The sequence below is a fragment of the Rhynchophorus ferrugineus genome, unplaced genomic scaffold (assembly GCF_030347505.1).
Source record: "Rhynchophorus ferrugineus isolate W39M unplaced genomic scaffold, kcgeb_rfMv2 rfM5, whole genome shotgun sequence".
Lineage (NCBI taxonomy): Eukaryota > Metazoa > Arthropoda > Insecta > Coleoptera > Curculionidae > Rhynchophorus > Rhynchophorus ferrugineus.
Genome location: NW_027472584.1, coordinates 9,621,673 through 9,693,761, shown reverse-complemented (window position 1 = coordinate 9,693,761; position 72,089 = coordinate 9,621,673). Strand labels below are relative to the sequence as shown.

The 72,089-nt window shown below is 29.9% G+C and overlaps 1 protein-coding gene across 2 annotated transcripts; it reads left to right on the top strand.

The window, feature by feature from the left end:
• The first annotated feature begins 20,989 nt into the window (after positions 1-20,989).
• vri (nuclear factor interleukin-3-regulated vrille) lies at positions 20,990-60,382 on the top strand. 2 transcript variants are annotated; one of them, XM_076405749.1, is made up of 2 exons: positions 20,990-21,349; positions 58,459-60,382. In XM_076405749.1, the coding sequence occupies exons 1-2, from the start codon at positions 21,298-21,300 to the stop codon at positions 59,589-59,591; spliced, it is 1,185 nt and encodes a 394-aa protein (XP_076261864.1). In that variant the 5' UTR covers positions 20,990-21,297; the 3' UTR covers positions 59,592-60,382. The 2 variants fall into 2 exon arrangements, with proteins under 2 accessions (XP_076261864.1, XP_076261865.1); XM_076405750.1 differs by lacking the exon at positions 20,990-21,349 and adding an exon at positions 54,717-55,090.
• Positions 60,383-72,089: the final 11,707 nt, after the last annotated feature.

Sequence of the window (72,089 nt, the reverse complement as noted above, 5' to 3'; positions counted from 1 at the left end):
GATTCGAACCCACGACTATCGCAACAGTAGGACGACCGTCCTATCGTCTTTACCACTGCGCCACCAAGCCGGCAGAACTTTTTTTAATACTTATTATCTGCATAAGTATAAACTAGTTTAACGTTTCATCATTGCAAGAATCGGTATTGTCTCTTGATGTTAAAGCAAATTCAGTAATGCAAAAAGCATTAAAATTATTAAACGCTATATCATACATAATTTAATTCGAACCCACTCGTATTCTATTAACTTGGAAAAGACAATTAATTAAAGAAGACAAACATCGCTAAATAATTTAATAAAGATAAGTGAATGCATCATCCGTTAGCGTAAGATAGAGGGTAGTATACGGTCAACATTATTGTAATTGGAAGTATATTGGTTTAAATCATAAGACCAAATTATTCTTTCAGAGCTTCTTCAAAAGTGATACATTCATTCAAATGCTGTTCCAATACCTTTTTTTTGTAGAACAGTTTATTTTTGGTTGCTTTGGACTGTTCTCACCAGCTCCTGTCTACTCTGCTGAGAATCCTTTTGATTCAGGTGAAGTAGCGTATACATGTTCCTTATGTTATCAGATACTGGCGTAAAAATCTGTTTTATCTTGCTTTAACAACCACAGAAAGCTTTCTGAATTGGCAACGTTGTTGTTTTTCCGTTTGGTCCTTAGCTCAAGAAATATAATGGATGCAATCTAGTAAATTAACGCTAATAAACTAATTGTTTTTATCTCAATTTGCTACGTTTTTAAAATTACAAGATACTCATTCTACGATAGATAGACACTTAGGTTTAACATCTATGTCACTATTTTCAATCTGCACTGACATTTACTAATAGCTTCACTGAACTAGATCAAATGGTTTCACCATCTTCAATCTTCTGTCTAAGCCATCATTATCTATGAACTGGAGAACCTCAAGATTGATGTGCTGATGAAGCCTCTGTTCATGTCTTTGGGGATAGCCCCTAATAACGTTATCGACAGTTTCTACCTTCAGGTTTTTATGCAGATTAGCCCTACGAATATACCATAGAGCCTTGTTTCGGAATCTTTTTATAATATTTGTATTACGTTCACTGGTACAACCTCAGAGTTGAACACCATAAGTCCACACTGGTTTCAAGACTGATTGGTAAAGTGAACACTTATTATATAATAACAGGGCTATCTACCCAATAACTAATACATTTATTTTACTTCTGTTTGATTTCTTAACATTTGTTTTTAAAATGTGGATTCCACCGAATTTAATATCAAGAGGACTACTTGCTGAGTCAGCAATCTTCAACAGTTGTGGTACTCTTTGTAGTCTGAACCAAGAATTTATCAGGTTGATGATCCTAATTAGTGTTTTTCTTGAAAGTTCCTTTAATATTTTCCCCTTAGTAAGGTCAACACCAGGGGCCTTTTTGCACTAATATTATTTTTTATTTCTTTTTAATTTTATCAGAGTAATTTTAATAACATTATTCATCCGGCATTATAACATAAGTCCCCGGCCTAATACATAGATGGCGCTACTAGAATTAAATCCATATGTTTTTTAGTTAACCTAACCCTCAAAAGATCCGTGTATAAATTTGACAGCTGCCGAATCATTAGTTTGTGAATTATAGCATTTTGAGTGAAGCAACTTTTGTTATTGTGAAAAAAATGGATAAAAAAGAATTTCGCGTGTTGATATATTGCTTTTTGAAGGGCAAAATACAGTTGCAGCAAAAACTTGGCTTGATGCCGAGTTTCCGGACACTGCCCCAGGAAAATCAACAATCAAGGATTGGTATGCTAAGTTTAGACATGGTTAAATGAGCACCGAAGACGGTGAACGCAGTGGACGCCCAAAAGAGGTTGTTGCTCTAAGGCAGACAGACTCTCTAAGGATATCAGATGAATGTGTACAACATATCATTCACGAATATTTGGGTATAAGAAAGCTCTGTGTAAAGTGGGTACCGCGCGAGCTCACTTTTGACCAAAAACGATGAGTTGATGATTCGGAGCAGTGTTTGAAGATAATCAAGCGTAATAAACATTAGTTTTTGCGTCGATATGTGACAATAGATGAAACATGGCTCCATCATTTCACTCCGAAGTCCAATCGATAGTCATCCGAGTGGACTGCACACCCGCTGATGAACCCGCTCCAAAGCGTGGGAAAACGCAACAGTCGACTGGCGAGGTTATGACGTCTATATTTTGGGATGCGCATGGAATAATTTTCATTGACTACCTTGAAAAAGGAAGACCATCAACAGCAACTATTACATAGTGTTATTAGACCGTTTGAAGGACGAAATCGCCGAAAAACGGTTGAAGAAAAAGAAAGTGCTGCTTCACCAAAACAATGCACCGTGTCACAAGTCAGTGAAAACAATGGCAAAAATCCTTGAATTGGGCTTCCTCATCCATCGTATTCTCCATATCTGACCCCCAGCGACTATTCCCTGTTCGGAGATCTTAAAAGAATGCTATCTGGGAAGAAATTTTTGTCGAATGAAGAGATGATCGCCGAAACTGAGGCCTATTTTGAACCAAAGGACAAATCGTACTACAAAAGTGATATCGAAAATTTGGACGGTCGCTATAATCAATGTATCACCCTTGTAGGGAAATATATTGAATAAAAAAACTAATTTTGCCAAAAAATGTGTTTTACTATGGTAGGCCGGGGACTTATAAATACATACAATTAAATATCTGACTCTAGCTATAATTGTCTATTTCATTAATTTCGTCTTAATTAAAATGAATGTAAATTTTATATTGGATATTATTTCAATTATAACGTTTACAACTGCTCAGGTGAAATAAGCCTTTTACTGTTTATATTCTTATAATCAACTATGAAATACTATAGAATAAGCTATGACAAATTGATAACATTTAGTAATATGTTATAAAATTTAGTTGTCATTATATATTACAACGACTTAATATGCTGATTAAGTATACTTAATATATTAAATACTTGAGTTATCATTATAATTTTATGCTGAATAAACATAAATCCTATAATTTCATATAATGATCATTTAGAACCAAATATTAGCAAACGTTAATGTACAAGCTAATAGCATGATATGCATAAACTGTTAGCAATTGTAGAAATGGATAACATTACAAACATGTCATCCTTTTTTCTCAATATTAACCATTTGTTAGGGGACTGTTACTAAATAATCACTGATAACAAACCACGAATTTTTTAAAACAGATATTGCTGCATATTTTCGACAATATATTTATATTTGATAACAGACAGACAATTAAATTTGAGCATTGCAAAATAAGTGCATCGTCCTGGGATGGTAGTGCATGAGGCCCCGTGAAGGTTACCGTCTGATGCTATTACTGAAAACAATAAAGATAAAGCGACGTTGGGTGCGCGTAATTTTTCCCGGAATACTTAATTCATCCTTTGATAACAACTATTATGTTATTAAATGCCAAACAAAATGTGTTCTACTAGTAAATTGATACTTTTTCGATGTCTTTTTTTGTTGCCACTCTCATGTTCAGCAAATGTTACATTATTTATTTTATTTGTCATTAACGTTGCTGCTTGTTATGTATATACTTCCTGTTTCCTTTTATACAGAATTTTTTTTATACTCAGAAACAAAACATTACAAATATAAACATTCATATAGACTAAATAATTCATATATAGTGTATTTTGTTTCGAAACTTAGTTGCAACTGTTAATTTATTTTTGAAGTCCAGATCAGTATAATTTTTACTATTGTTATATTATTGTTATTATAAGTCCGGTTCTGGAAAGCAACAAAGTGATGGTAAGAATACGTGTTGTGATGAAAATACCATAAATTCATAGAAGAGGAAAATAATTAACAAAAAAGCAACGTAGAAACGGAAGTCCTGATATAATACTAACCGTAACTAAATAAAACACGAAATGGGGAACACGATGCAAATAATACAAAGACATGGAAGAACATAGAGAGACATTTTTTTAAACCTTGATATTTGAAACAAGATACAATATGGATAATATAAAATTGTGTTATTAAACGAAAAATATATTTAAAAAAATGAAACAAGATTGGACATAACAAAAATTGAAATAGACATGTTAAAAAGAATGGAAAACAATATGAGATAATAGGAAAGACCAATATCTACAAGAATAAAGAAAGAATAAATACTAAATATAAAAAAAATCGAATAATTGATATAAAAATAAAAGAATATCTACACAAGCAAACAAGGTGAATTAGGAAATTGTTAACACCATATATGAAAGAGACAAAAGAACAAATATAGCGAGCAATAATAGTAGATTGTTCATTAATGAAACACGAGGATAGTAGGAAGAACTAGAGAGTGCAACAAAGAGAGAAAAAATTAAGTTGAAGATAACGAAAATTAAAAAGATGATAAGAGTAAAGAAGTGCACAGGAATGTGGAAATAAGACAGGATGCAAATGAGAATAAAAATAGGGGAGTGTAAAACAAAGAAAATAAAAACAGTGTAACTAACAAAAAAACGAAAGAAAAATCCCAAAATGAATGAACAAAGATAATATATCAACAGGAAGGAACAAGCGGAATAGCAGAAGAACATAAAATGGAAACTAGACGAAGACAGATCCAATATTTAGAGTTAGAATATGTAGTATTTAGAAAGCTTAGGAGCTGCGATACCCTTTCATGAGGTATTCAGGCAATAATTCATTCATAATTATCTTTATCACCTATTTAATTATCTTCTTTATTTTCTTTCATTTCATTTGTAGTTTATGAAACTATAGGTAAAATAAAGTAGCAAATAATGGACAGGGTATTGCAAAATTGGATTAGGATAATGTAGCCCACTACCAGGAGAGCTGGGGCAATTTTTGAGGCTGTTTTTATTAACAATTAATAAGAATAAAGCAGAAAGTATTTAAAATATGTAGAGGCATAGTATCAATAACATATAAAATATAATTATAAAACTTTAGGCCCCATTATCATTTACCCTAAACCATAATATATTCCTATATATTAAATATTCCTTCTTGTCTCACACAGGCCTATAATTTTTGTACATTTTTTTAAGAGGGTAATCTAAAAGTTATGTCAATATATCATAATATACTCTCATACATGAGATATTATGTATAATATTTCAGTGATATTTCAATTTATGGAAACCTTCTAAATAACTGAAAATTTTAGAATAAGTATAAAATAATTGGTGCAATACTTAAAATAAAATTTAATTAAACTAAATGATTACATGCATATATTTAGCATATTATATGTTATCATAATCTTTAAAAATATCGTACTTACAAAAAACAGCAAAATAAAATAAGCTTTCCTAAAAATATTCTAAATTACATAACGGTGATAAAAATACATGAAGAAACATGAGTTTTAATTTTGATATACAAAAAAAACTATTTGAGAAAAATAATGATTTAAATTGGAAACCGTATTCATCGAAATGCCAGGAAAATAAGAATGTGTTAATAGTGGGTATTTCCTTTTAACCAAATATATTCATACTATCTACGTGATATCCTTTCATTAAGGTGATTGATATATTCTTGGTTTCCATCATTCAATCATCAGCTATGTTTGTTCCAGTTCCTCGAATAAAAACAATTTTGAAAATTGTACAAAATGTTATTGTCACATTGCTCACTAGAATATTAAAGATTCCAACGTCCTAGGCATAACATACAAACCTACATATATCCAAACATATAAAACAACTTATAATGCAAAATTCGTCTAATAATGTAAATTTCTATATGTATAAATATCGTTTAAATTTTCCAAACAACAAGATATAACAAAATAATTTAATGGACACAGGATTTTAAAACATTTTGTTGTAACCAGTATTGAATATGGTAAATATAAATATTATCAATAAAGAAAACATTTATTTCTATAATTTATATCTTTCCTACGAAAGATTTATGTTAAACGATTAAAAATTATTGTATTTGAAATGTACAACAGCACAGAAATTAATAATGAAGGTTATGTAAAGCAACTTTATATTAATTATAAAACTGCACCCTAATATTTCTCCAAAAGGTTAAGGAAAAATTAACTTTTTTCTATGTTCCTTACTCGCAGTGAATTGTAATATGTTATGTATTATAATATACTAAATATGGCGCTTTTATTCTATTATTGGCTAATAAGAATAAGTTTTATGTTTTTACAACGAATAAATAAGAACGAAAACTCAAGTCATGGTAATGACGAAAATAAATGGACTATGGAGTACAACCATCAATATTTCTGGGAATGATGAATAAGACTCAGGTTTTTGGGGTTCCTTTTATTTCTGTTAAAATAGAAATTCATTGAAGAACACTATGGAAAATTACAAATAAAATGACTCTTTTCTTTTTTGACGACGTTTTTGAAAGCATTTTTCGTTTTTACTTATTTTATAACAATAGTCGTGGATCCTGAAAATTTATATTAAAAAGTTTTGAAGCAAAAAATAATTTTTTATATAAACAAATATATTACTAAAATTATTGCCCATATAATAATAGACACAAGTGGGTACAGTTAATCCAAAAGTCATCAATAATCATTAAGCCGTCGAATTTTCGAAATTTTAATGTTAATTGTTCAGATATAACCATTTAAAACTTATATTGCTGTTGGATACGTAGATAAATAGAATAAAAATATACAGTCACATTATTTATTTTTTAAATAAATTATTAGTTAGTTTCTTCACAGCATACATGTTGTCAACTAAATCAAATGTTTGTTTGTGTGTTTGTCATCGTATTATAATACTTTTTTCAAAACTGCAGAATTTCTCAATTGTGTGTCGAGGCAAAAAGAGTTATATAAAAATGCCAGGAGATACATCATGTCCTAAATTGCAATGAAATAATATTTTCTGCACATCTTTCTGACTACATTTATTTTGCTATGAAAATTGGTAAATCAGCTTAAGTGACGAAGTGAGAGTGTCTGAAGAAAAAAAAACGTGCTGTAACTTTTGATATTCCTGTTATATGTTGGGAGCCTAAAAACATAAAATATAATAATACCTTGACTCTCTAGCTTTTACTCCTCTAGAAAGGGATTGTATAAAACAAAAAGATATGGAAGAGCCCAGCAAGTCTTCCATATTAGTTGGTTTTTGTTCTTACATAAGAGGTCAATAGAAGAGGCCCCGGCCGGACACATAGATGGCGCTACTAGAATTAAATCTATATCTTTTTAGTTAGTCCTGACCCTCAAGAGATGCGTGTAAAAATTTGACAGCTGTAGTATCATTAGTTTGTGAATTATAGCACTTTGATTGAAGCAACATTTTTATTTTGAAAAAACTGGATTCTATCGATCAAAAACTGATAAAAAGGAATTGGCGTGTTGATAAAATATTGCTTTTTGAAGGGAAAAAATTCAGTTGAAGCAAAAACTTGGCTTGACGCCTAGTTTCCGGACACTGCCCCAGGAAAATCAACTATCATAGATTGGTATGCTACGTTTAGACATGAACGCAGTGGACACCCAAAAGAGGTTGTTACCAACGAAAACATCAAAAAAATCCACAAAATGATTTCGAATGACCCTAAATTTAAATTGAATGAAATAACAGACACTCTAAAAATATGAACTGAACGTGTACATCATATCATTCACGAATATTTGGGTATGAGAAAGCTCTGTGCAAAGTGGGTGCCGCGCGAGCTCAGTTTTGACCAAAAACAACGACGAGTTGATGATTCGGAGCAGTGTTTAAAAATTATCAAGCGTCATAAAATCGAATTTTTGCCTCGATATATCACAATGGATGAAACATGCCTCCATCATTTCACTCCGAAGTCATCCGAATGGATGCATTCCCCAAGACATTGCACCGTGTCACAAGTCAGTGAAAACAATGGCAAAAATCCATGAATTGGGCTTAGAATTGCTTCCCCATCCACCGTATTCTCCAGATCTGGCCCCCAGTGACTATTTCCTTTTCTCAGAGCTCAAAAGAATTCACGCTGGGAAGAAATTTTCGTCGAATGAAGAGATGATCGCCGAAACTGAGGCCAGTTTTGAAGCAAAGGGCAAATCGTACTACAAAAATGGTATCGAAAAGTTGGAGGGTCGCTATAATCAGTGTATCACCCTTGAAGGTAATTATGTTGAGTAAAAAAAACTAATTTTGCCAAAAAAATGTGTTTTACTATGGCAGGCCGGGGACTTTTCAATTGACCTGTTATTGTTATCCACACTGACTGAATCAATCAGAATTGAAAGATTGAAGAATTGGGGTTATTGAAAGAGCAATAAACATTTCTTGAATCCACCCTACATCGGGTATTTAACAAACTGAGTTAATAAAAATAACGTTTTCATGAAGCTGAGCCATGGTTCCTTTCAAATTCAATGGTCTGATATTCTTTTTCATATTGAGAACATTTAGAACGTAATTATTTATTAATTATGTATGTAATATGTTTTACTAGTATAGTTTGCACTGCCAAGAAAAAAAAAGCATTTTAGACTTTAGAAATTGTGGATGGACGTTGTCATGTTGAAAATAATTTTATTTAATGCCTACTTTAAGCTACTTTAGAGCTTCAATGTATAAGCTACGATTAATACTTATTTCTTTTGATGATCTTATTTAGTTTGAATAGCTCATTATAAACTAAATCCAGCTGAATGATCACAGGTAATGCAAAGAAACTTCGAGGAATGTGAAGTCACGATATGATGAAAAAATATCTTAAATTTCTGTCGATGAAACAGCGTGGTAAGGAGTGCAAGAAGTAAATTGGTAACATTATTTGAAAATGCTCTATTTATGTTTAATGTTTATATATTTAACCTGGTGAAAAGTTATACATATACAGCGGATGAACAAAATAATATATGCACAATATTTATTTATTAATAGGGTGTTGCCATCATTTGATTTTAAAATATATTTCAGAACTGTGTGTGTCAGAAAATCAGTGTCTGAATAGCTGCCAAATAAATGTTCTCCTGCCAATTGCTTCCATAATGTGGATGGAAATCTACTCCTCGTTATCTGCTCTAAAGTTCACCATAACGGCTCAATTGTGTTGAGATCTGGCTATTGTATTGGCCAGGGAAGATGATGAAGATTGTATTCTGATACTCCTCAAACTAAGACTGAACCTTTTTGGTGGTATGTATGGGCGCAGTATCATCGGGGAATGTGATATATGGGAATCAATATACTAGTTATATAGTAAGAATATATTGAAGATGTCAAGATATTTATTAGCAGTAATCCGCCAGTGATGTGAATGCGAGGGTCAGCTGAATGCCACAACATGCTTGATTTTAGGAAGGCTTCTTTTAAGGTTCCCCAATACATAAACCCGGCCGATTGTAGAAAGCAATGTAGACGATGATTCATCCGACTATATCGCATTCTTCCAATCATGAGGTGCCTAAGTTTGAGCCAGCTTCCGTAATAAAGGGTTTCGCAATTACAGCTCTATTATTCAAATGAGTGTTGAGTTTTGCTGTCACTTTTTTGCTGCGGTGGTTTTATCTTATCTAGCAACAATCCTATTTAATATTTACCATACACTTGATTTAACCATCGCACATGGGCTTTACATGTGCTCCTATAAATTGAACAATACATACGCGTCGCACTTTTTACACGAAACAGTGTTATCTGTATTAAATCCACAACCAAATTTTTTACTGTTTTTTGAAACCTTTATAACCTCTTAAGTTTTTAATATAGTAACAAAAGATTTCACAATTACAGCCCTTCCAAGAATGTTAGTTTTGTGGAGTTCTCATCGGACTGTTTTTCGAAACTCTATTATTCAAATGAGTGTTGAGTTTTGCTGTCACTTTTTTGCTGCGGTAGTTTTATGTTATCTAGCGACAATCCTATTTAATATTTTACCATACACTTGTTTTAACCAACGCACATGCGCTTTACATGTGCTCCTGTACATTGAACAATACATACGCGTCACACTTTTTACACGAAACAGTGTTATCTCTATTAAATCCACAACCAAATTATTTACTGTTTTTTGAAACCTTTATAACCTCTTAAGTTTTTAATATAGTAACAAAAGATTTCACAATTACAGCCCTTCCAAGAATGTTAGTTTTGTGGAGTTCTCATCGGACTGTTTTTCGAAACTCTATTATTCAAATGAGTGTTGAGTTTTGCTGTCACTTTTTTGCTGCGGTAGTTTTATGTTATCTAGCGACAATCCTATTTAATATTTTACCATACACTTGTTTTAACCAACGCACATGCGCTTTACATGTGCTCCTGTACATTGAACAATACATACGCGTCACACTTTTTACACGAAACAGTGTTATCTCTATTAAATCCACAACCAAATTATTTACTGTTTTTTGAAACCTTTATAACCTCTTAAGTTTTTAATATAGTAACAAAAGATTTCACAATTACAGCCCTTCCAAGAATGTTAGTTTTGTGGAGTTCTCATCGGACTGTTTTTCGAAACTCTATTATTCAAATGAGTGTTGAGTTTTGCTGTCACTTTTTTGCTGCGGTAGTTTTATGTTATCTAGCGACAATCCTATTTAATATTTTACCATACACTTGTTTTAACCAACGCACATGCGCTTTACACGTGCTCCTGTACATTGAACAATACATACGCGTCACACTTTTTACACGAAACAGTGTTATCTGTATTAAATCCACAACCAAATTATTTTACTGTTTAATAATCTCTCAAGTTTTTAATATAATAATTGGTTTTATTATTATTATGACGATCTTAAGAATTGAAAATTTAAGTGATTTACTTATTAATTTCACTTACTAATATACTTTTTTTGTGATCAATCATAATTTTATCATCTTACTCATGATATAACTTTATTACATATACTGATGATAATGCCATGTAAAACAATTGGTTAAATATGTGTTATAAAAATTATAAATAATGTTTCCGTGATTTAATAATTTATGTTATTAAATATGAAAATTATACAGAGTATTTTACCAAATATTTCATTTTATATCTTCCTAAATATAGTATTGTTATTGATTTATAATTACAAACACATTTATGGTAACCTATACATATTTAGGAAAGTTTTAATTTCATATATTGAAGATATCAGTGAAGATTATTGAAATTCTAATTACAATTCTGCAATCAATGTTTTCTATTTTACTTATTATCCTTTACTCTTTTATGTTACGCGCATATATATTTTTTACATATTGCTTATGCTTATACAGTTAATTAACACATACACATACGCATATAGGTACCCGAACAATCAATCGATGAAAAAACGAGAAAGTCGAATTAAAATCCGTTTTCTTGAACACAAGACAATATTGGACGTTCATTAGAAAATAGCAATTTGCGAAAATAATAAAATTCAACATGCGGAAAAAAGTTCGACCATTGAAAATGGAGAAAACATTATTTGTAGGTTAATTTGTACATCGCTTATAAGCAAAATTAATCTAATGGAACTTAGGTTGTAATAATTGTAATTACGCGTACATCAAGTATATATAAGTAGAGCAATGCAGCCATTAATTTTCCTTTTATATGCTATGTACGTTTATTTTTTTAAACAGACAAAATATGTAATACCTTTATATTTTAACCATTTTTCATAAATAATAATAATTAACTAGGACTGTAAAATTACTTTTATCGAATTCACAACAAATAGCATCTTAGATTACATCAAACATTTCTATAAGTTTACTTCTTATTATGCTCTATTTTCTTGAAATATAAACAGCATATTCATTCTCGGCATTATTGAAACACAATAATGGGAATTACCTCTGTTTTACAATCTAAAGAGAAATTTTTACCTTTTTTAATCAAACTTTAAAGCCTATTTTTTAGGAACCATAAATTATTTGAACTGGACCACTTGCTTAGTATGGGCTACGAACCACGGTCCTTGATATTAAGCTTACCGACTGGAAATAGACCAACTTAGAGGTCATCCCAGAAGACATCCGGTCTTACCCCTATTGGTTACCGACGTAATTGCAATGGTTATTCCTTGTCGGATTTTACACTGTTGCCTAGAGACATTTACAATTACAAACACAAATATAAAGTATATGCATGTCCTGCGAGATTCTAACAACTTTGCAACTATCGCAGCAATAATACAACTACTAAGACGGCTGTTGAATATTAATTTTTAAAAAATTGTTTTAAAAGTTGCAATTTGTGAATTGATCAGCCCAAAAAAAAGTTAAAAACAAGATGGAAGCTCAAACTGACAGAAATAATCATAACAGGTCAATTGAAAAGTCCCCGGCCTACCATAGTAAAACACATTTTTTTTGACAAAATTAGTTTTTTTTATGTTTAATATAATTCCTTTCAAGGGTGATACACTGATTATAGCGACCCTCCAACTTCCCGTTTTTGTAGTACGACTTGTCCTTTGCTTCAAAATGGGTCTCAGTTTCGGCGATCACCTCTTCATTCAACGAAAATTTCTTCCCAGCGAACATTCTTTTGAGATCTGAGAACAGGAAATAGTCACTCGGGGCCAGATCTGGAAAATGGTGGATGAGGAAGCAATTCGAAGCCCATTTCTTTCTACACTTTTGGAGCGTATTCATGATGTACAGTCATCATGTCTAGCTATCGATTGGACTTCGGAGAGAAAGATGGAGCCATGTTTCATCCATTGTCATATATCGACGCTAAAATTCGATTTTATGACGCTTGATAATTTTTAAACACTGCTCCGAATCATCAACTAGTCGTTGTTTTGGTCAAAAGTGAGCTCGCGCGGCACCCACTTTGTGCAGAGATTCCTCATACCCAAATATTCGTGAATGATATGATGTACACGCTCAGTTGATATCTTTAGAGTGTCTACTATTTCATTCAATTTCAATTTACATTCAAAATATTTTGTGGATTTTTTAAATATTTTCGTCGGTAACAACCTCTTTTAGGCGTCCACTGCGTCTTCGTTTCTCATTTCACCAGTCTAAACTTAGCATACCAAGCCTTGATGGTGGATTTTCCTGGGGCAGTGTCCGGAAACTCGGCATCAAGCGAAGTTTTTGCTTCGACTATATTTTTTTCCTTCAAAACGCAATATTTTATCAACGCGCGAAATTTCTTTTTAGCCATTTTTTTCACAATAACAAAATTTGCTTCACTCAAAACGCTATAATTCACGAACTAATAATCCGACATCTGTAAAATTTATACACGCATCTTTTGAGGGTTAGGGCTAACTACAAAACATATCGATTTAATTCTAGTAGTGCCATCTATGTGTCAGGCTGGGGACTTTTCAATTAACCTGTTAGAATATAGCTATCGATTACAGTTGATGCGTTTGAGATGGACATTTAACCTGATTGATCATATTAGATACAGGATAAAATTGGATAGCGTTAAAACAACTGTTTTTTAACAAAACAAATGTTTTAATAAAATTTTTATTAATAAAATGAGAAAATCCAAGTACCAGTAAGAAGTTGATATAAAGAACTGCTAAAAAACCTAACCTAACTCTAAATTGGTGGGTGACATCTCTCTACATAGACGTTTTTCTTTTAGTATTATTGACTTAATCAGTAAACAGTTTCAACATTGCGGTTCCGCCGATGGTTGGTGGCGCAGTGGTAAAGGCGATGGGACATTCCTGCTACTGTTGCGATAGCCGCGGGTTCGAATCCTACTGGGACATGGTCGTAAATTTATGTTTCAGATTGTTTAAAATTTGTGAATGTTCTAGGCAAGAGTGTAAAATCCGACAAGGAAAATGATCCCAGTCACGCCAGTAACCAGGCTGGGTAAGACCGGATGTCTTCTGGGATGATTTCTAAAGTTGGTCACACGCCAGTCGGTAGGCTTAATGCTGAGGACCGTGGTTCGGAGCCCACGTTAAACTTTAGGCCCAGACCAGATAAACCCATAGTTGGTAAAAGGAGACTTTGAAATACATTGCAGTTCCATTATTTGCCAGTCAAAGATATGTCTACCAAAAAAAAGTCATGCATTATATCAGGAGAGCAATAACTTACTGGAGAATTGTATCTAATTGGCATACACGAACTATGAAATATTGTAGAAATCTTCGTTATTTCTATCTTCAATAGGCTCAGGCTAATCCAAATTCAGTTCTTTAGATGTAAAAAGATTCTCGAAATTTTCGGTAATATCAAATTCAACACACATCGTGTATATACAAGGAATTGTCTATCCAAGCTGCCTTTTTACGAGTTTTATAATTTATATAACATTCTTTTTAACATAAATTGCATAAATTTTGCATAATTCCTAATGAATAATATTGACAGATCTGAAGGAAACATACTGAAGGACTATATAATCAAAACCACACTAAAAATAGCATGTTTTAATTAATTGCAAACTAAAAGAGTATTTATGCAGCTATTGGGTCTATGTCTTCTGACAAGGTCTTTACTAATAAATAACAAATAATCATCAGATAATAAATACTGCATAATTACTTCACTAACCAATAACATATTAATACTTTGATACATTATTAATTAATTTTATTTCTTTGCTAGTTAAAATGTTAGCTTTAATATAAACTAAATAACATTTAATGAAAACGTCTTTTACAAAACAGTACGAACTGAAATTATTTTAATTGACGATATTTATATAATATTCATATCTTTATTAGGTTACGTAAATTATTTTGGTAATTTATGCTACACATAACTGATTATGTGACTATAATTATCAATAATTTGATTATTATTAATGATATACATACCTAACGATATTATTCTTACCAAAATATAAACTAAATATGTATTATGGGTGAATTAATACAAGAAATATTTTTATTTAAATATTCTATATGTATTTCTAACCAAATATAGGTCAGAAAATTCCAAGTGTTTTTAAATATAACGGTAATAATCCTTTTGAAATTTAATAAAGATATTATAAACATGTTGTTTTCATTAATCGACGTTCACAACAATTTAAGAAGAATCTAGTAATGATTCTGGACCAAGACGTATGCTCTTCGTGGTAACCTGATTTCTTAGCCTAAGATAAGATGCAATCACTGTTTTGTCAAAATTTCATCAACATGTTTGGTTATCAATGTTTCACATCATGCCTCTTGAAATTATTTCCACATTAGCCACTCATAAGTCAGTTATTTTCATAAATTTCAAAAATGTATTATGACATCAAAGACAATAGAGCCAAATCCTGGAAATTAACGTGCATCGACAAAATAACACTATTTTCATCAATCTCCGTTGTTTAAACTAGCTATAATCTAAATGCAATAAAAATTTCGTTCGTGCATTACTTCTGGTAAAGAAGGTATACATTTTCATGCGTCGACACGAACGACACACTCTGTTATAAATGTCCAATAACCATCACAAATCAATGAATTAAAAGATGAATTGCTGCAAGATTCAACCTATTCGTCGGATTTAGCTCCCTTTGACTTCTGGGTTTTATAATATTTTCAACAAGACAAGTATAGTTCAAACGACTTTCATTGTAGTATTAGCAGCTGTAGAAGAAATGCAACAAGGATATTATGTTATGTGTGCTGAAGCTCAGGAAGGTAATATTAAATAATAAAATAAATCTGTAATATATTACCAATGATTAAATTGTATTTTGCTTATTGTAAATGTAAGTATCTATTTCATCGCAAACCCTATAATTATTTCATTTGTTACGTTATTTAAGTGTTGTCAAATGTGATTACGTCAAATGTAATGTTTTGATATACCACGGGGTTAAAAATTTGTCTTTGGTTAGATCTTAAAAAATTATTTGATACATATTTTTTAATTTTATTTGTCCAACATCAACTTAGACCAGACATATTCCTTGCTGAAACATTTATATCCAGAGCAAAATTAGATCTTGGGAAGTTTTAATAGCGAAGTGAACAAACTTACCACTCTACTTACTACTTAATGTCAACAGATGACATGTTATGTGTTATATTTCATAAACTCTAATAGTTAAATATAATTTTAGTATACGTTTCTTCTATGTCCACGAATATTAAGTGATCCATGATTTATGATGAAAAGCTAAAGCTTAATGAATAATGTGTGAAATTCTCATTGGAATTGATTAATTGTAACAAATACTCTAAACTAATAACAATAATAATCTCTCAAGTCCAAAAATATATTTTTTCTTACCAAATATGTATCTGTTCATATCAAAAATCATTAAGATCATATTATCAGTTAGTTTCCAGGAAATTTTATTTTTGCAAACAACAGAAATTAGATATTAGACATCGAATTAAACGTTTATAATTTATTATCACCGTCAAATCAATATTTATTTCGTTTATAACATTATTACAAGCATTGATATTGCTAAATTTATTTTAATTTTTAGTTAAAAATTTACCTTTAATTTTATTTATTATAGCAACATCAGCATCTTAAATTTTGGCGCTGAGACCATATCCTGACCAATCTACCAACTACCTAGTGTATACAGAAGACACATTATGTTGTACATTTCATAAACTCCAATAATTAAATCTAATTTTAGCCTGTTTTGATCTCAGATAATCTTTTTTTCTGAAAACTAACGCAACAGTTCGTTTTCTCTAATTGCACAAGGATTAAATAATTTCTTTATCTATGACTTATGTTCAAAACCAAAAGTTTAATGAATAATATTACGAATTACCTTGAAAAAGGAAGAAAAATAATCTATTATAGGATTATGCTATGTATAAATAAATACAAAATCAATTATAACAACATAAAATCTCAATTGCTGGCTCAGTGTAAGATTTAAAACAAAGATTATTTAATAGCAAAGAAACTGATTCTATCTCCTGCATTGACAAAATAATAACAATACTATGTATTAACGAGTTTGATGATATAATTTTATTTTACTCTAATAAATTATTCACACTACTACTTGTATAATACAGTAAAGTGTGGTAATAATGGTGAAAATATTTTGAAAGTATTGAAAAGTTGATATCTTGAATCAATATAGAGAACATTTGGTAGTCTGTTTATTTGAAATGTTATGAATTTAATTGAAAGCCTAATTTTAACAGCTCAAACAGAGATTTTATCTTTAAGCCAATATATATGTTATGTATTACCCCATCATAAATGTTGATGTATATATATATATATATATATATATATATATATATATATATATATATGATAGTTGTATTTGTTATAGCAACATCAGCATCTTAAATTTCAGCGCTGAGATCATATCCTCATCAAGATGAAATTATATTTCAGTAAAGAATGAAGCGATTTAGCCATTCTACTCACTGCTTAGTGACCACATAAGACATATTATGTTGTATATTTCATAAACTCTAATAATTAAATCTAATTTTAGCCAGTTTTCATCTCAGATAATCCTTTTTCTGAAAACAAACGCAAACGCAACGTTCGTTTTTTCTAACTGCACAAGGGTTAAATAATTTCTTTATCTATGACTTATGTTCAAAAAAAAAAAGGTTGATGTATAATATTGGGAATTACCTTGGTAGAGAATAAGGAGTAATGTATTATGTAATTATGCTGTGTGTCATTATGTAACATCAAATTTCAGACTGTTCACTGCTGACTCATTGTAAGATTCAAAATAGAGAAGCTTTAATAGCGATTATATCTCTTAAAAATATAACAAAACAAATTTAATGATATAATTTTATTTTACTTCACAAAATGTCAATAAAGGCTTCACGTAACAGCTTGTAAAATATAAAAGACAATGCGGTAATAATAATAAAAATATTTACGAAAAATGGATTGTTTTGAATCGATATAGAAGAAGAAGAAGTAGTTAGAATTCATTTTATACAGAAAAATTCAGTAACGGTAAGCAAAATCATATTTTTTATATAAAAAGACTAATGAATTTACGCTATATTTTCGAAATATTTTTATATTATAGAAATATTTGTATTAATTTCATAATTTCATACACTCAATTTAAACAAAACAGTTTAATTATCCAAAAATAATGTGGTTCTTAATTTAGAAAAAAAAAATAAGCAAAATTATAAAGATGGGTTTCCCGAATACAGCGTTTTCTTTTGTTCTATTTAATGCTAATAACTTAACTTTAAAAAATAATTAATTATCTTGATTTTTTAATAAAAAAAAATAACTTACCTATTACCACATCTATCAAAAGGGATATTAGATTATCAAAGCAAATCAATTATATTTTTTGAAAATAAAATAAAACTTAGTCTATGTATATTTTTCTTCATCTTCAATTACTCCCCCTCAAAAAGGTCTCTTTATGAATCCTTATATTATGGAATAGTTTTCAAAATCGTAATTCATAAATGCTATATTCTAATGGTCATTTTCTTCTAATCAATTTTTAATCGTTTCCAATAATACATGACTTAAAAATTAAAATTCTAAAGTCGCAATAAAATTTAGCATTAGAAAAAATGTATGGGAATACTTGATATTTACAACGAAAAAATATGTTATGTTGTACTAAACATATTTGTTAAATCTTACTATAAAACTAATAAAAATTCATGCCGGCTTGTTTGCGCAGTGGTAAAGGCGATGGGATGGTCCTCCTACCGTTGCGATAGCCGCGGGTTCGAATCCTGCTGGAGCATGGTCGTAAATGTATGTTTGTGATTGTTTAAAAAATTTGTGAATGTTCTAGGCAAGAGTGTAAAATCCGACAAGTAAAATGCTCCCGGTCACGCCAGTAAGAAGGCTGGCAGAATATATATATATATATATATATAAATATATATATATATATATATATATATATATATATATATAAATATATATATATATATATATATATATATATATATATATTTATATATATATATATAAATATATATATATATATATATATATATATATATATATATATATAAATATATATATATATATATATATATATATATATATAATTCATGAGCAATGTGCATTAAAATATAAGATTTTAAATGAATTAATAGTTTTCTTTTTGGCTTAATATTTCTCATTAAATAAAAATTATAATTATTAAAATATCGATGTTTGGAATCAATATAGAGGAAATTTAGATTTTATTTATGACTTATGTTCAAAAGATTAATGAATAATAAATATTAGAATTCATCTTAGAGAAGGAAGTCATGTGTTATGTGATTATGCTGTATTTAATTATATCAATTATAGCAACATCAAATTTTAGGCTGTACAGTATTGACTCATTGTAAGATTCAAAATAGAGAAGATTTAAATAACAATAAATTTGATGATATATATTCCAATAAACGTTTCACGTAACGATTGGATAATATAGTGAGGATTTTAGATAGTGGAAAGAGCAATGCGGTGATGAAAAGCAATGATGAAAATATTTACGAAAAATGGATGTTTTAAATATTTATTGAAGAAGTACGGTCGTTTGTTTATTTAAAATATAATCAATTTAATGGAAAATATAGTTCTAATAGCTTATCCCTGTTTCATTACCAAACTAATATTTATGTCATTTATTGCCTCATCATAAATATTGATAATTTTATATTTAACTATTTTGGTCCTAGAGATCGCATCCAGAGTAAGATTAGTTTACATTAGCCGCTACTTAGTGGCAACAGAATGTGTCTTCTTATGCCGTAAATTTTATAAACTATAATAATTAAATATAATGTTAACCCATTCTGATCTCAGAAAACCTATTGTTACAAAAGTAACGCAACTATTTTTTTTCTTGCACAAACATTAACCAATTTATTTATCTATGACTTTTGTTTAAAAACAAAAGATTAATGACTAATATATATTGAAATTAATCTTGGAGAACGAAGTCACGTGTTATGTGATTATCCTGTATTTAATTATATCAGTTATAGCAACATCAAATATCAAGTTATTCATTGCTGACTCATTGCAAGATTCAAAATAGAGACTTTCAAAAAAAATAGCAAAACAAATTTGATAACATAATTTCATTTTACTCCATAAAATTTCAATAAGGTTTCCACATGACAACTTGTATAATATAGTGAGGAACTTAGATAGTAGAAAAAACAATACAGTAATAATGGAAGAAGTTGGGTCGTTTGTTTATTTAAAATATAATTAATTTAATGGAATATACAATTCTAATAGCTTATCCCTGTTTCATTTTCAAACAAATATTTATGTCATTTATTGCCTCATTATAAGTGTTAATCATTTTAAATTTAACTATTTTAGTAAGTAGTAATATTAGTTTACTTTAGTCACTACTTAATGGCAACACAATGTGTCTTCTTATGTGGTAAATTTTATAAAAATTTTATTAAATAAAAAATAATTAATAATTAAACATTAACCAATTTATTTATCTATAACTTATGTTTAAAAACAAAAGATTAATGAATAATAAATATTGGAATTCATTTTGGAGTAGAAAGTAATGTGTTATGCGATTATACTGCATTTAATTATATCAATTATAACAACATCAAATTTCAGGCTGTTCAATGATGACTTATAATAACACTCAATATAGAGAAGCTTTAAAAGCAAAGTGAGCGATCCTATATTTCAAAAAATATAAAAAAAACAAATTTGATGATATAATTTTATTTTACTCCGTAAAATTTCAATAAAGGTTCCACGTAAGAGCTTGTATAATATAGTGAGGAATTTAGATAGTGGAAAAAGCAATGCGGTATGTAGATGTTTTGAATATATACGGAAAAAGTTGGGTCGTTTGTATATTTAAAATATAATGAATTTAATGGAAGACGTGGTTCTAAAAAGGCGCAAGTAGTTAGATTTCATTTTCCACGGGAGAATGCAGTACCGGTAAGCAAAATCGGGCAGAAAGTACCGGGCATAGTGTAGAATCGGGGCCAGCTAGAACCGTATTATGTATCGCGATAATCTCACGTAACTCAGCGCGTATCTTTGGCCGCATTTCCTCAGTCTCCCTTTCTCCGTTTGCTTTCTTCGCCACTACCACGCGAACATCTAGGTCACTATCTCATACTTTTACATCCTTTATTCGCCGTTGGGAGCTCGTGTACAGTACGCGACCATCAACTTGACTCTCAACATTGCGAACTTCGAGCTCTTGGCGTCTAGATCGCGGTTTTTCGCGCGGATCCATCCAACAAACACTGTTTCTTCAGTTCCGAGAGTGTTACGGATTTACTTTTAACGGATTATTTATTTATTCTCGTTACCGATATAGTGTGATACAAGTCGCGCTATTTATTACATTTCTTTTGTTCTGTGTATTGTGATCAAAGGCCTAATCATTACTTCGTTGCAACATCATCACCGGCAGGCCGGTAACACGCCATACATTATGCCTACCATACACCCAAATGATAATGGATTAATTTTTTCTCAACCACCTGGTAAGTAAAGTTCGCTTGCCATATTACCATCCATAATTCGCACAAAATATTTCGTTTATTAAGTCGAAAAAGAGAGAAAGAAAAACAATAAAAAACTTCTCCGGTATAAAAGCATTTTCTACATACGAGAACTTATATATTAAAAGCAAGGAAAGTTCTCATTCTACTTTGATTTATCTCATTTAACTTTTTTAATTCATCTCCAAATCGTTCACGTCAAATATTTTGTGCTAACAGTAAACACATAATATTCCTCCATTAAAATTTTATAAGTAGAATATAAGTCATACAAATAATTTTCATAACAGTTTAAAACATCATCATAACCGTAATATAATTTAAAATTTACACTCCATATTTGGCGAAATACTAATTATAAATAACATAACTAAAATAAAGCTTCATATGGCAACAATTATGGTTAGCAGAAAATATAAATAGCACGTTATTGTATAGCAGTAGTAACACATCAAATATTTACAATGCAAATAATGATTCAATAGACACAAAGCGATAGTAATAAGTTAAAGTTAAAATAAGTGCATGCGCCATTATTTTAACAGCTAGAAATGTGAATGTTTTAACTGAAACTCAATTTGCAGTTATGTATTATTATAGTTATGTGTTAAAATATCATACACCGGTAAAATACAATTAAGACAGTTAGTTAATAAACAATCTATAATTAGAAAGCTCCATATATGTGAATATATGGATAAGAAATAAGTGCTAGCAATTGTGGTTATATTTTTGTTATAATTATTGAAATTGCTATAACAATAAATTAAAATTATCTAAATCATATGCAATCAATTAAAACATATATGAATGTAGAACATCAGAAAATCCAAATATGCTGATGAAATATCAGAAAATGTGTTATGTGCAACAAATAATATGTGATAATTGACATGAATTTAATGTTGCTATAATCATTTTATCAAGAAAGAAATCATATAATTCATCAAGATATTACCCACATCAAAACTTATTACCAATAAAATAAGTCTATAAGTAAAATAATACGTAACATTGGTGATATTAAATACGTTATTGTATTCAATATTTTTGACAACATAAATTGAAACAATATTCGAATAATATATAAGTAGGTAAAAACAAATGGTAAAGAAAACTATATGGTGAATGAAAATCGAGTGCTGAACCAAACGCCATAAAACAAAATACCATATAGGTAACCCACATTACGAATGGTGTAACGGTACACCATATTGTAACCGGGTTACTACGACCAGCCTAAGCTTGAACAAAAAACTAAGTACGAAAATACACAAATTAAAATTTCGATAACAATGGTCGGTGTTCGCTGTAGGCTTCAATTTCGTTTAGCTGAAGTGCAAATGAGGCTTCTGGCCCCATTTTGCTCGTATTTTTATCTGGCCATAAATACGTAATAGCGGCATTTTAATTTATAATTTTGGATTTAATTTCGCATTCGGTTTGAACGCAAAAAAAGCTCTTTGTTGTGAAAACGGAGTACAATGAACCTTTCTGCACTGTCAAGTTCCCTTTTATCGCATTTTTTTGCGTTATTAAATGCACTGACAGGTATGGTAAAAAGGGCATTTATTCTGCCACCTTCTTTATAATAGAATCAATTTGTCTACGATATTTACGAACCGTTTAATTTTTTGAGTCATATATGTCTATTTTTTTATATTAAATAATGTAATTAATTAATTTAATATTAACTTGTAAAAGGAAGACTCCCTTTGATATTTTAATTTCCATTACCCCATAACAGTTGAGATAATATTTTATTTATTTTTAAAAAATATATTTTAATGTCTCCTTTTACCAACTATAGGTTTATATGGACTAGGCCTAAAGTTTAACGTTGGCTCCCAACCACGATCATCAGCATTAAGCCTACCGACTGGCGAGTAACCAACTTTATAAATCATCCCAGAAGACATCCGGTCTTATCCAGCCTGGTTACTGGCGTGACTGGGATCTTTTCCTTGTCGGATTTTACACTCTTGCGTAGAACATCCACAAATTTTAAACAATCACAAACATATATCTACGGCCATGCTCCAGCAGGATTCGTAACCGCGGCTATCGCAACAGTAGGAGGACCGTCCCATCGCCTTTACCACTGCGCCATCAAACCGGCTTGAGATAATTTTGGATTTTAGATTTAAAACGAATTCTTATTTCTAATTACTATATTACTTCCGTGTTAATTTAGAATAATGAGATAGAATGTATTTACCTGCTTAAACTACAAAAAGGATAATTTGGCGCCAAAAAAAAGCTTCGTTGTAAAATTAGGGTACAATGTACTTTTCTTTTATCACATTTTTTCCGTTATTAAATGCAGTGGCAGATATTTAAAAGACATTTCTTTTGCTATATGCTTTAATACAGAAGTTGTTTTTGATGTTAATGAAATAATGAAATTTCTAAATGTAATTTCCAATTTGTTTTTAACTAATTATTCGACATTTCAGCTAAAATTTGGTAACAAAATAAGTTAAATAATCCATATAGGACTGGTATCAAAAATTACTTCATTAGGTGAATTATAAATAATATTTTGTAATTGTTTTTATTTTAAATATAATTCTAATTTTACTTAATTAAAATAAACTGTATTTATTCTGATACATAAAAATAATAAAATTTATTATTCAAGTTCAATTTAAAATGCAACCTTTTCGTTTTAATTTTGACAAGTCAATTTTTTTAATTAATTCCATAATTTTAATTACTCAATTAAAGAAACTGTTTGATTTTTCAAAAATAACGCAAAAAATCTAAATTATAAAGATGGGTTTCCTTAATACAGTGTTTTATCTCATTTTTCTTTTATTGCAATCAAGGCTAATCATTTAACTATAAAAAATTATTAATTCATTAGATTTTTTTAATAAAAATAAACTACCTATTACTGTAATTATTAGAAAGGATATTATATCATCAATGCCAATCAATTAATCATTTTTCTGAATAAAATAAAATTTATGCTGTGCATGTTTTCCTTCATCTTCAATTACTCCCCCTGAAGAAGGGCTGTTGCGTGAATATTCATTCCTCATATTATGTGAGTAGTTTTCTAAATCGTTATTTCACAGTCTAATGGTCATTTTCTCCTAAAAAAATGATGATCGATTCCAGTAATACATGACTTAAAAATGAAAATACTAAAGTCCCAACAAAATCGATTTAGCATTCGAGAAAATCTCTGGGAATCCCTGATATTTGCAACGAAAAAACATGTTTTGTGGTACTAAACATATTTGCCAAATCTTACTATTCCAGAAATTGTTATTACCCAGTAAATAGTCATGAGTAATGTTAATTAAAATATGATAAGATTTTAAATGAATTAATATTTATTTTTTTGGCTTGATATTTCTTATTAAATACAGTTAAATCCGGAATATCTTGTATAGTTAATAAATAAATCTCGTTTATTGTTTAATACTGTTTAATCATGAATATCATTACCGAAAATAGAGTCAAAATACGAGGGTGTACCTAGAAGTATTGGTAAGTATAGCAAGTATTGTTTTAAAAATATGGTATATATGGTTGGTTGTTAGAAAATTTTATGTTTGTTGGTATCGGTATCTGTAAAATAGCTGGAAGATCTATTTCGGCATCAACAATAATAAAATATTGAAATAATCATCATGCTGTTCTGGCCTCAGAGAATGCTAGTCTCCTATTTTTCAGATCCCTTTCTATGATTTTGCTTCATGCCTTCTTCGGAGCTGTTCTTTGTATCATCCATTTGCCACAGAAGTATGAGAGAAATTTGTTCCTCAATTGTGTACTTATTATCGCATCTTAAACGAATTAATTCGTTTCTAATAACAGGTCAATTAAAAAGTCTCCGGCCTACTAAAATTAAGTCTAACATATGGATTATTTTAGTTAGCCCTAACCCTCAAAAGATGCGTGTATAAATTTGACAACTGTCGGATTATTAGCTTATGAATTATAGCAACTTTTGTTATTGTGAAAAAAATTGATAAAAAGTAATTTCGGGTGTTGATAAAATATTGCTTTTTGAAGGAGAAAGATACAGTTGAAGCAAAAACTTGGCTTGATGACGAGTTTCCGGATACTGCCCCAGGAAAATCAACCATCAAGTATTGGTATGCTTGGTTTAGACGTAGTGAAAGAGCACCGAGGACGGTGAACGCAGTGGACGCCCTAAAGAGGTTGTTACCGGCGAAAACATTTTAAAAATCCACTAAATCATTTTGATAACCATAAATTGAAACTGAATGAAACAACAATAATGTTATCAACTGAACGTGTACATCATATCATTGACGAATATTTGGGCATGAGAAAGCTCTGTGCAAAGTGAGTGTCACGCGAGCTCACTTTTGACCAAAAATAACGACAAGTTGATGATTCGGAGCAATGTTTGAGATGATCAAGCGTAATAAACCCGAGTTTTTGCGTCGATTTGTGACAATGGATGAAATGTGGCTCCATCATTCTACTCCGAAGCCCAATCAACAGTCATCCGAGTGGACTGCACACAATGAATCCGCTCCAAAGTGTGGAAAAACAGTCGGCTGGCAAGTTTATGGCATCTGTATTTTGGGATGCGTATGGAATAGTTTTCATTGTGTACCTTGAAAAAGGAAGGACCGTCAACAGCGACTATTACATAGCCTTATTGAATTGTTTGAAGGACGAAATCGCCGAAAACGGTCGCATTTCAAGAAAAAAAAAGTACTGCTTCACCAAGACAATGCACCGTATCACAAGTCAGTAAAAACGATAGCAAAAATCCATGAATTGGGCTTCGAATTACTTCCTCATCCACCGTATTCTCCAGATCTGGCACCCAGCGACTATTTCCTGTACTCAGATCTCAAAAGAATGCTCGCTGGAAAGAAATTTTCGTCGAATGAAAAGGTGATCTACAAAACTGAAGCCTGTATTAAAGCAAAGGACAAATAGTACTACAAAAATGGTATCAGAAGGTTGGAGGGTCCCTATAGTCAGTGTATCACCCTTCAAGGGAATTATGTTGAATAAAAAAAATAATTTTACCAAAAAAATGTGTTTTACTACGGTAGTCGGGGAACTTTTCGACTGACCTGTTACGGAGAGAAACATATTGAATTTACCTAAGGCATCGCATTTGAAATAATTCAAGCTTTCATATGTCAGACTGTAACAGTGTTCAAGTCATGGATCGACACAGAAGATTGACAAGATAAGCGTCCCACAGAAGGGGATTTTAGTATTGATTGCAATATTTCCTCTCTTCCATTCACACACCATCTTAGAGAAGCAATAGCTCCTGCCCAAATGTCCTGCACTATCTCTAATTGGACCCCGTTGAGATTTACAAATAGCAAGAGATTGATTAGTTGTGAATATATTGATATTTTCTTCATTAATTTTTAAACCGCATGGCTCTGTCGTGAGAATTATATCATTAAGAATACTGGAAGCCTCAATGTATCAACGAATATAACACTATCATCAACAAACAACAGATCGGCCAGGGAGTTTGTAGCATAATACTAAAACGTCATGTCTGTTAGAAAAATGCGCGAACTAGCAAACATGACATTTCACAATATAGGGTGCGTCTCAGCATGATATACCTCTAATTTACATGGAAGGAAAGCTATGCATCAAATTTACTACAATGAAATTGAGGTTTTTCGAATGAATACGATTCTATACACTGTAAATTTTCCATTATAAATTTTTGGGATGTACATTATACATTATGCTCGAAAATTATATAAACTTATATAGCGTTTGAGTGGCGAATAATAGAAGAAACCGGTGTACAGGTTATTTCATCAAAGCAATGAACCAGGTCGTACATCACTTTCCAGAATAACTAAAATCGAGGAGTTAAAGTTGAGTTGCTTCCTCATGCAACCTGTTTACAGGTTTAGCTTCAGTACAATACACAAGACATCGAAGTAATCCTTTACGGCTACTGTTACAAATTTATTTAAATTAAAATATCTAAATGAAGTTAAATCATAAGAGTAAGGTGGATGTAGAAGCAATTGCTACTTTGATATGCTCTTTGTATAAAAAATAATGTTTTCTTTTGTATAACAGGTATTTCTTCACGAATTCATATATCTACCTGATCTAAGAAGTTAAAATATTAATCTGAGATCTGATTCAAGAACATAGAGGGATACATAAAATGTTTTTTACCATTTTTAGTAATATATAATTTAATCCTATTTCCGGTCTATGAACCGGTATGATGTTTGTTATTGTGATTAAGCTTCATTATCATTTATTGTTAAATATTTTGTAATTTAGACCGAACTGTAAATATTCGTAAGCATTGTTATCTGACAATCAAAGGTTATTTTTGGTAATCTTATAATCTACGTTGATAAGAAATATATCTTTTGTACGAGTCTTTAAGTTGGTTCTTTGTCTAATTATGGCATTTTCTGTCGGTAATTTACTAAACTCATTTTATCAATATATCATCGGCGTGAATACACAAAGCATAAAGAGGTATGACTAAGAACGGAATAATAGAGTTCTCGTTCTTGATTGAAATTGATAAACTAATCTAAACGAGATGTAACCTTTCAAACTACGACATTTAATACTTTTATAATTATTTCACAACAACGTGTAACACGTCAGACATTACCGATCCTATTTTAAAACGCCCTTTTATTTAATTTTCTGAAGATGAAGATAAACATGCTTGTTAATCACATGACCTAAAATACCGTTTTATTTTCCTGGAATATGCAATGACGACGACCTTAAAGTCAATCAAATCATGAGGTAGTCGGTATACTCGCAATCTCGTTCTATTACATAACGATTTTGTATGACTCACGTCAGTCGCGAGTAAAAATGAGCGTTTTTTAAAACCAACGAACTATAAAGGAGCGTAAAATAATAAGTTTTCTCTTACACGACCTGACAATGATATTTAAATTTTGTCAGCTCTACTAGAGCAACCAGACGATGGCAATGACTTAGGTAAATATTTGTCATTCCACAACAGGATGCTATAATCTGTAAAAAATAAATTTCGTTCAAATATAAAATAAATAATAATCACACGGCAAATGCATTTTATTTCTGGAAATGACAAGTATATAATTTATCAGTAATTACATCATAGTAAATATCATTACAAAACATGCATTGCACGGTACATATTATTCGTATTTGTGTATAGGAATTTTAGTTGTACATTAGATTTTTTTTTTATTTTGTCACTGATAAACTTGACATCATTTATACGAACTCAATTTAAAATTATCTACAATAGTCTCACTGATGAGGGCTTCCCAAAATTCCGTAATTATTAAAAATCCTCATTATATGTAACTTCATAAATCAATGTTGATTTTCCATACTATATTGAATACAATTATGCTCGCTAACTAACTTATGTCAGTGACGTACAGGAAACAGCTTTGTTACAGGTTTTTGCAAATCACATCCTTATTATTTATCCTACAGCATTATTGAAGTTGTCAGTATGTTAATCTTCGTTGAGTTTTGTCAGTATTTCGTCCATATTTGTATGGAATATTAAGATAATTAAGAGTGAATCGTGCTCGTAAATTATCAACCGGAAAATAACACTCAATCTTAAACAACTCTAATACCTGTTATGTGACATGATACAGTAGTGGTATGTTAATTCTTGTTGAGTTTTATTAGCATTCCATCCATATTTTTGTATGTTCGTATTGGTAGTATATAGTGTGATAGCAATTTCAACTGTCTAAAGATAGCAAGAAATGAGATAATTCTTTGAGTTATTTGGAGTATGCAGCTATCATAGTTCAGAGAGTGTAACATTGACATTAGCTTTATTGAAGTTGTCAGTATGTTAATCTTCGTTGAGTTTTGTCAGTATTTCGTCCATATTTGTATGGAATATTAAGATAATTAAGAGTAAATCGTGCTCGTAAATTATCAACCGGAAAATAACACTCAATCTTAAACAACTCTAATACCTGTTATGTGACATGATACAGTTGTGGTATGTTAATTCTTGTTGAGTTTTATTAGCATTCCATCCATATTTTTGTATGTTCGTATTGGTAGTATATAGTGTGATAGCAATTTCAACTGTCTAAAGATAGCAAGAAATGAGATAACTATTTGAGTTATTTGGAGTATGCAGTTATCATAGTTCATAGAGTGTGACAGTAGCGACAATACGAATAAAATTTAGTTTGTTTATACAGTAGCAGTTTGTTGGTATCAATATGGCGTTCAAATTAGCAACATATTCTCTTAAATTCAAGGTTCAGTTACTCACGTTTGTTCTTCGAGTATTACCATTTTCAGCTTGACAGTTAAAATCGTAGATTAGTCATATTTCTTGTCGGTAAAACTGATGTGATCAGATTTTGACTCATGTAATTTAGCTTGATATTCCATTGTTCTGTTAGTGACGTTGTTGACTACTCTGTCTTTGTGGTCTACCATATACTAGATTGTTCAATAAGACGGAAATAAAATAGAAATTTCCGAAAACAGATTTTGGTTGTAATGATGACTTGACATATATTTTTAAGTATAATTCGTGTAGAAAATATTCTCTTCGACGTTTATTACCTCTTCATTTGATAAAAAATCATAAGAATCGTTTTTCATGAAAGAAATTTCTTGAAATGCCTCTAATCCTTTTGTCCTTTATCATTTTCTTTTTTTTTACCTATTATACATTAATATAAAATTATGGAGACCCAATACCTCAAACAGAATCAACGAAATACCCTGCAATACATCTGGAAGGTAGATAGAAGTGGAGACACACAAACTTCTACTTAAAATCGGAGAACTTGATTGGTATTGAATAAATAGTATTTGGGTTTATGTCATGCAAATATGGGGTTGCATCGAGTCATCAAATCGACTAGTAATCCACTAATTTCAAAATAAAGTTATTCGATTAATTACCAATGATTTTCGCTACATAACCAACGAAGAACTGCACGATGACCTCGAAATCAAATTCTTTCACGAATTTATCCAAGATTTCCTCGTAAAACTTTTGTTTTAAGTGTGTCAAACAACACGAACTTATATCAAGTGTATAAGTCTTAATATTGACTTTAATTTAAGTTAGTTTAATTTAAATGTAATTCAGTAAATATATACTAATACAGTCTAGTTTATGAATTAATCCAAGTACAAAAGAAAAGTAATAATAAACTAATTTAAAATTAAGTTCGTACGTTAAGCACTTAAAGAATATAGTAATGGAGCAATAAATACAGAATATAGCAATAAATCGACAATTTCAGGCAAAATATACGCAATAACTTTTTATAAACTCGTCAATAAAATATATTCAGCAGCAAATCTTCATTTCTATAAAACAATAAATTAACTAAACCAAGACTTTTTATTATTCATATATTATGGCATCAGCTGTAAATATTTAAAAAATATAGTTAATACCAATAATGAATCGTATTAGTCAGACTGTGATTTTAATAAAACTGATGCAAAAAGAATGAAAACATTTTAATGGTTTAGCCTTCATTCTATACCATTTAAGGAGCAGGGTCGGCAATTAAGGTCAAAATGTCTTAACTTTTCACGGCTTAGGTTATAACATTCTTTAAATAATAATGAACTATTAAATAATCACAACGGATACGGAAATGGGCGGTCTAAATGGTGATTTGGGCCTTTATAAACAGACGAGATCGACTAATGTGTCAAGTTGTGAATAATACCAAAAGAATTGCCGTTTGAAAACCCATTTCGGTCGAGATATTACTCACATATTGTAAACATGAGAAAAAAACGAGTTTAGGAAAAATGTCATTATATTATAGCATACTTTTAATTAGCGTTATATAGTTTATTACGTAAGAAATAGTTTAACGGCAACCATGTTCGCTGATGCATGAATAATTTTCATAACCGCATATATTTTACTTGCTGCTGAATTTTTATGTGTGGGGTTGTTTCCAAATTTCAAGGTCCGCATATTTACGCAATTTCCATTACGTAAAGATAATTTTTCAAAACAATCCGCTTTCATTGCTTCCTGTCGATTATTCGATCTATAATTGGTACGTTCTGAATGTATTTCTTTAGAAAATATCAGTATCGCTGATTGCACGAGGGTTCAAACTTAATTGAAGGTTGATATACGCTTAACACCAATGAGTCATTCAGCTTTAATTATTTCCGAACTTTCATAAAACCAGTTTTATATAAAAACTGCAATATATATCTAGTTAAATAATTAAAACTGCATCTTACGAAATATAATATATACATACAGTGGATAAAACATGATATGATTATAATTATGATAATAAATAATCAAGATACACCAATTTTTTTCACTAAACATCAGTAACAATCATTTCACAATACTACATCAAAAGTTTACCTTTAATTTGAAAGATAAAACCTTCAAAGGAACAAATTGAGATTGAGAAAAAATTGTTATTAATAATTCTTACATACACACCTCTGAAGGTTTATTTCATTTTAAAGGTCGCTGCTATATATAATACGTTTTTTAGGTATTGAATCATATAATATAAACGTTTTGTTTACCACGCTATTCTCTATATATTTTCTGAAATCTATTAAAATCGATATAAAATCGTAGTTTTTTTAATAGAATTAATTCAAACTCGATTCATTATTTTAAGTATGACAATCTTTATAATATTGTAGAGTAGAGTTTTCGGTATTTGCCAAAAATCTATTTATATATTATCTCTGTTTCCTGAATATGTCATTTATAACATATATTATGTTATAATTGATGGTTTCTTTATTCAAGGGAATTACATAAATTTAATGGTATTTTATAAACTACGTTAAATTTAAGGCGTACATTTCTAAAAAGAATTAGGTGCTTGAAAGAATTCTTTCTTTCGATATGACAATGAAAATAGAATGACTATAATATAACAAAATTGAACTAGGTATATTTAAATTTAAATTTCTTGTTTACCTTTGTTTTTATTAATCTTTTAATTATTGTAATCGTAATATTTTTTAAAATATTTATGTCCCTAAATGTAGTGTACAGTTTAAAGAATTCAGGACATTTATATACTAGTCATATTCTTCGTTTATAACTTTATTTAGTATATATTGGAGTCAGTTTTATACTTAGATCAAAAGAAAACTGTCGATGTAATGCATCGTTTGTTTGTTTCTACTAAATAAAGGTACAGTGTTTACATTATATATCAACAGAAAAAAGAAGAACACAAGAATAGATGAATAATAACAGATAAGAATAGAAATAACGAATAATTAACTTTAGTTTAATTTCATATTAGAGTTAAATTATGATGAGTAAAAACAGTGGGTTTATGTGATCAGAATGTGATGTCATATTATAGAATATATTATAGTGTATTAATTCACTTAATTCGGTATAACTAAAACTTCTAACTATATAAAGCCGGCTTGGTGGCACGGTGGCAAAGACGATGGGATCCTCCTACTGTTGTGATGGCCATGGGTTCGAATCCTGCTGGGGCATGGTCGTAAATTTATGTTTGTGATTGTCCAAAAGTAACGCCAGTAACCATGCTGGGTAAGACCGGATGTCTTCTGGGACGATCTCTATGTTGGTCACTCGCCAGTCAGTTCCAACCGGGATTCGAAGTCCATGTTAAGCAGTAGATCCAGTCCAGATAAACCCTAGCTGGAGACTCCAAAAGAATAGACAAAATAATTGAAATTAAAGCGTGATTTTTTATTGTGATATATTCTGATCATTCTGAGCATATAGTTCTGTTGAAAGGATCTGCGGTCCCTACCTCCTGTGAGAGGAAATAAAACATGTTCAAATAGCGTCTAAGGAAATATATTAAGCTCACTCATATCACTGATGATTTTCAATTTGAGCGATAACGATGTATTTTTCATATTTTCAGCCTTTTCTTAATTTATCTGGACCATAACTTTCCTTTCTTGAATTTTGTAATTTCTCTTATAAAATATTCTACAACATTTTGAAGGTTCACAGATGTTTAATGTGTAACACATGAATATTGACAATACACTAAGACTGTTGCAACTATACAGCTCATGATTGGATGATGTGTGTTAATTTAAGAATTGTCTCTATATTCCTGACGATTTACTTAATTTATATCACTGAATTTTTGAATTCGAAAAATAAGTACATATTCTTTGAATTATCTTAAATTTTTTTATAAGATTATTATCTATAAAGAAAATTTTGCCTCCATTTTAGAGGAAATCAAATAAAAGTTTATATCGAAGAATAATTTTTAGGCCTAAAATTTTAGTGTAATATGCGCTACAAATAAATTCCAATAGAACGAAATACGCCCAAATCGAGCAATAAAGAACAGCCGTCAGATCGGTAACACAAAATATTTGAAGTCTTAAATTTTCCATTCAAAATGCAGTGTTTTGCTTTTGCAAATTTGGACATAATACAAAATAGATAAGCAAAATAAACTAAATTAAAGTTCAGCTATCTGCAAGGGTGAGATCTAAAAGTGGAATAAATAAGTAAAGAGCGACGCAATTTTATTTAAAATTTAGGTAAAGAAATTATTATTTTAATCAACTTTTTGTATTTATTGTTTTTGCAATATATATTTTATGTGAGAAATATGGATAAAAAATAGAGACTATATGAATGCATCAATGAAGTAATGAAAATATGTAGTAGTTAAAATGAAACTAACTACATAATATGCCTAGATGCAACACTTAGCACAAATAGAAGAAATTATGAATTATTAACAGTAAATTTGTCAAAATTTTAAAGCATTTATAAATATTGAAGTGTTTAACAGTTAATGTAATATATATGTGACTATATGATATTTTATTGTTAGAAATTCCTATCAATTATTTTGATTATTTTCTTTATAAACCTAAGTTTTAAAAAATCATTAGTTAATTTAATGATTCTAAATACATGCCTTTAATATACATTTCTAAATTGTAAAAATAAATACCTAATTGTGTTCATTAAGAGGATGTGATATACATGATATAAGTCAAATTTCAATTTCAAAATTGTTTTAGTAGTTATAATGTTCAATGGTGTAGTAATTTAAACCATAATGGAAATTATATTTAATTAAAATTTTATTTACTATATTTTTATTTTATTTTTATATTTAATAAGAAAGGTTAGTGAGGGTTAGTTCTAGACTTTTATTATTTTAATTATTGTTTTATATCAAATATATTTCTGATCTTATTTGAAAATACTGTGAATACAAGTTTTAGTAACATATAACTTTCAAATGACACCCTTTACTCTTTTATGATAGAAATATGTTTAACTTAATAAACTGTGGTCGAATTTCCACCACATGGGGATCCGAAATATAGTTATAGTTAATAGTTAATAATAAAATAATAAGTTAAATAATATTCATAGGTGACCGAAAAACGAGGAGGTTTGTTCGGCTGTATATATATATATATATATATATATATATATATATATATATATATATATATATATATATATATATATAATCAGACTTATTAATTAAAGATTAATCTAAAATAATCAGACATGTATGTATAATGTAAGTGCTGTGCTGGTGTGACTGAAGATCGAAAGTCATTCAGTGCAAAAGCCATTTAGTTTTCCATTTTAAGCACTAACTCTATAATATAAGACCTAGTAGAAATATTATAGACAACTACTCATATGGTGTAATGATTAAAGCGTTTAACTCCCAAGCGGAGGTCGCGGGTTCGATTCCCGTCGTGTACAATAACTTTTTGTTGTTGTTTAGTTAGAACATTTGTCAAATCACCTAGCGGACTCCGGGGCCTGAAGCTCTCCTTATTTTCAATCATTGTTTCATTATTCCTATATTTCCTCATACATTTATTTTTATTTAGTTATTACGATCATTATGTACATACTTTACTTTAAAAAGAATTGTGTTAAAAATCTAAGTTTGATTATTTTTTCATTTTTAGTGAGTTCCTTATTTATTTTAAGAAATCGTTTCAATTATTTTGTTAAAAATATTTTATTTTTTATATTTTAATGTCTGTGCTATAAAAAATTGAGATATTTCAGTAGTTTATAAACGAGAACTCTAATACATATATAAATGATAAAGATAATGGAATATATGAAAAGTATCAATTAGCAAATAAAAACTGTTAGGAATGATGATATTTCCTCATACGTTTATTTTTATTTAGTTATTACGATCATTATGTACATACTTTATTTTAAAAAAATTGTGTTAAAAATCTAAGTTTGATTATTTTTTAATTTTTAGTGAGTTCCTTATTTATTTTAAGAAGTCGTTTCAATTATTTTGTTAAAAATATTTTATTTTTTATATTTTAATGTCTGTGCTATAAAAAATTGAGATATTTCAGTAGTTTATAAACGAGAGCGCTAATACATATATAAATGATAAAGATAATGGAATATATGAAAAGTAACACCTGGCAAATAAAAACTGTTAGGAATGATGATATTTCCTCATACGTTTATTTTTATTTAGTTATTACGATCATTATGTACATACTTTATTTTAAAAAAATTGTGTTAAAAATCTAAGTTTGATTATTTTTTAATTTTTAGTGAGTTCCTTATTTATTTTAAGAAGTCGTTTCAATTATTTTGTTAAAAATATTTTATTTTTTATATTTTATTGTCTGTGCTATAAAAAATTGAGATATTTCAGTAGTTTATAAACGAGAGCGCTAATACATATATAAATGATAAAGATAATGGAATATATGAAAAGTATCAATTAGCAAATAAAAACTGTTAGGAATGATGATATTTCCTCATACGTTTATTTTTATTTAGTTATTACGATCATTATGTACATACTTTATTTTTAAAAAAAATGTGTTAAAAATCTAAGTTTGATTATTTTTTAATTTTTAGTGAGTTCCTTATTTATTTTAAGAAGTCTTTTCAATTATTTTGTTAAAAATATTCTATTTTTGATATTTTATTGTCTGTGCTATAAAAAATTAAGATTTTTCAGTAGTTTATGAACCAGAACGCTAATACATATATAAATGATAAACATAATGGAATATATGAAAAGTATCACCTGGAAAATAAAAACTGTTAGGAATGATGATATTTCCTCATACGTTTATTTTTATTTAGTTATTACGATCATTATGTACATACTTTATTTTAAAAAAAATTGTGTTAAAAATCTAAGTTTGATTATTTTTTAATTTTTAGTGAGTTCCTTATTTATTTTAAGAAGTCTTTTCAATCATTTTATTAAAAATATTCTATTTTTTATATTTTATTGTCTGTGCTATAAAAAATTGAGATTTTTCAGTAGTTTATAAACCAGAACGCATACATATATAAATGATAAAGATAATGGAATATATGAAAAGTAACACCTGGCAAATAAAACTGTTAGGAATGATGCTTATTCTGCGAATTCGCCGTTGTTTAAAATCATCAGTGATAAGATTGCTACTTGAATGGCGATCGCGATATTGAACAAAACAACATATCAGAAATGTCTATTGACTATTACATAATAAAAAATATATATAACCCCGAACCGTTTCCATTGAAATAAATATGCGCCGCACAAAAAAAGCAGCTTTATTGCTCTTTTCGGTAGAAAACGTTTACAAGTCGACCTCAAAAACAAGGTTTTCAGACTATGGCCTTTATTCCGTTTAGGTTGAATTGTTTCCGGTAACTACAAATGGATTTTTACCAATACCGATGACCTTGACGAATAGTATATCACTCAATGATCAAGCTCGCGTTACGAAATCGGTTTTCGAATTTATTAAGCGCACGATATCGGATATAACCTTCTGTTCAGAAACTATTTTTATTATGTCATACCCAGAAAGATGCATAAAAATCAACATTGAATACTAAACACGATCGAGATCCGCTTTATTGTAATTGAAAACGAATTATAGCACAATCTATTCGACAACGCAACAGATTAGTTGTCATTTTTTTCTTTGAAAACCGTACACAAAAACAATTATTACGAAATGTTATGTAATTCACGGTGAGTCACGTCATTTTATGTATGTAAAAAACAACTTTTTTATAGATTAGATTCTTCCCAGTGACGTTGTTAAATTTTTTTAAGTTACGTCTTTTACTAATAATTTGTTTTAAGAATTGGATCGTTTTATGGTTGTGGTATTTTAAATATTTTAAGTGGTCACCATTAAGAGTTTGATCTATAGAAATATTATATCATCTTCTTTTTTCATCGTTGAGTACATTAATTGCTAGAATATTCGCATGAATTCTTGTAATATAGAGTTCTACTTAATACAAATTGCATAATATTTTTTGTCGCTTTTCTCACTGTCTACTCAATGTAAAAATTTGGTGCTTTAGGTACCCGAATATATGTTTTATAAAAATATAAATCACAAAGCGGTAGTCACACTAACAGGTCAATCGAAAAGTCCCCGGCCTACAATAATAAAACAGACTTTTTGGCAAAATTAGTTCTTTTATTCAATATAATTCCCTTCAAGGACGATAAACTGATTATAGCGACCCTGCAAATTTTCGACGCCATTTTTGTAATACGTATTTTCCTTTGCTTCAAAATAGGCCTCAGTTTCGGCGATCACCTCTTCATTCGACGAAAATGTCTTCCCATGGAGCACTCTTTTGCGATCTGAAAAGCGGAAATAGTCGCTGGGGGCCGGATTTCACTTTCCAGGGCACTTTCTTTCTCTTCAAATGCGGTCGTTTTTCGGCGATTTCATCCTTGAAACGGTCCAATAACGTTATGTAATAGTCGCTGTTGATGGTCCTTCCTTTTCCACGGTACACAATGAAAACTATTCCATACGCATCCCCAAAATACAGACGCCATAAACTTGCCAGCCGACTGTTTTTCCACACTTTGGAGCGGGTTCTTTGTATACAGTTCACTCGGATGACTGTCGATTGAACTTCGGAGTGAATCGATGTAGCCATATTTCATCCATTGTCACATATCGACGCAAAACCTCGGGTTTATTTTTTGGCCAAAAGTGTGCTCGCGCGGCACCCACTTTGCACAGAGCTTTCTCATACCCAAATATTCATGAATGATGTGATGTACATGTTCAGTTGTTATCTTTAGAGTGTTTGCTATTTCATTCAGTTTCAATTTACGGTTATTCAAAACCCTTTTGTGGATTTTTTAAATATTTTCGTCTGTAACAACCTCTTTTGGGCGTCCATTGCGTTCACCGTCTTCGTTGCTCATTTCACTACGTCTAAACTTAGCATAAAAATCCTTGATGGTTGGATGGATGGATTTTCTCAGAGCAATATTTTATCAACAGGCGAAATTCCTTTTTATCCATTTTTTTACAATAACAAAAGTTGCTTCATTCAAAATGCTATAATACGCAAACTAATAATCCGACAGCTGTCAAATTTATACACGCATATTTTGTGGGTCAGGGCTAACTAAAAAAAAAAAAACATATGGATTTAATTCTAATAGCGCCATTTATGTATCAGGCCGGGGACTTTTCAATTGACTTATTAGATAAAGGGAACATTTAAAGTATTTATATCTGCAAACGTGTTAAAAATATGAGAAATTCAAAATATAGGCCTTCTAGATTTTTTCACTTTAACTCTCCATTCCCTGCAACATGTAGCTTGCTTTACAAATACTTCTATCCCTCCTTATCTTCTTTTTTTTCTGTATTTTTCCAATAATGGAAAATTGGGCAAGTATTTTCTCGTTAGATTTTCATGTACTTCTCAACAGTAATACACCATATACCCACAAGAATTATCTCCCACGAGATGGGTCAAATGATAGATCCTCAATACCAACTAAGATTCTATGGTACATAGTAATACGAGTACAATCCATAATATATAGTTAGCAATGAGTTAAATTATTTTTCCAAGATTTTCCATTGGATAATTTTTCTTGTAAACTGTTTTACACATGGAAACGTTTTTATCAAACTCTTCAAGGGTTCAAAGATGTTTAATGTGTAGTAAATATGGCGATTGACAATAAACTAACATGAACTATGACTGCAATTATCAACAATTTCAACATATCAAGTTATAAGCTATTTGTTATTACCCTAATTTGCTGCGATTTTCAAATTACAAAGTACTTATTCAACAAAAATTTAAAATATATATTATTAGATAATATAAATATTTAGTCTTTATAAGTGAAACTTACGAAAATTATTATAATTCTATATAAAATTAACTACACAGTTCATGTTTAGATGCTGTATGGAGATTTAACAGTTGTCTTTTAAGTGTTGTTATCCTTAACATCTTAGTGGGACAATAGAGCACATTTATCCTAGAATCAATGATAAGAAAAACGTTGACATCCAGTGAAGAGAACATTTTACATAAAACTCTAATAGACAGAGATTTAGGCTTAATAAAACTTTTGTAAAAGACTTACTGAAAGGAGGATATTTAAGTAATTTAAATAATTAAGTTTTCATTACATTTTTGGGTCAACTGACAGTCTTTAGCTATAAGCTTATCGTAGCTACTATGATAAACAAGTTGAAAACCTTTGGTTATCTGATGAGCTTTAAGTCCACTTCTTCCACATCCATTTTAACATTTTTTGAAAACTTAGGTGATGTGAGTGAACAACACGAATAAAGATTGATAAAAAATGAAGAAACGATACCAAAAACTATGGCATATCAACACGAAGGCAGATTACTCTTGGTCACTTCACATAGAATAAAGAAGTTACGCCAGCAACTTTATATATAGATGACAAATGAAGTATAAAAAAATAAACTAATTTTTCTTAATTTGTTATTTAATAAATTAATTTTAAATGGTGTATCTATGCATATATATCTGGCATTGAATATATAATATATAGGTATGAATAACAATTATAAATATGGTCATTATGTATTTGAAATGATATTAAAGGTTTAATATTGTTAAAATTATATACGTCTCTTTATATTTCGCCATTTTTTAATAAATAATTTTGTTTAATTAGATTATGTTTAAGTACAGTAATCATGAATAGCAATATTTAATACCAAATAAGGTGATATATTAAATTAAATAAAGATTGCAAGAAACAGGGAAATGCAAACATCCTCTGTAATTTTATAAATCTAATAAATATGGTGTTGATACTATAATGATGTGTAATACTATTAAGCTATTATCTACAAACATAAAAATAATTAGGATATTAGGATATTGTATTCATATCTAAATATATATGTAACCGTTGTGTTAATATGAACACTAAATATTCGTAATTTAGTAAAGTTTACACATTATTTTATCAAAGATTTAGATAACCGCAATTAATAAAATACATACAAGACTCTAGCAGGGACTTTAAATTACTTAAATAGAGTAAATGTTTTAAATTTCCTTATTTAACGAAACAACATTGGGGGAAGAATTAAATGTTTGTTATATCAACATCTATATATAATAATTATAAATATTAACAGTAATAAGTGAGTGTGCCCATTTCACAATGACTTTAAAAGGTGCAAATGTTATAACGCGTTTGATCGATTACGCCCAATATTCATTCTGTATCATTCATAATAAATAATACAATCGATTTATCATTAGAAAGGCGAAGTGACCAAGAAAATGCAATAAAAGAAATTAAAACCCACACCACTAATTATAATTGTTATAACGCTTTTTTAAAACTGTAGCATTGAGATTATACCTCGAACTAAATGCACAATATTTTAAACGCAATAGTTGTTAACATTGAAAAATTACATCATTAAAATAAACGTATGACCCTACAAAGTAAAAAATAAACTGTCATGTATAAAAGAAATGATCAATTTAATAGTTTAAAAAACGATTAAAACTGACTAAAGTAAAATAAGTCCTTTTGCAAACAACAAACTGAAAATAAACAGGTTCAGTGTTTTTTTTTTAACTGATTAAACTAATTGAGGAAATGAAGTAAAACAAATTAAAAACCGTACGCCAAAAATGGTAACAAAATTGTACCGATTACCATATCCTGAGGCTAAATTACTGACATAATCTCAAAATGTTCATGAAATGTAGGCCAAGTCCAAGTTTGCGGTGCGCACTTTCTTTTCATTTATCAGCTCATGTTTTACATTTTGTATGTTGTTGGCTTCTTTCTGTACAATAAATTAACATTGTTCTCATTTAAACGACTATACGAGTTTAACAGTTATTTATTAGTTCATTGAAATATACAATCTTGATAATTATGCTTAAAAAATACACTGACTAATGGATCCAGCCTGACGTATAAAAATGAAAATGATATATTAACTCTTATAACTCAATCTATGGAAAACTCGTGCAATGAAAATAATGAAATTTAAATATATAACGAAATAAAATGTTTAAATGATGATTAAAATTTAAAAAAAAAATTTATATAACTACTGAATATTTTATTATTCAATAGTTATATATTATATATTTGTCATATCGCCATTAGACATGAAAATATGTGTCTCAATATATTAAAATGTTTATTGCACAAAATATTGAAATCAATTAATAGCATTCAAGCGATTCATCGATTTATATTGATATTATTGGCTGTTGGGTGACCATAAAGCCACAAATCTCGATCTCCATTTCGACCACAGGTTCCAATGGTCATCCCAAATCCAGCACGCCATCTGCAAAGACAATGATGTATGCAGCATCCTATTTCAACTACTCTACAGAGAAAACAAACTCCCAATCCCACAGAAAGCACCGCTGTATAAAATGCTTTTTAGGCCAGTGGACTCTATGGAGCACAAGTTTGGTAGAAGCACGTCTCTGAGAAACGACCAAATTATTCCAAATGTTCCAATTGCAAAAGAGTCCGCGCCTTACTCAATAGTTTATGAGAAACGTGAACACCCATCTCGAGTCAGGCATCACGTTCGAGAAATACTTCACGTAGATGCTCAGTGTGTATCTCAGTATGGTTCTCCCTTGGCACGTTACAGCATGCAAATCCCCTGATCGTTCCTGACCCTCTCATCGTTCGCGGGAAATAGTAGAAAATTTCCCTAAATTGAAGCAATATCATCAAAAGACCGTTTGGTACAAGCTGGACAACTGGTTAAATTAGAAAAAAGCTGTTAGGTGGGGTAAAACGTTCTTTCCAAATAAGATAACACTAGGGTTTGTTCTGGTAATCGTCATTGTTAAATCATTGTCTGATTCCAACCTACAATTGCTTTCTTGTAATATGACTGCAAGTGAAAATTACCGAAGCTTCGTCAAATATATTTTTTAAAACTTCACTGGTAAAGTAAAGACTAACTTGTATAGGAAGATTATGGAGCATTTTCCATTAATTTGACCCTTTCAAGTTCCTCAACTGGTACTTAAACTGAATGATACCATTCAGCTTTACATTCATCTTATACACAAAAATGTCAAGGAGGATGCTAAAGCATCAGAACTGCAATGAATGTATTCTAGATGAGACAACATCTACAAAACTATCATAATAAGGTATCATAATAAGGTAATTTGTAAACCTCACATAATGCAGAGAATGTAAATGGGTATATTAATTTTGTATAAATCAGTATTAATGTAATTGTTCATAATGGTTAATAAGAAAAATGATGTGTAAGCATATACGTTAAATAATATGTAAAGATGCTTACTGATACTGTTGAAGACAATATTGTACCTATTTGGAGTATCCAAAGTACATAGATGCTACCAGATGAAAAATATAAAGTTACAAAAGGTGGTGAATCCAGGTCATGTAAAAAACCAAATGTAAAGGAAATACATCAATAAAATGTAAATATATATATTTGAATATATCGGTATTGAAATATGCCATATTTGACATCAATTTTGTTTTGTTTCTTTTATTGTCAATAATTTTTTCAAAAATTTTTCTCAGTTAAAATCTTTTATTTATATTATTTATAGTTAAAACTATCCATTGATACAAGTTTGATCTTCTTTTGTGTTAAGTATTTCATCTTTCAATTCCACTAGTAGTCATAAAATATTAATAATTGTAATCGCATTGTGATGAATTGTTTTTCCTACAGAAACAAAATCTTTAACATAATTTACTTATCAGCGAAACACAGACATGTAAACAAAAAAAATGTCAAACATAAATTCAACTAGCCAATCATATATTATATTTGTTCGTTATTTGTAATATTTAATTCACAACTTTATTTTACCAAAATTCTTGATATTGACGAAAATCTTTCCGAAAAACGTAAACAATAAAGGTGCCATATTTTACTCCATATTTTCTAGACATCTGATTATTTTTAATTTAATTAAAATAGTTGACTAATAAATACAGATTACAATTTTCTTCTTTAGTAAAGTTAAAAAAATCAAAATCATACTTAACACTGCATGTTCTTCATATCTAAATGCATTACATAATTGTAAATAAAACAGGAATCTTTATAAAAAATTATGTAAGGATATATTAAATAATCTTGTAGTAAATGCTTATCACAATTTCATATATATGGCAATGTTTTTTAACATATTTTTAGTGATATATTAACCTAGGTTAACGTAAGTTCTATAACACAGATCTGGAGCATTAATATTCTTGATTAACAAAAATGAGATATTAATTTTTGATAATTCGTGAAGCCTTCATCATTTTTAGTAATAAATATATTCATAAAGTATGGTCCTCGAGATAATTTTATAAATTTTTTTCTAGTACATCAAAAAAATGTTAAATAATTGAATGAACATATGAGTATTTAATCCATTTGAATTAATAAGCTGATCAGTGAAAACAAATTGTAGGAAACTTATGAATTGGTCCCAGACTTGTCATCATCTAGTTTGCCTTGAATGTAGCTTAAAAAATGTCTCCAAACCACAAAATCCTTAGGGTTTTTAAGAAAAATATAAGTTCTCTTTTTCATTTACTTGCCTGTTTTACATCAGTTTTAACGTTGTTTTATTAAATCTTTAATATAACAGGTTAATTGAAAAGTCCCCTGCCTAACACATAGATGGCGCTACTAGAACTTAATCCATATGTTTTTTAGTTAGCCCTAAACCTCAAAAGATGAAATTTCGCAGGTTGATAAAATATTGCTTTTAAAAGGGAAAAAATACAGTTGAAGCAACAACTTGGCTTGATGCCCAGCTTCCGGACACTGCCCCAGGAAATCAACCATCAAGGATTGGTATGCTAAGTATAGACGTAGTGAAATGAGCACCGAAGACGACGAACGCAGTGGACGCCCAAAAAAGGTTGTAACCGACGAAAACATTTAAAAAATCCACGAAATTATTTTTAATAACCGTAAAATGAAAATGAATGAAATAGCACTCTAAAGATATCAACTGAACTTGTACATAATATCATTCACGAATATTCGGGTATGAAAAAGCTCTGTGCAAAGTGGGTGAAGCGCGAGATCACTTCGGAGGAGTGTTTGAAGTTGATTAAGCGCTATAAACCCGAGTTTTTGCGTCGATATATGACAATGGATGAGACATGGCTCCAACTTTCACTCCGAAGTCCAATCGACAGTCATCCGAGTGGACTGCACAGGATGAACCCGCTCCAAGGCGTGGGAAAACTCAACAATCGGCTGGCAAAATTATGGCGTCCGTATATTGGGATGCGCATGGAATAATTTTCATTGACTACATTGAGAAAGGAAGGACCATCCACAGCCACTATACATAGTGTTATTGGACCGTTTGAAGGACGAAATCGCCGAAAAACGGCCGCATTTGAAGAAAAAGAAAGTGCTGCTTCACCAAGACCATGCACCGTGTGATAAATCTGTGAAAACGGTGACAAAAATCCATGAATTGGGTTTCTAATTGCTTCCTTATTCACCGTATTCTCCAGATCTGGCCCCAGCGACTATTTCCTGTTCTCAGATCTCAAAATAATTGTCCCTGGGAAGAAATTTTCGTTGAATGAATAGGTGATCACCGAAATTGAGGCTTATTTTGAAACAAAGGTCAAATCGTACTACAAAAATAGTATCGAAAAGTTGAACGGTCGCTATAATCAATGTATAACTCGTAGACGGAATTATGTTGAATAAAAAAAAACTAATCTTGCAAAAAAAATTTGTTTTACTATGATTGGCCGGGGACTTTTCAATTGACCTGTTAATTGCCTTTTACATAAAGATTTACTAATTATGCAATTTGCTATAAATCCTTTAAAACTTATTTTTACAAGTTTACTCTCGCTCGTCTTTAAATCTTAATATTAAAGACTGTGTTTGATAAAAGTATAACAAAAAAATAATTCTATATGTTGTCGTAAATTCACATAATAAAACGTAAGCATTGTATTTTATTATCAATTGAATAATATTCCGAGAATCTGATAACCTTTAGCAAAATCAAAATGATATATTGTATATAAACCGTCAAAATAAATATGTTGTGGCTTGTTTCGAAATATTATGCAGAACATGATAAGAACGGTGTATTTTGTCTCCGTTCTAAACGAAAACCAGAACCTACGCCAACATATCATAATCTAAAAGTTTATACGCATTTTATTTGTTTAATATATTCAAGTCTGAATGACATTGCGAACATAATACGTATAATATTTTTCGCTGATAAGAAAGATCGAAAACAATAAAATGCACTTAACCACATTTTTTTTTCACGCAATTACTATTATCGCTATTACAAAGAAATAATTTAATAGAGATTGCACTCTTTATACGACTAACAACAAAACTATTTGAATAAAAATGATTTTCAGGGACAAACTAAAATAGTTTTATTCATTTTCCTGCTTTTAATCATTGTTGATAGGTTTCTTGGAAATATCTAGATATTAATATACAAAAGATATTGTAATCGTTACATATATAATGTAATTATTTAACTATTTGTATGGTTAGTTATAATTACTTTGCCAGTTCCATATAAACAATAAACATTTTTGTTATCGTTACTAGTTGTTACTAAATAATCAACATTTTTGCTGATAAATTATTATAACACAATACTTATATTATACTACTATTATACAATACCAAAAGGGTTATTTATATAAGGAACAATGTTTCGTCCACTCTTCAAAACAGTTCTTGAATTCCATTATTGGATTGACCAGTCAAGCGATGTTGGCGTTCTCTTTTAAATTTAAGGGTTAACTAAAATTCCAACGAAGCTAAGTCGGGTGGATAGAACGCTTCCAAAATTATCGGATTATCGAATAATAGTTCTGACATGTTACGAGGAACACGACGCATGCATAACGCTTAAATAATATTCCTTGGTGACAACTTGGCTCACAGTCAGTGGAAGGAGTTCCTAAAGAACAAGATTGTTTTTACTAGATCTTATCATTTATTGAACAATATTAGTGATAAACTTGTAGGCGCAAACTGTTAAATATGTCGTTAGTGTTCTTGCAGTAATAATTTTTGATGTGCTAGTAATAATTACTAATTCATATCAAATGCAAAATATTAACTCAGAGCTAGGAATTAATATTTAGTATTGTGACTGATTAAAGCAAACTCCTCGATTTTCTATTCTTTGTTTTCGGTCGAAATAATTATTCATAACGAATATCAGAATTCAATAACTTCATCTCAGATCTTAAATTTATCAGTAATCAAGTAATTGTATAATCAGTAAATTAAGGTATTCTTTGTCGGCTATGTTAAAATCACTACTTCTTTCACAGTCATGCCATATCAATATAGTATGTTCGAGCAAATGAGCAAAAAAGGTGCTTTTTTATTGGTTCTTTTACTGGAACTTTAGAAAGAACTACTTCTGGCATTAATATGATCATGTGTTAAGAGACAGTTTCCTCTGCTTCATCCAGTATATCAAAAATGATATTGCCGCATTTGATATTTTGTAAGAACCTATAGTTTTAGATTACGTTTCAACATAATCTCATCTACCACCTTCAGGTCAGCTTTTTATCATCTATTTCTCTGAACTTCATCATTATATATATATATATATATATATATATATATATATATATATATATATATATATATATATATATATATATATATAATTTTTAAAAGGCCAACCACATATAGGCCATATAACCACAATAGTAGAATAAAAAAATACCTGGATTAATTTATTTGAGACAATCTGTATAACATAATATTCCATGTTTTCGGTGTTAAGTGAAGAAGAAAACAATTTTCTACAACATTCTTGAACAACAACAAAAATTTCTATCGATCTTACTACTAATTATTTAAGTGATGGTATTAACACGAACTTTCTTACGATTTCTCTGAACTACATAAGCTCAAAGGCGACATAACGCTTAAAGTTATTTGAAAAGTAGGTTTCTTTCGATTAGCTGTTAAAATAGTTGTCACCGACAGTCTATTTTATCGGATGAAATAATATTAAACAAACAGTACAATTAAGAAAGGAACATATAGGGATTATCAAGAACTGTTTACTTTATTTCCTTTTGTGTAACAATTCAAATAACTAAATATATAGGTTTATCAAATAAGACTTATTTTCGAGATAGTAAATATTGGCAATAAGAATTTGTTCTTTTGAAAATGCTAAAATAGGAACTACGTATACTGCAATTTTTACCACAAATATTTGATATGATTAATTTACAACAAACGAAGTAAAATGATAAATTTTGCAATTGCGATAAAAGGACAAATGTTTAAGATCGGCGCTAAATACTATATTCGATGACGTTAACATCAAAATAATATCGGTAAAATTATTATTAATTTATAAAACAATATTCAAAATATACATGAGCATTTAGTTAAAATGTGTGAATGTATATTTATCAAGATAAAAGTACACAGGTAATGATAGAAGAAACTAAGGAAAAATACAGTGATGTAGAAATGACTTGACAAGAGAACACAGCAACAAAAGAAACAAGAACTAAATATGAAAGGGGAAATATTCTCTCTAATTAAAGTAATGTCTAGATATTAATATACAAAAGATATTGTAATCATTACATATATAATGTAATTATTTAACTATTTGTATGGTTGCTTATAATTACTTTGCCAGTTCCATATAAGCAATAAACATTTTTGTTATCGTTACTAGTTGTTACTAAATAATCAACATTTTTGCTGATAAATTATTATTACACAATACTTATATTATATTACTATTATACAGTACCAAAAGGGTTATTTATATTAGGAACAATGTTTCGTCCACTCTTCAAAACTGTTCTTGAATTACATTATTGGATTGACCAGTCAAGCGATGTTCGTGTTTTCTTTTAAATTTAAGGGTTAACTAAAATTCCAACGGAGCTAAGTCGGGTGAATAGAAAGCTTCCAAAATTATAAGAAGGATTATCGAATAATTGTTCTGACATGTTACGAGGAACATGACGCATAACGCTTAAATAATATTCCTTGGTGACAGCTTGGCTCACAGACAGTGGAAGGAGTTCCTAAGGAACAAGATGGATTTTACTAGATCTCTCAAATTCATTACATAGGTGGTTTACAAAAGAGTTGAATGTAAACACAATAAAACAACTAAAACCTACAAATTATTGTGGCTGTAACATTAACTGTAGTTTAAATCCTTGAATAATATATGCATTGGATGTACTATAATGTTAGAATAAATTATATTTGATAAATTTATTTTGTTATTTGAGTTTTTTTTTTTAATTTATATTAAACATTACAAAGTCAAGTTAAATGCGCCAACATTGTGACGTTTTGAAAATTTCATGACGTGAGTTCACTGTTATATTAGATAGACTATAATAAATATTTTCATTAATCATAATGATTAACAACAAATATATAAATATATATATATATATATATATATATATATATATATATACTATATATATATATATATATATATATATATATATATATATATACTATATATATATATATATATATATATATATACTATATATATATATATATATATATATATATATATATATATATATATACTATATATATATATATATATATATATATATATATATATATACATATATATACTATATATATATATATATATATATATATATATAGTTTTAAAAGTATAACGTAAAAACAATTAAGTCAAACAGAGTAATAAACATAACATGTGCGAAATTGATATGCGTGTCCCAGTTTCACAGAAGAAAGTTTAATGTCAACGTCCGTGAAAACGGAAGTCTTAGGTCAATGATTTTTTGTTTATTGTTAAATTATCGAAATGGTTGTCGGGTTTCCATCGAAACAATTTAGCGTAACGTTATTATCTTCTCCTCTTTATTTTTTTATTTCCCCGCTCCTTCGGAATGACGTAAGAAAAAGATCAGCCGGAGATGCTAAAATGTTGCGAAACCGTTTCCGATTTATTTATCAAAATTGTATAAAATCTAGAACGCGACTCTTTCACTGATAGTTTCTAATTTTACTGTAAACATTGTCGCGCAATTATTAAAAAGCGCACGATTGAAATATGGGAAGGGGGCCAAAAAAATACCGGACGAAATATAGGGCAAAGACCCAAAATTAGAAAAAAGACATTGCCTTTGGCCAAAAACGTATTAAATAGGTCGCTAATTCAGAAAAAAAATGATGCTACTTGTATTGTTGTTCTGATTTTTTTTGTAATACTGCTCATTAGCTAATTGTGTCTATCTGGTTGAGCCTGAAAAACACAGCGTAAAATACTTTATTTTACTTTTATACACAGAAAATATGATGAAATCATTATATACGACAACAATATCTACAATAACGACAATATTATCGATGCTTACCACCTAGTTATTGCTGTATCTTTATACAATGTTCTCCATTAACATTGTATTATGCCACACATTTTTTTTAATTATTTTTTTTTAGACAAACCTATACTTGCTTAAAATGGTAAAGGAACAAAAATAACCTATTTATTTAATTATTACTATTTGATATTAAGCAGTTAATATAATTCCTAGGTATTCGTATATTTTGGTCATGTCAAGTTATACTATTTCATTCTTTTACTATTTTATTATTTAAAAAAGAGTCTTTCTAAAACAACAGACAGATATTGATTCAGATATTTTAAAAATCAATACTTTAGCATTGAAATTAAAAACAAGTTTAGAGACGAATCATTTGGAGTATTGCTTTGTTAAACCTCACATTAAGCCCTAAATAACATCGCAAGCTCATTAGGCATTTAAAAAAAATGAATTATTAAAAAGTAACAATACTGGATGTTAAATGCCTCGAAAATGCTTTTAAGTATGGACAGTTGTTTCATCAATAGAAAAGGATTTTTTCTATCGCATCATAATTGAATATACTACGATCATGCATCAACATTATTATTTTTTAGATAAATATGTCCACTATGACTCCTTATAATGTTGAACAAACATAAACAACTTATTTATTGAATCCATGTCAAGTTATACTATTTTATTCTATTACCACTTCATTATTTAAAAAAGGATCTTTGTGAAACAACAGACAGATATTGATTTAGATGTTTCTAAAATCAATTATTTTGATATCATCGCAAGCACATTAAGGATTTTTAAAAACATTATGAATTATTAAAAAGTAACAATATGCAGTAAGTTAAATGCGTCGAAAATGTTTTAACAGTTTTACCAATAGAAAAGGATTTTTTATATAACATCATAATTGGAATATACTATGATCATGCATCAACATTATTATTTTTTAGATAAAAATGTCCAACAGACAGGTATTGATTTGAATATTTTAAAAATCAATTATTTTAATATTGAAACTAAAGATAGTTTATAAACGAATCATTTGAAGCATTTCTTAATTAAAGCTCACATTAAGTCCTAATTAACATCGCAAGCTCATTAGAGATTTTTAGAAACGTTAGAAATTATTAACAAGTAACAATACTAGATTTTAAATGTATTGAAGTTGCTTCAACAATAGAAAAGGATTTTTTTGTATCGTATCAAAACTGATACACAATAATCATGCATCAACAACGTTGGCAAAACAAACCTGGTATTTTCCAAGGCGTTGCTTCGGAAATGCATACTACATCCGCCATATTCACCAGACATTTCCCCTTTCGATTATCACTCGTTCTGATCGAATCATATGGTCTAGCTGATTGTCACAAATCTGTGTCTTATAGTGGACACAAAGATGGGAAATGTTATTAAATAGCGATAATCTATTAACAAAAATATTATTATATATTTTTTATTATCATTTTTTGTTTAAAGTTTGTCAGCAATCAGTTTGAACAGGTTATTGTCGAAATCAAAGTTTGCATCCGCTTTGCAAACACGCTCAATGTCAAAATTTCATACTGACGCAAATATTAGACGATCTATTTTATAAACATTCTCTTCAATTATTTTTTAAACAAAGATGTTATAGATTGATAAACGCAGGTCAACGACAACGCGTTTAAATGTAAACTTTCGTTGTTGTTATTGATTGCTAAATGTATTTTTGAAAAGATAAAAATTAATTTGTAGATGAATTACTTTTATTACACAGTATCTTTGTTCCCATTTACTTTCGATTATTAGAAGTTATTCGCATACGACTTTTTAGCAGTCTAGACCTTTGCGTAGTGTTCGAATCAAGGTTATCGACCAGAGATCGAGCAGGGTTATCAGCCCTCGAGCTATTAACCTTCAGTCTTATGATACCTGTCGACTAGCAAGTGAATCCATAGTTCATAAGAAGTAACGTTCTATTTATTAGTGTTAGGAATATTCATTTGCGTTTGTAAGTCAGGTGTTTTATGCGCGTTTTAAAATAATTAATACAGACCTGGAAATTGCAATACTTAAAATAAACTACTTTTGTTGTCAGGGTGATATATGTATAGCGAAGAGATCTGCTACTTACTCTATATTCATCCACGTCAAAAGTTACTTTTTATTTGCGCTTTTTACGGAAAACGTTAGTAATAAAATTGAGACAAGGCTCGAATCATCAGACAATTGTACAGATCCGGAGCGACCCAAAGGCCTTACATAACAAAGCGTGGACAAGGTGACTTGTCATTGGTCCAATTGGTGACTCACAGAGGGTGTTGTCCTCTGTCCGTGCAATTTCCCTCGTCAAATCGCGAGAATCAACACGCGTCCGACTCAGCGTTGCCAATTCGGTCGATAATTCCCAAATATTACGAAACTCTTTGTTTCTAACTAATGAGCGTTTTGATATGGTTCAGTAAATACTACGAAAAAGTATTGCTGTTAGACACAAGCCTCGTGCTGTTGCATTTCCTCGCAATAACAAAAAAAATTACCTAATAGGTTAGTCGTTAAATTATTACAAGTTGCAACGCTATATGTGGGTCAATGTCTACATAAATTTTATTCTTAGCTAAAGAAACTTATATAACAATGGTTTTTATGTCGCTAAGAGATTATTGTTTCGTGTTGGCAAAGGTTCAAAAATTGTCACATAGGAAAGTACTAGCGAATTTTAAATCGTTCAGCTACAGTTTAAAATGTATGCCTTTAAATTTTTTATAGCTGGTTTGTACCAGTCATTCGTAAATACATAATATATAGGTCTCATGAAAAATTCATTTTCACTCAATGACTATTGGATGAACGACGTCAGAAAGCTGGCATCCTCTAACAGACAGGGTGCGGATTTTAACACGTACTAGTTAATAAACGCTTTATTAATGCTTTTACAAAATATTAAACAAATGAATAAAAAAATATATTGTTCTAAGTAAAAATAAAGTTACAAAAAGCAGATTAAAATCCTTATATATATGTAATAAAATATTAATATTAATAATTAAGAAAATAACATAAATTAACATTAATTTTCTACCACAAATAAAATATAAAATACAAAACATATCAATTAACAAATTCTTAAATGATTTAAATGGTTATCAGTCATAACATAACACTAAGATAGTTACATTTTTCCCAATTTAGAATATTAGGAAAATATTATGACTGGTAGAAATTTCCTGATCTAGATTATGTACAGTTTTGCTGACTGATTTTTTTTCGAAAATTTATATTGAAACAATCAAACACAAAATATAGTTAAAATTTTTTTTTATTTTTTAAAATCTCAATATTACCTAATTTAGAGATTCCAGAAGACATCCAGTCCTACCCAGCCTGATTACTAACTTGATTGAAATGACTTCCCTTGTCTAATTTCACAATCTTTACCTCATGGACAAACACAAATATAAATTAAGAACCATGCCCCAGCAAGAACAAAAAGTTCGCTATCAAAATGTAAGACAACTAAATAATTCACAAATCTATTAAAGGCTTCCTTTTATATATTAATTTAATACGTGTATATATAAAATCAAGCCACACAATATAGTGTAACAGAACTACCAAATTAAAATAATCATCGAATTTTAAATCGTTTGATTGTGAAAGAAGAATAATAGAAATGTATTTATAATTATACGTCAAAATATTTTATTTGACTATATAGACTAATATCAAAAAAATTTTACAAGTATTAATTTGTAGAATTACTTCATTAAATATCACATTAAGTCCTAACTAACATAGCAAACTTATTAGAGAATTTAGAGAAAAACATATAAAATTATTAAAAACTAAGAATTCTGTATTCTGAATGAGTTAAAAGCATTCGTAAGTGTAAACAACTTCTTCAACAATGGAAAAGGAGAAATTTTTTGTATCGTATCATAACTGAATACACCATGATCATATGTTAATAACCAACCACTTTGGCAAAATTTGATATTTTTTTTCCAATACATTGCTTGGAAAAAAAAATTATCCATAAAAACGCTATGTCGACATTACCTACGTTGACTATCATGGATTAACATCAAAAAAGTTCCACATGTTTTAATTAATATTTAACTTTAAATAATATACGAATAAATATTTAAAATAATTGATATAGAACGGATTTTGAAAGAAACTTTGTTTGATTAAATATTTTATTACGTCCTATTTACTTTTTCAAAATTTTGTTCAATTATTGCTACATCGGAGAAATTAACAAATAATTAAATTTAATGTAATCTACTTTCGTTAGTCATTCGGACCGTAAGTCATAATTGCTGATTTAGTTTGATTAAATATACAGAAAGATAAAAGAATACACGCACGAACTCACATATATATATATATATATATATATATATATATATATATATATATATATATATTCAATATATATTCAATAAATCAATATTAAAAGTTTATTATTTTTGGCCAATATAACAATAAAAATATTTCCAAACTGAGCCAATTTCTTGAAAATATTTAAATGGTACAAATGTAATGTAGAATTCGTCAAAATTATAAATCAAAAATGATATCGCTTATTTTGTCGTTATTTTGTTGTATTTATTCCCATAAGTAATAATACGAGTCATTCCGTCGCATATTGCGTAGTGTAAAACGATCAAAACGAAATCCAGACATATCAAAATTGATCCAAATCAAATAGCGCCTTTGTCTGGTTGTGTTTTCGTCGTGCTTTCGACAAACAAATCATTAAAGTGCATCGCATAACAATAAACACGCGCCACCGCTATAAAACCCTGACTACTTGACTGTGCCGACATTTGGCAACGTCGTCCGTACCACTACATTGAGCCGCGAAATATATCGTCTCATTCGGTTTACAAACGCGAACGTAAGTAGTCAGTTTAGCCGTGAACGCGTCAGTTGGTGGATGTACCTGTTGTGCGATCAGTTAGAATATTTAAGCGCGTAAAACCATTGTTTTTGTTTTCTGTTTTTGGACATTGAGACATCGTGACTTTTTCTGGACGTTCATCTAGCGGGACTTCCCGCCCAAATACACAGTATCATTCAATTGGTGAGTGTCATTAAATGATTATTGTTTTATTTCGCGAAAGGCTTCGGGGAAAAAAATATTTCGCGACAATTTTTTTTAGTGCCGGATTCTATTGTTTAAAAACATCACGCTCTAATAATCGAGCACTTACAGTTAAATGATTGTTCTAAATAATTTTTTTTCGTTTATTTTGCCGGTGTATAAATATAAGAAAACATAATTTCGAAACAATGTTATTTCAATGATGCAATAGATAGTATTAATTTTAATAATAATCCATTGTCTAAAACACGATACAGTGATACCGTTAATGATAATGAGTAATATCAAACAGGATTAAATCATCGGAGTAACCGAAGATTAAACTTTAAACTTGTTTCGTAATTTGTTGTTGGTGTATGGGCAAAACGAGAGAATAAAAAAAAATAGACGTTTTCGAAGAAATTGATGTTTTTGGTCCTCGCAAAACGTCATTTGAATTATTTTTATTGTAAACAAAGAATGATTTAGTTGCGCAATTTAACGCGACGTTATTATTATGTAACGTATTATTTTCTAACTGATATATGTAACTGCGGTTTTTGCTATTGTAAGTCGCGGTGCTCTACTAGCCTAGATTTGAAAATATACGGATCTAGGATATCGTGAATCAATCTAAAATGCATTACGCGCGCCTGATCTTTTTCATAACTGATACTTTTTCTACCTGTTTCGCGTTATGTTACCGAAATAGATCTTATTTCCGTTGTAATCGAATTCCAGCAAAAACTCATGAATCATAAGGAGATTTCATCGGAAATACCGGTACGGCGACGCCGAGCTGGCAACGTGCTTGATCCAGTTTGTTGAAATATTTTTTTTCGAAATGCGCAACAATGGCGAACATACACACAAACATTCGGCGGGATCGAAAACATTGCGTAATATTGAAATCCAGGTATTAGAGCCGTATGTCTTGCGGCAATATTTGCTTTTCCAAACTGTAAAATAGAATACGAATAACGCGTGGGAGTCTATCTAGCGCGGACTACGATCAACGTTGAATTATTAGTGGTTTTAATTTCAGGGACTAGTTCGTATTGATTGCCGTTATGATATGACATAAGCGAGGCTTTGACACCATTTCTACTTTACGTTTGAGTGTTTTTTTAACTCGATCTGACGATAATACCCATTTGATTATTCACGCTTCTTTTTATTGTCTATTATTTACCTAGCCAATTCAATATGTTCTGACCTAGAAAATTGCGCTTTCTCAACTCATCCGATGAGCACCGTTCTTTTTTTTACTTCTTGTCTCACTCTCTCATTTTTTCATATTCATTGTAACGTTCTTATTTTTCGGTAAATTCCCGTTAGATACCAAATTAGGACTGACCTAGAAGGCCAAGTCTTATGACATTGCCAGTTATAATTAATTAACGCTCTAAAATACTTATCCATCGACACCCGTACGGGTCTTATCTAATTTAACGCCCTCTCACTAACTGGATTATTCTCAACATATGACGAATTGGAATTTACTCAAGTTCACTCACTACAATCATATACTAAGAATTATTGATTGATTTAAGGAATCTATTACAATTCAAAGCATAGATATGATATGACAGAATTATGATATTTTTAAAATATTTAAAAAAATAATCCAATATAACCAAAAAAAATTAAAATATAATGTTTTATTATTATTGTTTGTTGTAACAATGACTAAAGTCGTTTAGATAACGTGGAGTACGTAGAAATGGTCCTTGCTAATATATAAACCAACGAGTTCCACTTAAATCATGGTTGATAAGCAAAACAATGTTTACCATCCAATGGTTAAAATCAACCTCCATAGAACACTTGGATCATCATTCTGGTTCCCCGTCTGATTTTGAGATGTTCAGCACGTATAGAATTACTAAACAAACTAAAATTAAAATACAAGGTGTTTTATTATCATCATTTTTTTTGCAAAATAGTAATGTAACATCGTTTTTAAAATGTTTCTTAAAACAAACATACGTAACGTGTATTCATGAAATGACGAATAATATTTATTATCATTAGCTCATGAAACAATGATAAAATTACGATGATAAAGATCATTGTTTTTTTTTGCCTTTCGATGAGTTGTCTGAAATAACATTAGTTATCTTTGTGTTTTTCTTGAGTTATTTATCTTATATATTTTCTTTGTTGTTCAAGAACATAATTTGATTTAAAAAGAATGCTTTGTATAAAATTTATTTATTATTATTATTATTAAGGGGTTATTCTAGTCTAGAGATTTAAGAAACACTATTTTTTCATATTTTCAAAGTTTATCCCTATAAGAACATGTTCTTAAAAGAATTTTCCAAAATATTAATTATTTTTGGAGATATAGCTGTTTCAGTGTATCAAACGAGACTTTTTTTTATAGTCTTACTTTGATACCATAGGAGACCATAGAAGCTCACGTCAAATTTCAAGTAACTCCCTCCAGTAGAATTCGAAAAGGCGGGGTAAAACAACTATATATCCGAGAATAATAAAGGGAATATCCGACAAAATAGTTACTGGTTATATTGTAGCGATAATAATAGTAAAATTAAGTTAATAAAAATGTTTCTATTACACGAATTCTTGGGATAAAAAGAATCGTCGTTATTAAGAATGATATTAAATAATACTAATGAGAGGACGCCTGTATAACTCTTACTAATACGGTGATTGTTAGCTGGCCCGTGATTTTAAATAGGTGATTATATTCGAACGACGACATGTCATTCGGACTCTCATAATTTTCCGTGAAACGTTAATTCCTAAAGAGCGTGGATTTTTTGTTGAAATGTTTTTCGCTAAAATCATGGTTGTTTTAAGCCAAAAAGTAAAATAAAGCAACTAGGTGCGTCACATTCGACGAATTCTATTTTTATATATCGGAAATCTAATGCGTATTATGAAACGTTTCGAAATAACGGGACAATTTTGATGATATTGTCCCCATGGGACGGACGTACGGCAGCGTAACGTGGACCTCCTATCTGTCCAATCCGTACCGGAGAAGTCGAAACGTGCCCACGATATTGCTGCTGCGAGGCCACGTGTTTGAAATCACGTTGCGATTTTGTTTGGAATCGTCTAATGAGATAAGAGCTATGACGAGCAATTACGATATTGAAAACCACAATACTTCGAGCTATTACGGATTTCCCCTCTTAAATGAAGTAATATAAATTGGTTCCAACGAGCGGAAAAATATCGAGTGGCAATAGTAAAAGTTTCTAGAGGTCTAGGCCCGGTCGTATGTTTATTGACCTGTACGATTACATCACTAAAGAATTTTTAGCAATATTACAAACAAGAAACAAACCGAATGAGACATTCAGACTAATGTTTTTGTTCTTTTTTTGTTTCAGATGTGTTAAAGCAACATATAATGGTTGCGGAATTCGTAGGACGTGGACAGAGTGGATCCCCCGTAAACGGCGAGGTGCCCCAGTTGAATTCGGGTTTACCCAACGGCCATAGCAGGGAGATGTTACCCACTACCACCACCCCAGGACCTGAACATTATCCTATTGCGTCTGTTAAGCATAAGGATTTGTTCACTCAACGCAAACAACGCGAATTTACCCCCGATAATAAGAAGGATGATAATTACTGGGACAGGCGAAGAAGGAATAACGAGGCTGCCAAACGGTCACGTGAAAAACGCCGTTATAACGATATGGTTTTGGAACAGAGAGTTGTTGAGTTAACTAAGGAAAATGCTATTCTGAAGGCCCAACTGGAAGCGATTCGTGAAGAGTATGGTATTCGTGTGGATAACGTGGTGTGCGTGGAAAAGGTCCTTGCCAGTCTACCATCCAATGAGCAAGTCTTGAGCCTCACCAAACGCCAAAAAATCACACACCCAGTTCCATCACCCGCATTGTTTACCACTCAAAACTCAGTACCCACTGCTGTTATACATCAACCGATGGTTCCTCAACCACTTACCCACGCCCCACCACTTGTTCCATTAGAACCAGCCTTCAGAGAACATCCAGAGTACCATCCGTCGTTTTCCCTACCTTACAGACATCCTTCCCCTGGAGCATTAAACTTATCTGCTAGAAGACCACGAAGTTCCCCATCCCCTTTTGAACTATCCAGCACATCGGGAGATGAAGGTCCTCCGGTTCAACCAATTCCAGCTGAACCAAACAACAGTTTACCATTAAAACTGCGTCACAAATCACACTTGGGAGATAAAGATGCTGCAACAGCACTATTGGCCCTTCACAATATCAAACAGGAGCCGGCTCGAGCTAGTCCACCATGGGATGGAGAAGGTTCGTCCGATGAAAGAGACTCCGGCATTTCATTGGGTGCCGAATGGAGCGCTACCCAGGCAGCCGCTGCTACATTACAGTCCCTACAACAGGGATCACAGAATCCACAAGAACCCAAAACACAACATCCATTTCACTCAGAAATAGTGCGATTAACTACGGAGGTCGAACAACTCAAATCTTTGATGAAGGAAAATGAGGCTCGCCGCCATTAGGCTCTGTGATTGTGCCCTTATAGGGCTATTTATTCTAGTGATAGGTATTTATTTTTTAGATAAGAGACTCGAGTGGACAAATTGTGCACAACTTTCTTTGCGGGATGCTTGTTACTTTCTTTTGCCAGTGTTATTATCGGATTTCTTTTGCCCATTTTAGTAACTTTTTCAAGAACATACAAACAAAAAAACGCATAATTAATTTTAAATATATACAGATATATCATATACATAAAAATTATGCGTTTATTTGTGAACATAATAATCATAGTTTTTTTTTATAGTTTTATACAAAATGATTTCTTACTTTAAAGATAATGTATGTATTATGGCTTTTAAGTAGTTATGACTTAATTCTATTTCTTATCTATCATGTTATGACCGCGTATGTGTACGTTTTATATCATCACTTTAGTTTTCACCCGATCTATTTTCATCATGGGAATTAACGTACCTTTGATAACTAGCTGATATAAGTATGTGTGATTTTTTGTAATTATTTATCCTATAGTTATTTATATATAAAATGTATAAATTTTGTTACTCTTCCAGTATATACTGGATATTGAAATTATCTCATTATTATTATTATTATTATTATTATTTTTGTATAAACCAAGACGGCTGAACACATTACCTCTTGCAATTTTTCTTTTGTGTATATTTCCGATGTAGATGTTTCGATAACTAGATCAGCCCATTTCATCCCCAATATTGCAGAAAATATCAATATATTTTCATATTACCGTGTATCTAATTATATTTGAAATAAATATTTGCATCGTTTTTAATTTTATTGTTTTATTCCCTATCCAAAACAATCCTCCTTATTTTATAAAAATATATATGTATACTATAAAACGGAATTGATATAAAGTTACAGAAACAAATATGTCATTTATCAAAAAGTAATAATTTTATTGAATGAAAGCAAAACTCCAAAATACATTCTCTAAACTACATGTAATAGATTCTCGAAATTCATATCATTATCTCTATGGTATTTTTTTAGAACCGCTATAAAATTCTTTCATTGTTTAATTTAATATTTTTTATTGTGAGGATAATTTGTTAAAACTGAGGTTCGAAACCATATTTAAGCAGTAGTCCTACTTAATTGCTTTACAAGTCTGTTGTAACTATGAATTTAAAACATAAAAAGATAGTAATATTTAAAAGACAATATTTTATCTTCAATCTTTGAATATGCTCATAAAAAAACTACAATAAAAAAGTACACGCTTAAAGATAGATTCGAACTCTGATACTCTTGGTAGCGAAACCAAGTTGTCATTTCCCTTTTTCAAAAATTATTCTAAATTGTTTCTCGCAATGTATTCAGATTTTTCTTTCTAGTATATCAATAATTATAAAAGAGACATCAACATAATATTTGTATTAAAAACAATTAAAACTAAAAGGATTAAAGAAAAATTACTAGGGAACCTATACAACTGAACTTATATTTTGTTTTCGATATTTAACGGATGAAAACAATTTTTATTTTGGAAACTAAATTATTGATATTGGCAAGTATAAGACAAAATGAATGTGTCATCAGCAATTGTTATAATTTTTATAACTAATTCAACATATTTTTATAAGAGGGAATGCGTCGAATAACTCTTCGATGTTGTCGGTGTCATGACGTAACATCTTCCAGGATGAGATCACTATGGAATTACTACTGGTTATCGTGTAGTCTAGACATATTTCACTTGCAGCAGGACGTTTTTTCTAAGAAGGACTGTGGTTTTGTAAACCTACTTCGCACGTAGATGCTTTTGCCCCCTCGTTTTTCTTTGCTTAAGTCATTTGAACCCTAATTGTACTAGAATGAAATATCTAGTTAAGAAGGTAGTTTCCCTAGCTTTAATATTCTCAGATGCAAAGTTAATTTCTTAATTCCAATAAACTTAATAAGTCCTAAAGTTTCATAATGGATAGATAAAGAGAAAATTTTTATTATATGTTTAAAAAGAAAGTTTACGTAACGCGAACTAAAGATTGCATAAGTTCCTCACGGGGTCTGGATTCTCCAGATACGGGTAGTGACGCCCCCGAGGCCCGAGTTTACTAACGGGTTCTACTGAGATTCAATAACATCCAGAGAAGAACCTTTCAGACGTGCTATAACGTTTCAAAATCTTTATATTTCTCATTTTTACTCTTGTTGAACATATAATAAAAAATAATATAAAAGATATAAATTAAATCAATACAATATATTTATTAGTTAATCAAAAAAAAACATAAACATTTACACTGGAATTCATCAAAAACACATAGTAAAAAAAGAATCTTTTGGATTTCCATACATTATGTATTCCATTTCCAGAGAGGAAGGGGATTTGCATGAACAAATAGTGATTTATTCGGATTTAAATTATATTAGAGTCTAATCATTGTTTACTTTAGTTCTACATAATTTAGTATGCATCACTCTAAGTATTTTTAAAATTATATTTAATCCAACATGACCGAAGATATACAATCGAGCTTAATGACGTTTAATTACGATCTCATAGATGTACCGCTATCGTACCCACCAAACTCACCTGATTTCGTATCATCAAACTTCCGATTATTTCACTAATTCCAGAATTTCTCTCTAAACGATAGGACCTTGTATAAACCAAAAATTACAAAACCCACAAAAATCAAACGAATTATTAATTCAGTATGAAATCATTCGTTTTATAGGTAAATTAATGCAGAGTGTGAGTTAGAAAGAAGATAAAATAGCATAGTCATGGTATATGAACTTGAGAAAAAAATATAGTAAGAAAGAAGTCAAAAGCATTATTGACTGCATAATTTGAGGTAGTTAAAAATAATTAAACAGATTCTTAAATAATCCAGAAAACATAGTATTTTTCTCTGATGTGCAAATCAAATACTGTTAAAGAAACAAGAAACTAATCATTAACGACTAACGATGGTCAATAATTAATGTTTCGTAATTACAAAAAAAAACATTAAAATTAATCCACATGCCAATACCTAACGGGATCTGAATATTCCAGATCCTTTCCTAGAAAGGATATCATCAATTTGATGAGTGGACCAGTCTCCAATCTATTTTGATTTTTATACACTTTCCCATCGCTAACTTTATTCCTTATTTAATCTTCTCCCATTGCTACTTCCAAAACATCATGGTTCGACAAACCATATTTGGTTTCCTTTTATCTTTCTCTGCTATCATCCATCCTGTGACTGTATTTGTAATATATTTTTTGTAACTTCTCAATACATGTTAGATGCTAGATACTTTATTTATAGCTCATTTTTATTCTGAACTCATTTTCTAATATTTTTGTTGGTCCTAGAATGGTACCTTTCTTGTATTGTAATTTTTTCTTCAATTTATTTTACTATTATTGTTTTTTATAGTTGTTTAATTTTCAACAATTTTTTAACCAATATTCCTTATTTATGTATGGTTTTTATACACCTTCTAACTCTTGGTTTCTTGGCAGATTTTCAGTTCCAGTTTTGGTCTTTTTGATATTAATCCTTCCAGTATATATTTAATTTTAGATAGTATAAGTAGGCCATCTGCATACGTCAACAATAGTCCACCTCCTGATCTTAGCGTATTTTATGTATTTTATTTGTTATGTATCCTAAGCAAAAGTGTACATCTCCCTGTTTCACTCCTCTATGAATATCATTTATATTATACTCTCTTTTTTCAACTACCATGACATTCAGATTTTTTTTTAATTTAAAATTTTTGCCAGATCTAGTATTAAACAATAAGTATCTTATTTTTCTGTAATCTATATCCGATATCCTACTTACGCACCTGTACAGTTGTAGCTGATAATTATTCGAGTTTCATTCTCCGACATTCTGATTTATTTAAAAAAACATTAATAGTTTAATAAATGATATCATTTAAATCTAATAGACATCTTCTAAATTTAACAAGAAAACTTGACAATAATATATTGGATTTGTTGTCACATCCACGATACTCACCTGACATTGTGTCGTCAGTCAAACTTCCGATTGTTTCGCTGATTCCAAAAATTGCTTAGGAGGTGACATAACCTTGTATAAACCTAGAATTACCGATCTGACAAAAGTCGAACAACCACAAAAGGTCACGTTATAATAATCATTTATTATTATACAATCAATTCGGTTTGGTATTTTATTAGTAAATGACATTAATAGTTGACAATGACAAAGATTTACCGAGAACGCAAAATATCAGGCGTGCGTTGTTCATCCTTTACCTGTAAATTCATGAAATTGTCCAATTCTTAGAGAGATTTACCGCAAGGATGCATTACATGAATAAATAATTAATAGTAAACAAATGACAACCAAAAAATATTGATCCGATATCGATTTTGATTTCAATAGAAAAAGTTTCCGTTCAATCAAATTATTACTTATCATACTTCCACTAACAATGTTGAGTTTTTGGAACAGCACATAGGAAATTTTCATATACCGTCCGAGTAAATCGCGTGTACAAATAAAACGCAAATTATTTCGCTGAAAAACAAACATGGTCTAAAGCGAAATCAAAGGAAAACACATTACATCATACAACCTAGAGTCCAACTATAGGAAGATAAAAGACACGCTTTGCCAAATACCCGTGTGATTATAAGGAAAATATTAATGTCTCGATCTATTTTTGTAATATGCTTTGTTTACTCGCATATATTACTCAAACACTCCATGTTTTATTTTTGCCCTTTCATAGCTGACAAATCATCGTGCTGATTCACTATAATATGTGGACAAAAGGTTTCTACGATGAATCATCAGTATCAACATAACAAACTTCACTTATGATTGTTAGTTCCATGCCTAATATGTTCATGATATCTAATATTACATAAAAGCTAACGGTAATCATTTAAAGAACGAACGCGCTATAATTAGAGTTCCAGAAAATATTGGAACCAAAAAAATCCCGATTTTTTCCCTAGAAACAACGTAAATAATTAAAACTTAAGACGAATTATTTGTCGGAATAAACTACGAATCAAAATCCAAAAATATAACAGGCTTACTGAATTTATACGAATACGTCGTCATATTTTTCGAAAAATAAAAACATATTCTAGTCACTGCAAGAGAGTCCCTCCTACGAAAAATTACATTTTAAAAGCGCATTTTAAACATCCGAAATACCAAATGACGATTGCTTGTCTCTCTGAAATCTAGAATTAGGTATTGTGTAACGTTGAGATGGTCATGGTCGTAACGCGTGGATCAAAACTACGTATGTCACCGTCGGCGCAGCGTTGCCACTTATTACGAGACAGTTTCGCATCTACGGAAAACACGTTATCTCTTTTTATAATGGTGTATAAATCTCAGATCGTTCGTAGATACTTTTTAAATATCATAAAACTGGTATATAACTACTGTATATCATTAACTATTAATAGTTCTTTGGATATGAGGCATAAAGTAAATTTATTGCAGGATGAAAACATTTTCAGTGTGTCTAAATCAAATAGTCCTGCATTTCCCTTTGCCCATTATATAATATTTTATACGATCTGCTTATTCTAATTTCCTCTTATTATATGATCTCCGCATTTCCCTTGCGGTCCTTTCACATTCCTGATGTCATAACAGAATTTTATCATTATTTTTACTTTACCGGGATTTAAATACCGGGACTGTGAATTGATTTTCAGGTAAATATATCGTCTTCAATTTTTATTGGGTATAAATTAGCTTAAACATATACACTCTCTTCATTGTTTATTTTAAATTATGAAACAGTTAGTAAAAAACGTCTTGGCCAGCCAAAAAACTTGGTTTTGAACACGAACCAGCTCAAAGAAAAATAATGGGACAGGTCTTAGCTACACGTTACATAATATGTAAATGATATTCTGGTCCATTTTCCATTTTCATTATTATTTTGTTCAGTTATCATTTGTATAAATATTTGCCTTCGAAGCACTATCTTATGAACATATCCTAAAAAGAGCTTACTCCTCATTGGTCTCAAAGGACGTAACGCGATGAGCAATACTTGAAGAACAATTAATATAAAATATATATTATAATCTGGCCAGTGGGTGGAACCTTCAACTCAAAGATTTCTCACCGCTTCTCTAATGCGTAGACGGTACTTCCAGCCATCCGCTGTCTTTTCATAATTTCTATCTTTTCTGCACTTCTAATATATACCATCACCAACTCGTGCTCCAGATCTCTTCTTCCGTTAATCAGACTTTTATCATCAGACTTAGAAAAGTAGAGAAAAAAAATGCCTCTTAAAGATGTCGTTGTCTGAGGTCACCAGGACATGTTTGGAACCAATGTTGGATTTGACAGCATGCAGGACATCAACGACCGTGTACTGAGGAGAAATGTCAGTCTGTCGTCTAAAACGCTACAAACATACAGCCAGCGAAACAAGTGGCAAGGAATGAAGAGTTCCATTTGATAATGATGTTGTGCAGAAATGTCAGGCAGTATTCGGACGAATGGTCCAATAATGGAATGATAATACGCGTCTATTTAGCTAGGAATTTGTGAGAAGAATCATCCAGACCTTAACATGATTTACACATTAATACGTAACTTATAACAGAGTACCCAGAGACAGTCTTGATCAATTGGTGGAGTTATTTTTATTGCTTCATTACAAAGAATGAAATAGACTTTACTTTTGATAATCAACATGACTGACGTCCATTAAATAAATCAGGTGATATCTCAAGATTATTTTATAAATATTATCAGTTATTATTCCTGTTAATCTATTGTTTTTTACCACCGATTAAATCATATGTTTGAAAAATTCATATCAAACTAATACACAATTGATTTCCGCGGATAGAAATGTAATTGCTAATGTAATTGTTACATTAATTAATATTATGCATGATAATATAGAATATACAAATCATAAACCACGCTACCGCAATCATTTTATGTTAAATTGAGAATTCAATGTATATTACTGTAATTTAGACAATGAGGATGAGGTTTGGACTATGTTTCTTGAATAAGGACTAAGCGACTTCCTCATAAGCTTCTGTGGCGAAAATGAGCTGTTGCTATTTGAGGAGTAGATACACAGCTACATAGCAGCATTTCATTATAGAGCTCAAAAAAACACCATCTCTAACATTTAGATTATTTGCATCATTTAACTCCTATTGACTTTTTGTTTGTTGTTGAAAAAATATTTTTTTGAATTTTGAGTTTTGTAAGTCTTGACAGGATGAACTACTAAAATTTGAGAACCGTCGAAAAGTTTTGATTGAACTTGGAGAAAATAATATTAGTAAATAAAGTCATTTATACTAACTATTAATCTGTTGTTTTTTATTTCCGTTTCCTTAAATTTTCATTTAATTTCCACGAACTTATTTTCACTATATTCGGATTATAAAAATAAACACAGTTTTTACGTAATTTAACTGTTAAATCCTTTCTTATTAATTAAATGATAAGAACATATAAAAAATTGCGTTTTACCGGAAATGAAAATAAACATTTTATAAATTTAAGCTGAACCATTTAAATAATAAATGCGCAGAAAATTTATAAATAAGACGCAACTATTTAATGTCCAGTAAACTAAATAAGTACTTTGTTTTTCAGTTTAGAATAGCAATTCCTTTTATAAACACATTCTAAAATTAGTTTTGAATGAATGTTGTTAACCGACACTATTTTACCGTAGAATCCAACTGCAGATTTTCGAATACTTTTTCCGATGTAGATCTTGAATTATTTACTCGAGATGTAAACATCGTTCCCTTTAGAAAATGCTAGTCGATTTTGATGTTTTCTTTGTTGGTTTATGCCATGGTATTTGGTGTTAGGCAAATTTATTGGTTTAGGTGCGATGTTGTCAAATCGAATTTAGATTAGGAGGAAAATAACTTGTTTGTTTATTAATATTCGCAATAGCTTACAGAGTCCTTGATATAAAATAAATTTATATCTGTGAACTATAAAAATACACTCGTATATACAAATATTGATAGAATATTTACTCTTGCCTCAAATATAGAAATGTACTTTGCTCTGCGATATATTGAAATATAATATTTTTTAGATTCTTGAACTTACACATGATTATTTGTTCATTATCACATTGAAGGTGTTATGATACAAACTACTATAACGTTACTTTTGCGTAATATTTTACATTACTATATATTGCGTAATAATGCATTATAGGATATCTTTATACAACTCAAAATTTACTCAAAAACATTCATTAAAACTTCATTGGTTATCACATAGAATTGACAAATTCAAGGTAGGTAGAAGTTTCATTCTTATATTCATCAGTTTTTATTAAAACTGCAGTTCTTTCCTTTATGCCTTATTGAATTTATTTTCGTTTCTTCACCATGACTTTAGTTTAGCAGGCGTTTTTTAAACATCTCTCTTTTATTCTATTCTTGTCTTTCTCCAATCCTTCTATTTCCATGACCACATCTCTCCTATATTTAAAATTTTGTCCTTCTGCTTATCTTCCTTTAATATGTTTCTTATTTTTACTTTCCTAAAATCAATCAATCATATGGTGTGCAAATATGGGGTTGTACTAAAACATAAAATCAATTACTAATCCAACGCACCTAAAACAAAATTAACCGACTGCTTATCGCTATGTAACCAACGAAGAGCTACACGATGACCTCGAAATCAAAATTTTGAAATTCAAATTTTATATACGAAGTGATCAAATATTTCGTCTTAAAACATGAAATAAGGTTGCTAAATCATTACCAACGTGAAAGCAATACAGCTACTGAGCAACACGCATGAAATCAGGAGATTGAAGGGAATTAAACCACACGAACTTGTTTAGTGTATAAGTGTATTCTTAACTTTAGGTTAAGTAATTTAGTGTGTACTCGCGATGTTTGTGTATTAATGCAAGTACAACAGGACAGTAGTAATAAATTAATTTGTAAATTAAGATTATACTAAGCATATATAATGTAGGATATAATTAATTTTAAAAAATTTCTTATAAATACCTCCGTACCTATGCTGGGTTGCATAAGTCTGCATGTCATTATTCAATCCGTCCTCTTTTTCCATTTGCACAGCCAATACGTCAACAACTACATTGCATCTCCATCCATATAATCAATTATTTTCTCATTTGCCTTATTTCCATCTTAATTTTCATGTTCTCACTGTTCAGTCATAATTTTCCTCTCTGATCTTGTCCAGATCTTCCATATATTTTCTTTGTTCCTCCCTTATTTCCCTCAGGCTTGTATGCCTGTTGTATTCCCGCTTGAAAAAACTTGATAGTAGTATTATACAATTCATCCATTTTATGAAATACCATGCATTGTTATTTGATAGTTTATTATACAAAGATGGACATCCCATCCTTTTATATAGACAATACTCATTCGACACTGTCACTTTATCTTTCATCATGAATCTAAAAAATACATCATTACTTCTATTATTCCATGCTATTACATGTCAGGTTCTCATGTCCTCTTCTTATGAAAGTGTCTATTTTATACTAAAAAACACCTTGGTCTACTGGAAAATGTTTTTAAATTCATCAAGAAAATTCACTCTATTCTTGTGCCTTTTACTAACAGTTTAGTCATTGTTTATTAATAAAACATATCCCAATACAAAGGATTATATTGATGATCGTCTATGGTGTGAAAAACATTACTACAGTGGATTGTCTCTAAAACTATCAGGAACTATGGCACCAAAAAATTTTACCTATCATTATTAAATTATTTTTTTAGTATTACATAATTTTCCGTCAATATTGGTTTTCTCATAATAATATAAGGTAAATATGTAGTAAAAAGTAAATATAGAATCCCGACTATAAACAATTATATGTAGTTTTTAAATTCCAATAATAACAATTTCAATTGGCAACATGGCATCTGATTATAATTATCATTAATGAGTGTTATGTCACAAATTAATTGGTAAAAAACATTGAAATATATTTGGAAGGCTTTTGGGAAAATTTATCCGATCATGACATGTTTATGAACAACTACGTGATAATTACATAAAATTTCAGATAATTACGTGAATATACACAGTTAATGTTGGAGGAAAAAATCGTGACGGAAACAGAATTCAACTGAAACTAATTTTAGAAATTCTATATTAAATGAACTATCAAATCCAAAGCGTAGTACTTCACATACGTCGTATTTTTAAGGTGTTGTTGTGATTGCACAAAAATGTAAATATTCGAAGTGTATCATCATACGGATTCTTTTAAAAAACAATAGCTATTAATACTACTAGTTAATAATGTTTATTAATATAAGGTGAATAGTTTATTGAAATTACTTTAATTTTCATTATTCGAATGTTTTGTGTCAACTAACGTCAATAACACGTTTTCGTCGATGTAGTATGTTAACAATAAGTTTACAATATAACTTGATACTTTTTAATAGTGCTTTTCGTTGGAGTTTTTAAAGAAAAAAGAAATGAACCTAATTGGAACTAAATAAAATTCAGTTGCAATGAAGTTCAGCCGTATAAGAAATAGCCTAATAACTCCTTAAATAATAATGTACTAGGTTGTCATGAACTTAATATCGTTTTTAGTTTTAAAAATTATACTTACTGATATTTATAATGTTCTTTGATCTGTAAAAACTGGTTATTTTGATAACAAATATTTTTTTGCTTCTGTAAACTAGGTTTTTTTATGAATTTTGCAAAATATTTCTGAACCACATCGTATGGTATTATGTTATATATCTTTTCATACATGATTATATTTAAATCTAAAGTACATGTTCGATTTAGTATAATATCATGAATATATTATCTAGTATTTCTATCGATAGAAATCATTCAAACTATAAAGAAATGTACAATCAAAAAAAGTAAATATTAAAAAGATTCGATTGTTATAAGTTATTGTTTTTATTTTAGACAAAACACTGCTTATATTTATCTCTAAATAAATAACATTTCTGTCTCCTTAAGAACCTCGTAATATATTTGAAACTCACTCAATAATAATCAATTATTCTGCTTGATAAATATTGTTATCTATTAGGTGGGTACATGATTATTAAAAAATAAATTTTGTTATGACTAAATGATAATTTCTCAAAATTATTTAAAGCAGATATGTTTTAGTTACACTTTAAGCGATTAATATATTTGCGCAATTCTAACTAATAATATATTACGTACTTTTCAAAAATAAGCTTTTGCTACGTGTATATGCTATTAATATATTAATAATAAATCATAACATGCACTTATTGTCCATTGGACCAATTGAACTCAGCAAGGATTATGTAGGGTGTGTCATATATTCGTTTCTTGTGATAATGGTCGATGTTGTTGGTTGACTGCGGCTTATAACCATAGTCTTAAGACCTCAGTAAATCCAAAAGAAAGTCTGGCGTGGTTAAATCGTCCGTATGCCGATAATAACATCCGCTGTGTGATAAGTAGCGCCATCTTACTGGAACCACATGTCATCCAGGTCCATATCGTTCAATCTGAATATAAAACAATGTTTACATATAGCTAGCCGAGCAAATTAATCAACAGAATTAGCGTTGGGAACTTTCGACTGAAATTGACAATCGACTGTTTAGTAATTGACTACTTTTTACGATCAACTGTTTTAGTCGATATTTTTGGTTCGACTGATTTTACTACTTTTTACTAGTGTCTGTTTCAGTCGACTACTTTCAGCCGCTATTTTCTAAATATATATAGTTTTATAATATATATAGTTTTATGATTACTTTGGTAGCTTTCTTATAAATAACAGCATATTGTAGATTAATATAGCAGCAATTTGGAAGGCTATTTTTAAAAATTATTAATGTAATAGGGCAAAAAAATTAAAATTGTGAATGATAAATAGCTTTGACCGTTTTTATGGCAATAGTAGGTAATCATTTTTTGATTGACTTTTTTGTTTCGATCTAACTCTCTCGATTTTCGTTCAAGTCTTTTGGTTGTCAAAACTTCTTTCCTAAAATCTTGAAAACTAAATTTAGTTTCGAAAGGTTCCAGAAATTGCATCGATTCAAGTAACAAGTTTTTACAGTAGCAGTTAAATTTCCTAAAAAGTATATTAACCCTAAAAAGGTGATAAACTATATTCAATATTTATACTAAATATTTCTAATAAATAAACTTTCTGATAAGAAAACTCTTCTTTACAAAAATACAAGAAAATAATAATGGTCGCGAAACCATTTTTGGTTCAGGTTTATTTTATTAGCAGGTAAGACAGTGAAATATTTTTATTATTTTGTAACTTTTCAGTAGAATGATGCATTTAGCGAAACGTTTTATGGTTTGAGAATATTTTGAAAGGGAGTCCTCAACTTCTGCTATCTACTGTCCTCGATGAATCTGAAAAATCAGTATTTGGTATTACAAACAATACTGAAGCGATACAAGAAATTATCACAAAGGGTTATCTTCTATTCTAACTTAAAAAAAAATACAAATACAGTACAACTGGAAATTCAAGACACAAATACTAAC

What these genes read in the sequence shown, in the direction of transcription:
- vri (XM_076405749.1), top strand. Translation starts at nt 21,298, where the DNA reads ATGCCTACCATACACCCAAATGATAATGGATTAATTTTTTCTCAACCA. An exon ending in AATTTTTTCTCAACCACCTG is followed by an intron (nt 21,350 to 58,458) that starts GTAAGTAAAGTT and finishes TTTTTGTTTCAG; the next exon opens with ATGTGTTAAAGCAACATATA.